The following is a 72,089-nucleotide window of genomic DNA, read 5'->3' on the forward strand; positions in this document are numbered from 1 at the left end:
GGGTGCCCCCATATATTGAGGTAAGCTTGTTAAATTTGGAATAGAAAAGCACAAGTTTGTTAGCCCTGTCCTAGAGTTAGCTCCTTTCTGAAGTTCAAAGGCTAGTTCACTAGGCTGTTCATCCAGCCATTGTTTTTCTGAAGAAAACATACCTGGTTTGCATCTTTAATTGCTGTATTGCTGATTGAAGTTTGTTCCAGTTATTTTCTATCCCTTCTGCTATGAATAGTTAAAAGGCAGTCTTAGTCTCAGTTTATATGGTTCATTACTTGACTCCTCCTCTTCAGATGTCTCTTGCGGATTTTGATCATCCACTTCACGCTTAACTTGGCAAAGTCTGCTGCCTTAAACAGAGCCAAAAAGATACCACAAAGAAGAGCAATCATGTTCCAGGGATTTGCTGTGATTATCTGAAAGAGATTAAAAATATTATTCAACTTAGCATATGTTAGACCTAGTCAATAACAAACAATTGCATTTTTCAAACTGAAGTGTTTTGCAGCATATTGCTTTGTACTGCAGAGGTGGCCTGTGGTGCCTTCTCCACACGTCTGCCTCACACGAAGGTTTTTCCGATTCCCTCAGGAAGAAAACACTCTGTACTAGCTGCTACATTCCTTTCAGGCTATTTCAGGATAGAATTGTTTAAAACTTTAGAGATACTGTTAAATTGCTAATTTTATCAACTAAATTTGCTACATTATTTAAAGATTTACAAAAACAAGCAGTCACATTGAAGATCTTTCAGAAGACAAAGCTAAAAGAAGCCACTACTGGAAAGCCTTAGCAAGACAACACTGTCATGCTAAACCAGGTTTCGACAGCAGCAACCATTTCTGCAGACCTACAGCAAGTATTTTGTGTTTCTATTTTTAACTACATTTGGTTCAAGAACAGTTAAGTTTGTTTATAGTTTACAATTCTCCTCACACCTCTAGGCAGAAGGATGACTTCTGGGATCTCTGATGAAGCAAGCAGAGCTAGGGTTCAGGCAGCAATATAAAGTAGCACCCAGCTTTTGGGCTCGCCATGGAGTCTGCAACTCTTGACAGTCAGTGTGAGCGCAAGGTCACTTGGTCACCATCCAAGCCAGAAGGTCTGAAAGAGGCTTTCTGTATTCGTTAATCCTCCTAAAAGCAGCAACACTGTGAACTATGGCCTCTTCAGCAAAAGGAAACAAGTGCCTGCAATTCACTGGATGAAGGGCAGCTGTCAGCTAGAAGCCAGCAGAGGTACGAACCCCATTGGGCAGAGAGGAGCAAGAGGTGCTGAGAATAGGACTGTGCTCTCAAGGCCAAGGAGGTGCCTGCATAGAGGCGGGTGCCTTGGCCTCCACACAGACACAGCAGCAGGAGAGCAAAGGACCAACTACCCTCTCCTGCCCTGCACGGTCTGCATTCACACTCTGGTTTTGGGCAATAAAACAAGAATGGTGTAGATTTTGCCAGGAGGGGCTTTGGGGGTCAGGGAGGGCCATTTTAAATGCAAAATTTTAAACAGATTGTCTCTGCACACTTTGCCATTCAGTGTATTTCTAGGGAGGTCAAATGTATCTGACCACCGCTCCTAGAACACTAGGAAAACAAGATCTGTCTGATATGCTTAAAGGACATGTGCCTGCAGCACACCCCTTTTAAGCACTCCAGGGCCTGACTGTGGTCTTGTCTGGCACATCTTGCAGCTGCAGCGTATTGAGCTAAATTTTAAAGGGCTTTTTGTGCATTTGAATGCACCACCAAATTCTACTCCAATAAAAGATAAAAAAATACATTAGGTTATTATTTTTATTCTGATTTAAGCCTAGGTTTCTTGCTTGTCAATTAATTTAAAGTCATTAGATTGGTTTATCCAAGCACACTTATTTAAGCAAAAAGTTCAGACTTGACCTGAAGCTACACTTTGCTAGAAGACAGGGGATGTGCTTTTTCTTTGCTGTATGTACCTCTAGCTGCAAGCAGAGGGCTGAGTGCCACCAAGCCAAGGAAAGGCATCAGATGGTCTTGACCTCCACAGAATATGCATTGCTGGATATAAGGAAGAGCCTAGACTGAAATGTCAGAAGTAACCTCACTGCCTCTGAATTTCTGCTTGGGGTGAGGTAAGAGGCATGAGCATGCAGAGTCAGACAACAATTCAAACAGGGACTAGTGTGTTACTCACGTCTTGAACAGTCTGTATAAAAGGGTCTTTCCATTCAAATACCACAAAAAACAGCTGGTCACTTCTTGGTTTAGTTCTCTGGTCAATGTAGTTAACCACACTAGTCTAGGGAGAGGGAAAAAAAAACCACAAAGCTGCAGGTTACTTTCTTCAGTGGTGTAATGAGTCTTCTGTGCAACAGAAAAGGCTTGTGTGTAGGTGAGAAAGGCAGACTGTTTAGGGGCCTCCGATTCAGCCTTCCTGTAACCTGGAACAATAGGCTCCCAAAATACAGGAAGGGCAATTTCCTCCCTCTGTCTCACGTTCATATTCTTTTCCTATTTCTTGCTTAGTAAGGCACAGCAATGCCATTTTTATACTGATGGCAAAGGCCTTTATTTTACTACATAGTTTTTCCATTTCAAGGGGGGAAAGTTCATTTCCTTGGAGTCATACAGTATTTGGGAAGTTCTCATGAAAGAAGGATGCTAAATTATTTTTATTTACCAGAGAACTACGTGATGGTGGCAGGAAGACTTTTTTTTTCTTTTAAAAATCAACCATACACTAAACTGGAAGATGCCAGCAAGTGCAGAATGAAAACAGAAGGGAAAGAAGCCTAGACGTTAACAATTAAAATCATACTTCCCAGTACTGCCCATTAACTAGGGTACCATTTGAAACTAGCACTGGGGGGAGGAGAGCTTTAGCACAATTCCACCAGGGTAGGGTTTAGGATACCAGATCAATGTTACAGCCACATAAACTATAGTCTTATGAACCACAATCAGGAGAGTACTATGGCATCAGGCCTCAGAAAAACATTTATCTTGTAACACCCAGCCCAGCGGGGAACTACATGGGGTTTGTACACAGGCAGTAACGCCACAGTTTGCACTAACCCCCCTGCAGCTAAGAGTCAATGTCAACTGCTCAAGAGCCAGAGTTACCTCAGAGGAAAGCACAGTGGAGTTACAGCTGAACAAGCGATGGAAGGACTTCTCCAACCCTCAAAGGCTGGATGTGTTTACATCTTTGTGCACAAGGGAATACCGCTGCTCTTCCTACATTAGTTTAATACTATACTGGAAGTAACAAATCCAGCAGTATGCTAACTTCATTTTAGGGTTGTGACAGGAACATGAGACAGATGGAGGAAACTGCCCTTTCCCTTTCTTGTTCCAAGTAGAGGAAGGCTGAATAGGAAGTCCCTAAACAGTCTGCTATCCTCACCTTTTTACAAGCCTTTTCATTGTATGAGGGATGACCTACTCCAGAAACCTCCTATCTGTTATGGCTTAGTTTCTTTACAAATACTTCAAGACTTCTATCAGTCTTCACAGACCCTGCCCTGACCAGATTTGAGGCTACGAACATGTGGAAGCAGGTGCTCGAACCCTATATATGCTCCATTCAGAGCATATGGGAGATTCACCACCTCATATCTTCCGGTCAAACACCTTTGCTGCAGGCTTACCCTATGCTTCTACAGCTCATTTACTTACTTCAGCATACCATCACCCCCGCTACGCTCATTCAAGAAAACTGCACACCAGGAAACAAACAGTACACAAAGCTAAATGAAAGCAATGGGAAAGGAAGAAAAGGCAAAGTAATGACTACTGGGCTAGTGAGCAGGCTGACTGACTGTGCTATTGGACCTAATAGTTGTATCCAGCTTTCTGGTATGCCATCTCCCAGTTTTAGATTTGAAAGGCTAATGGACTTCCTTATGCAATTTGAGCGGACATTGTACTGTCAAACACAGCAAGTGCAAGGTATTGAAGCTATCTCAACTTCTACTGTATTATTATTAGGGATCTGAAACACAAAATTCACATTTGTACTGATTCCTATTTCCTAGGTTTTATTAAAAACAAACCAACCCACAAAACAAAAAACCCAACACAGTGTTCACCTACCCAGATGATCAGAGAGTCTGTAACTGCTGGACTAAGTGGATGATTATGGTCACAAATAGCTCAGCTTTTTCTGAGTTTGAGTCAGCATTTTGTTTCCACTTTGAGACCCATTAGACTTGGGCACACAAAGGAGGACTTTAAAAAATCCTATACTTGGTTAAGTGCCAAATGGCAAGTGATACAGAGCTGTAGGTGATGAAGGACAGACAGACAACTGCTGTTAGTGCTTACAGGGCAGCAGCTGACTGAGGCATTCTTTCCTCTCCTCCAAACTAAGGCATGACTCCGCGATTTGCCTCCTGTCCTCCTCCAGTGGAGTAGAAGGGTACCCACCTCACAGTCACAGCTCTGCTCTTCCCTTAAGGCTTTGCCACGTAACACCCTAACTGTGAGAACTAAAGACAGGAGAACTGAAGATTCTGCTTCATTTTGATCTCCCCTTGCACCGTGGAGTAAGAGAAAGTGTAGTCTCTGGAAGACACACTCTGGAAAAGACTGCTCTTAAAACTCTCATTTCTCAGCACTGATGAGACCAATCAACACTGTGAGGAAGATAAAACACAATTCTTTTCCTGTCCGTTAATGTGAATGGAACAGGAATGAAAGTCAAACTCACTTCATCTCTAGCTGAGTTTGCATCTTCCACCTGTGTATTTTCTAGTTTTAAATGATCCAAGAAGTTAAGTTACTCCATGTTTCTAAAGATACCAAACAGCTAAAAATCTCAATCCCAAACAAAAAGCAGACATGAGAATGCTACAAAGGATACAAGGCTTATGTTTACCTCTTCATCCTAACATCAGCCCTGTGGTAACCTAAACAATACCTCTTTCCAATAATAGCCTTTATTTAGACAATTCCTTTGGCAGTTGTTCCCCACCCTGAACTAAAGGTAGCCATGTTAATATTTCTACATCAGTCTCTTCAGACCCTTACCTCAGACTACAGGTGTCATTTATTACACATTCAAGGCCTGGATTTTCTGGCCTCCCCATTAGGAGATGTTTTCCTGAGACGTGTCCCTAGGTCATGTCAAGAGCCGAGCACATCAAGACATTCACGCTTTTACAGAACATCTCCATGTTAAAAAAGAATACAAGTAACTCTACAGCCAAAACTGCTCGGTGGCAAGTGGCATAATGGATGCAATGAAAGAAAAAACAAGCTCCTTCCTTAACCAACCAACCCACCCACCCTTCTTCCAACTCATACTGCTATGTGCCCCAAGAACTGGGTTTGTTGACCAGTTATTAAAACTGTGGCAGTAACTAGTTCTTAATAAAGTAAGAGGTCTCAAAACACTCTTCCTGAGTATTTCTTTTTTGTTTGTTTTTGTTACCTCTTGTTTGAATTCAACAGTCTCGCTACCATCTTCTTCTTTTGTTTTCACCAAGGACATCTTGACCCAAGTTCGAAAGCCTCCAGAAAACTTCCAGCTGGAGTATGAACTTTCACAGTCCTTCATGAATTCTGCTTTTTCTGGACTAAAGAAAAAAGACCATTATTTTACTGACCAAAGTCAGAGCAGTATCTGAGCAGTGTAGGCAGGAGAGTGTCAGACCTACAGGCACTTCAAAATGTATTCACAATTCCCTTTATGTTTCAGCTGCTAAAATTCGGCATATCTAAAACATTTTGAGTAGTCATGTTTTGATTAACGGTAGCACTTGCACTCATGTGTTCTTACCTGCAGAAGACTTACCTGGTGCCCCACCACCACAGAATTCTGCCTGCCCCTAGGGATTGTTCTGCCTTACAGCAGAACTTTGTTCTGCTCATCTGTCGCCTCTGAGACAGAAAGGAGCAAAGCCAGGACCCCAGGAAACAACTCACCACAATGCTAGGAAGCAAGAGATGGAAGGAACAGCCTAGAGGCAGGACAGGCTGCTTCACCCCATTTCTGGGATGCAAATAAACTGTCTGCAATGCAGACACACTTAAAATGCTTTGAAATGTACATCCAGTGCATTCCTATCATTTTGGATCCACTATACCTTTGGTGGAAGGCTCCCACCTGCACTAACATGGCTGTTTCCCCCAATATGCGCTCACAGATATTTGTAGCCCCGGAACAGCAGGATTGCTTTGTGTCTTTTTTTTACTACTGTGACCATAAGCCATTTTAAGGCTTCCAAAACCCCTCATGCTGCAAGTGGTAAAGAGGCAGCTCTAAGGCATATCTGGTCTCCATCCTTTCTCCACCACCTGCATAGGACGCAGTGAATTAACCATGCTATTTACTTGGAGCTCCTCAGTACTCAGTGATTTTAGCCACTTTAATGTCATCTCTACGATAAGCCTGGCCCTGCAGCTGCTTTTTCAATAAAGTTTCATTTGAAACAAAGGGGTAAACCACTGTGGTGAGTCATGAGTCATTAAAGCACAGAGTGCCAATTTTTACTAAAAGATAGATTTCAAGTTGCAGAGGTATGTCAGGGTATGCTGGTCCTTGAGACGCGGGAAAGGGTTTTGACTCGGCTTAAATCCATTTTCCAAGGTGAAGGGAAAGAAGTATATTTTGCTTGTACAGCAGAAGGTGCACGTAACTAGGTCTGCTGGCATATTACAGTATTTTGGTCTTTCAGGAGAAAGATGCAAAGAAGTAAAGAAGCAGCAGCAAAACCCTGAGAACAGGCCAATCAGGAATATTTGTCCCATACCAGCACTGACTGGATTTGCACCTCTCCAGTCTTTTCCCTTAGTTTTCAGAATCAGGGCTCCTTTTCTTCCTACAAACCAAGATGCCTTGTCTACAAAGCAGCAAAAGCAAGCACTGATAAAAAAGAATATCATACTGACGGCTACTCTGTACTACGCTGCCTGCTTAGGCTTAATAGATGAATATGCATACATTCATAGGAAGGCAAAACCTAGCAAAGCCATTGCTCCCAAGTCAGGGCTTCAAACACAGAACTCCATTGTGCATACAAACAGAAGAACTGTTTCTGGAAAGAAAATCTAACACACTTTCCTACCCATCAAGACAGATGATATTCCAAGAGTGTTTTAGCAAGTTAGGAATGGCTGGACTAGATGACCTTTAAAGGTCCCTTCCAACCCAAACTATTCTATGATTCTATGAATATCTATTTGTAACATTAGGTGCTTGTGCAGTGATCCCAACAGGATGGCAGCGCACCTCTCTAACCCTGACAAGGAAGACATGGGCAAAGCCCATCGCCTGACTGCTCCTCACCATACAAACCAATGACATAGGGAGACCTAATCCAACAATGATTTCTTCCCCCTTTGGTATGTGGGTACAACAGCAGCTGATGGGACACTATGGAAAAGCGCAGTGCTTTGCCACTTAGTGGAACATACATAATTAGCACTCTGGCAGCCAGTCATATGCCTAATGCCTGGCTAAATACAGCATCCTAAAAAAGCTTTCCAAACCAACATGGAAAATTGAGGCAGGAAGTTATGACACAGAGCTGAACGTTACAGCCACAACTTACATGGTAAGCAGACAGCGGTAGTATACTTCGCCTTTGACAGTAATTGTAGGCTTGAAAAAGAAAGATTAATAATATCTTAGGAGAAGCTGCGGAGAAGTGATCTGAGAAGCCATCTCCTTGCATATGCCCATAATCCAGACCACTGCCACACAGTCAGGAAAAAAAAAAAAGGGGGAAAGTGGGATGGGACGAGGGGGGAGTAGAGCAGAGAGGAACAAGCTTTGCACAAATGATAGCAGAGGGCAAATAATGCAGCTTAAAAACCACACACGGCTATGTGAACACAAGACAGGCAAGGGATTTTAAGCTGAAGAACAATTCTCCAGGCAGTTTCTTTTAATTCCCTCTTCAGCCCAAAGACAGACAACCTCCAAAGGCTGCACTTTTTTTTTTGTTGTTCAGTAAGTTCTTCTACCTATTACACTGTCCTTTAGATGTATGGTAAGATTCCCAGGATACTCTGCACCAGGCTCTCCCAGGATATTAATGGTACCCCAAGACCATGCAAAAAATCCTACATCACAGCAGAGAAAGAGAAGTGCATGAGGCCACTGTCTCACTCGGGTGAGCTACAAAGCCCTGGTCTCCTCTCAGCCAACGCTCTCCGGTAACCGTTGACTACTAACCAAACTAACTAACCAAACTACTAACAGGGAGCCCGTTACCCCAACACAGACTGATCAATATCAGATCACGAGAGATTGTATTCATTCCAACTGTGGGAGTTGCTAACCTAATTCTGGACTGGGCTTTAGCTCTGCCATGGATACTTCTAACACCAATCTCTATGGACCAACGCACAAGAGCCAGAGGCGCTTAGCCATGTCCCACCAGCAGATTCCAACACAACAGCCAGAGCCAAAACCACAGATGAGTCAAACCCAATTTGTGTTTTTTGCTTTTGCTTTTCCCTAGACGGCGAAACTCTCAGCCAGCCATAGGATCTAATGAAGGGTCAGACAGTGTGATACCAAACATCTCGAACCTTCTGTGTTATAATTTGTTTCTCTGCACACAGCAATTCAGACCACAGACATGAACATGGAGCTCTGTTCAGACCCTTAAATAATCTCTGACCTGTTCAGGCTGGTACTCATCATCTCACATGACCTTATGTTATTTTACATGCTACACTAACAATAGTTTGTCAGTAATATGTTCAGAGGATTTTCTTCTTAAACCCCTGTATTATACTAATGACAGTTCAGGAAAGGAGCTTGTATTTTTAGCTACACTTTTTTGGTACTTCGCAAGGGTTTCATTATTTCCATCCCTCCAATTAATACAGTGCAGACAGCAGCTGCCACTGCCTTAAAAAAAAAGAAAAAAAGAAAAAAGCCAGTGGCAGTATCCCTCCAACACACAGGCCAACAACAGCACACAGTTCAGCAGTGTCCATGAAGGCCAGAACAAAACTAGCAAGCAGTGCCAGTTTCATGTAGTCTATCAATCCAGTTTTAACAGAAGAGCTGCAGAGAATAAAACCCGTGACAGAAACAACTGGACCTTACTTGAGTCCTTACCACTTGCTATGCCTCAAAAAACTCTTAAAGACACTAGTCTCTAGATGCCATTTTTATTATTGCTTATGGCTGATGGTTGCAGCAGCCTTCACTGATACGATTATTGCTATTTAAAGCACAAGTGAGCTGTGCATAATACTGTCTACATAGAAACCGTGGTCTAGATACAGCAGGACTCATCAATTTCAAGCAGTTTTGGATTGTGATTTAAGATGATGAAATATCCTACACACACATTTTACAGCAGTCTGCCCACCCAGCCCAACCTAAGCTGTTTGCAGCCATGGCAAAAAAATAAAGGTAATTACGATCTCTTAAGAGTTTTAGCATATTGTCACCTTGTCAGGAAAAGTCAGTTAAAAGTGGAAAGTAACTGAAGCTTTTAGAGGCTATATGGAAAGACACGCAACAGTTTCTACAGATATCTTAGTCCAGACTTCCCACCAACTAAATTTAGCATCTGCTGATGAACCAGAAATCATTTCTATTTTCTCTTCTGCTGGAAGTTGGACAGAAAAAGTACATTCCACATATGCGTGCAGTTTCACATGCACTTCATAGTCAGGAGAAAACAAACTTCGAACCTGCCCTGAGCCTGCCCAGTTCATGCCCTGGGACACCAGGACAACAAAACACACTACTGAGCAAGATAAGCCATACAATTTGTACCAAGCTTTGGAGGATGCTATAAAAGAGGCACTACTGGCCTCTTGTGCGCAACTGGTTCTCTTACTGTATTTCACCTACACATGAAGATCATTTACTACTAAGTTTAAAGGCCTACATACCTTTGCCAATTGTACCATTATCCGGGTTAGTTCAAAACCAGTTTTCACTCATTCCTACTATCTGCTGCAAAGGGGCACAAAGGATGCATCCCCAGGCAGACACCACCATTTCCTACCTTTTCACTTTGCTCTGATTGTAACCCAGGCTCAGCCTTCACTTCCCCAGCTTCTGTTCTGGTGCCTTCCAACACCAAGACAATGCAGCTTCTCTCAGAACAAAGCAACACTTCCCCATCTCTTTGGGAATTGATTCTGCCATCTAACTGGTTTGACCTGGCAAGCCTGGAGGCAGGAGGTCGCAATCCAGGTTTCTCCCAGGCAGCTTACAGGTGATTCTTACTGATTGACCTACACTGGCACAAACACAGCCTTGAAGCTAGGACCTTTGCAATACTACTTATTGCTGTTTTGTACATCTAGCCTGCCTTTGCACATGTGGCACAAGCATTTGGGACAGCAGCATGCAGATTTGCATCTTGCTTGCAGAAATACTGCCAACTTAAGTAGGACATACATGTTTTAACTTGGGAAGAAACAGCTCTCTCAAATGGCTTATCTGCAAATTGGTAACACTGAGCACAGAAATGTGGCTTCCAAGGCTTGAGTATGCATAGATCAAGTTGTGTCTTGGTAAGTTGGCTCATTCTGCAGAGCTGGGAACGAGATGCAACACAACTGTGCCTTCTTCTCTGTGTTTTCACAAGGGGTGGTCTCAGACAGTGCTTGTGTCTTACAACACAGCAACAGCTGTGCACCTTGCTGGAATCGGTCCGTACACTGTACATACTGCTAACGGCAGCACAAGCCATGAAAACTGAGAAAAAACAACATGGAAGGAACAAGCAGCACCTTCTACATCACTATTCTTAACTGATATTTTCTCACCCTAAAATATCCATGCCTAAAATACCCAGAACATTAGCATTTTATGAGGTGTTTTAGTACAGTTGCAGAAAGTACTTGACTTAAGATCTCTCCTTCACTAACGTAGAAAAGCTTTGTAAAAAGTAAATTCAGATAATTGGTCTTTGGCCACCCAGAGGTACTGTGACTGAACACTTCCAGTCTTTGCTGCATATGAAAAGCACCAGTATGATAATTTCCAAGCCTTCAAGAATGCTTTGTTACTATAACATCTGTTATTTCTCTTCCCCTCCCTCACCTAATTTTGTTCTGCATATGGCCTTTATTCCCTGCCCCTTTTTCACTGAGCATCTGACTATTACCAAATTAAGGCTTTCTGTTAGGTCTCACTGTGACTAATCTCTCTTGTCTAGCTTTTAATCTGAAGCACAGAGAGAAGAACAGAACTTGAATTTAAATTAAAGCAAAAATTAAACAGTTAAGTATGGAATTTATTCTCACAAGACAGGAAAAAGGGTGCTGCTTTCAAGAAAGTTCAAGACAAGATTAATTCCACTCCTGTTAAAATTAGAAGGTATAGAAACTGAAGGGCAGTTTTTGTCACTGAAAAAGTCCTCAATTCATTTTCTAAAAAGTAAGTTTAGTAACCTAAGGCATGAAAGAGCATCAACATAACCCAAACATTAGAAAAAAAAAATAATGAGAATATAAAAGCCTGCCTGATTTTTACTAAAAAAGTCCTGCTTTCACTAGCACTGCTGTAGCAAGTTCAATGCAGTTACAGGCTCATCCCTTTACATACCTATTGATGAACTCTTGGAAAGAAGAAAACAGAAGGTAGTCAATGGCACTAAAATCTTGGTCTGTTCCATTTAAATGAAACTGCAAAAACACCAGTTCCTTTTTCTTCACATCACGAGGGCCTTGAACAACCAAAGCATATTTCTGTAAGCAAACAGAGAGACGGTGAAAGTAGCAAAGGAATCCTCTTTCCCTGTTCATGAATTTGCCATCTGTCACTAATACTCTACAGAAATCTAATACACACCAAGATTTTCTTGTCCTCAGTAGCAGCCAAGACATAAATATACATCTATTCAAATATCTAACAAGAACGTCAACTGAATCCCTCCTTTTAGTTTTACAATGAAGTCTTTACATCAAGATTTAGTGTTTTTCTAAGAAATCTGCTTCAGTTCTATCAGAGTCCTTTGGGTTCATGTGGAATTACCAGTCAAGGCCCTGCAACCTGCATTCTGCAGAAGGAAAATCAAAACCATTTTAAGCAATAAAGTCTAAGAACTTTCAGATCTTGACATGGAACAAGTTAATTTAGAGTCTGATGTGGAGAACATCAGGCTTCTCCTTGAGAAAGAGGAACAGCTTCACAGCCCCCAGCACCTGAAAGGAAAAAAAAAACCCACAAACAAAAAATGCTAGCAGGCAGAATACAACTTACAGCACAGGCATTATTACAGCTGCTGCTTGCAAAAGGACTCAGCCAATTTGATCAGGGCTCTACCTGGTTCAGAGGTCCCTGCCTCAGTGCCTCTCCATTCAACCATAGGGCTAGAGCCTATTGGATCAGCAAGCATATAAATGAATCTACCATGCAGCATAAAATGCAGGTTCTTGGTTTGTTAAAACATGCAAACAGAGCGTATTAGTGGCAGAAATTAAATTAGACTTACACCTAGAATATCACTTTCAAATACGCTAAGGAGCTGCTTCCCAGTAAGAAATGGTGACTAGACAAAAGGCAAAACATGAAGAAGAAAAAAGCTGACCAAACAGGTACCTAGATAGTTTGTTTGTTCATGCTTAGTTTCCCTAAAAAAAAATCTGAGCAATCACTTTAGATACAAATGATAATATTTAATACCTTATTTTTTTAACATTTCTTTATACAGAAGCTAGTTTCCCAGCATCGTAAGGGCAATTTAAGACAGACTATCACTCAATGTACCCATCTTGTTGGCTCACAGCATTTCAGTGTAATGAAACGCTTGGTGCCCAGTTAAGATTTTTCCAAGTGGGACAAAAATAGTATGTAATTCCCAGCAAACATACAAAGAGAGATAAGCTATCCTGCTTTAATGGAATAACTGCGACTGCTTTCAATCAAAGCTAGATTCTATATCAAGGAGTATGCTTGCCAGTTCATTTAAGAGTGGAATGAAGCAAGAGTTTCATTGCGAAAAATCACTTATTTTATCCCATTCACGTTTTCACGCTGCACACACCCACATGACAGCTCATCATCTATAACACATATACACACTGACTGGAACATTTCTGAAAACAAAAGGACAGAGGGCTTGAAAAAAAACTAAAAGCAAGAATTTTTTGCAGCACTTAGTAAATATTTTTCCTTTCAAATACAATGCATTACGAGTAGAAAACCCCCACTGAATAAGCTTTGTTCTATTATTATTATTACCATAGTTTGATTAGTAAAAGGATCTGTGTAGTTGATTCTCTGAGTGGTGCACTCAATGTCTCCTGGCTGACCTGGATTTATCAGAGGTGGAATGTGATCATAGTAATGATGCTTGCAGCTAAGCAGCCGAGCCTTGCCTGGGTAAAAGGCAATACCTGTTTTGGGAGAAAAAACATTGAAGAGAGCTGATTTCTTTCCCAAGTACATAGATTTTCATTCTGGGATTTAATCCCAACGGGATACTGAGCTATCCTCAAGATCCAGCAAAACAATCAAATTAAACCACATGCTTCAGCATTTTTCTGGAGCAGGACAACAGTGCCAGTTGCATCAGGACAGAACCCCTGCAATGCGTTGAAAAAAAATCAGGATTCATGTTCTGTTACAACAATTCAAGGTTCACAGAAGCTACTGAATTTCCCTTGTCTTCCCACAAGCCAGCAGCTAATACATCAGTCCCTCATGCCCCAAATGAAATGAATGCGTAAAGTAAGTTATTAGACTACTGAAGCCAAAAGGGACTTGTAGCGCTTCAGCACGTATGTGTTTTCAGATATTATCACTTAACACGTCAAATTTTAATTGGGAATAATGTATGCATATACATGACAGATCAAAGATCATGGCCTGATCTAAAAAAAGTGAAAAGATTCTCTTCAGACCATCTAGCATCTTCTGTTCACGGAATACAATGTCACAATAAAAATCAAAGCCATCAAAAAAGGTACTAACTGTTACCATCCCTTATTATTTATATCACTGGGTAGGCAGGCTACTACTTCAGCTGTATGGAAATTCATATATACCATAAACCTATGGTTTCAGACCAACAGCATGTGTTAAAAGAACCTCTGTCATCTCAGCTGTAGAAGGCTAGCAAAATACAAAGCCCAAAACAAAAAATCCTGTTATGCCACATTTATTATTGGAAGCAAGCTTGCTTGAAGATAATCTAGACAAACTACCAAAAAAAGTATGATTTATTAGATAAGATTAACTCACACAACTGAGATGACCTGACCGCCAAAATGCGAGACATCAAAGCAGTCAGCATGTATCAGCCTAAAAATGCTTTATCCCTTTCTTCAGTGCTCCATGCTTGCAACTTGCCATCTCATCACTTTACTAGAGCAATGAAGTAAAGGGCTACATTAATTTAGGTTCTCTGATCTGGCAGGGATCCCTGACAATACTTTTGGATTTATATGTATGTTACTCTACTTCTTTAAATGACATTTTCTTCCTGTTGCTGTATGAAAAGCTCATACAGCAAGAAGAAAGGGAGGGTGAGGGTGCGGAAGAAAAAAGCCCGCTCTTATGGTCAGATCCACACGGTCCAAACAGAAGGACCTACTTACAGAGCTGAGCCTAACTGACCATACACAGAAACAACTATAGGAATATGCCAATAAACTTGAAACACTCACCTTTCAGCCACAATTACTGGAGTGGTTATTTGTAAAATGTGGTAACACTTCAGACAAAAGTGTTATTTTTAAACTGGAAACTGACATAAGACTGAGCCGCATTTGTTACCGCAGCTCTATTTATGAAAGGTTACTGGATAATTAAAAAAAAAAATAAAAAATTTTAGAACTCACTATTCAAAAATGCATCTGTGGAGTAATCCCTCCTGCAAACTGCAACAGTTTCCTGATGCCACACTGCATTTTCATGCCAACATTGTTCCCTGCAGTCACATCACATTTTCATTGCCTATTGATGTAATACCAAGTTGTAAACAATATCGAACAGAAGCAGAAAGTGGCATTGTCATTATTTTGTGGTTGGTTTGAGAAATTCACCTTCTTTACTGTCAACAGCATCTCACTGTCTAGTGCAGCACTGAGGTCCTGATACACATCCTTCGTGCCACCCTTTTGAAAAATACAGTTTTGGGATTACTTCCATAAGGAATTACCTTCTTTCCCTAAAAGAGGGCCCATTCTAGAGTCTGCAAACACTTCCTTTTTCTCAGATGTTGCAGAACACTGCACAGCTACCGTCATTCATGTTATTGGCATGAAAGCTCCACAAAATCTCCTGTACAATATTGACATTTCCATGCAAAGTCAACACAACGTAGATGAAAACAAGAACAAGTGAAATACCTGGGTCAAAGCATTATATGCACTCTGGGCCCTGGAGAATCAACACCAAAAATGTAAAACAATCTAAGATACATGTGGACAACAACTTAACCCATTTTGTTTGTTACCACTCTTACCAGGCGCATCGTACAAGGACACTTCCTTGTAAGAGACAGACATCACTGGGTGCTTGAGCTTCTCCCTGAAGTCACTGATGGTTTGGTAGACAAGGAACACAGCTACAGCCATGAGCAGCAGATAAATAAACAGGAGAATTACTGAAAAAACATTCTTTAGGCAGGTCTTGCTGAAACGCAAAGAAGGGGCAGTGGTACCCAGTTCACTATCTGGAACCAAACAGAATATGCATTAGGACTTAAAAATACAGATATTTGTGCTGAATGTATGTAGTGTTCATTTAAAGATCAATCACTTGGAGGGGAAATTAAGCCTCAAACTCAGCTTGATTTAAAAAAAAAAAAAAAGACAAGTATTGCTGGTTTTGATGACAGACAGCTGCTTCCTTCTCAAGCACAAGGCATAATCAGCCAGAGATTGCACCTCTTTTTCACATGTAGAACTGCAGTCTGCTTAAGGGCATGGCAGGCAGGAAACAAGGTTTACTTTCAAGGACAACTCGGAAACAAAGTTCAAAGTTCACAAGAAAAAAGTCTGTTGATGGTCAATCTTTCCTCCTGGAAAAACAACTCCTTTCCCCCTTCCGAGTCTGAACTGATTCTTCTACACTCGGCATATGCATCAGCAGAGAGACTTAATATTCTAAACGCTCTTACACAGCTATCTGCATTGCATCTCCACTACAGTAGAAGTCACTAGATATTTGTTACCCTCTCATTTTTGGACTCTAGTTCATAACTCCTTGTGTATGCTACATAAAGGTTCACAAAAGGATTCTTCTAATTACAGCTAGAAAAAGACCAACCCAATTCTTTCACAGTCTCCTTGCCTTCAAAGCTTATTCTCTGCAGATCTTCACACTAGTCTTACTTGTATGCAGACACTGCCTTCCCCATACTACTTGCATTAACCATTCCTTTTGGCAATACTTGTAAGAACAAAGTTCATGTACACTTGAGTTACATTTCATGTTTTAATCGCAAGCGATATATAGCTGAACACAAAAGGGGCATTAAAACCCCACATATGAAAGGAGGTAAGCAGGCATATTTTACACTGACTTTTCTATGTGGTGTAATCTAATGAGTCAGGCCCTCTCAGGCCATGTCACACTCTTGAAGAGCTGCAAAGCATTTAGGGGACAGTCATTTCAGTTTGGCTTACCTTAATGCCTACATCTGAGCTGCAATAAGCCCATTTAACACTGCCCCACACCCTCCAAAAGCAGATCTGAACAGTCTAACTGAAACCTGTTTAAAAGCACATCTGTTCAATACCGCACCTTGCTCACATAAATCTGGCACAGACTTCGCTTGCAATCCACTGCCATCACAGACACTTGCAACTCAGGTAAGACACAACATAAAGGAAGATGACATGCTAAGCTATCTCAGAACCAGATGTGCTGAATCTTCTTTGAGCACAGTTTATGACAAAGAAATGGTCTCATCTCAGGCCTTGGAAAAACTCCTTGACTTTCCACCAGCACTTATCCCCCAAAATAAGTAATTTAGTGTTTTGTTTGCTTTCTGAAATGCAATTAAAAAACCCACAACCAAACTCACACACAGAAGCAGCTTATCAGGCACTTAAAGTTGGTAATTTCTGGGTCAATTGATCTCACCTGGTAAAATAATAGAGCTGGCATCTTCCTGAACTTCCATCTCTCCTTCTCCCTCATCTTTTGGGTTTTCAGATACTCGCTCCACATCTTCACTCAGCTGTGTAGTTAAAACAGTGGTTCAATTTCCAAACATGCTCTCAACTTGCAATTGCTGGAATTTCTATGGTACAAATAAAAGAGGCTACAACTAACCAAACACTCAAAAACATGCCCCAGCCCAAGAGCACCCAACATCTGTTCCACTTGATCACAGCGGAACAGATGCCACATTCATGTAGACCTACAGCTAAAAATTAAGTGACATGCACGCTGCAAAAAGAGAAAGAGGGCACATTAAATTTAACCTACTTCTACCCTGCTGCTTCAACAGTAACATCACCTTTTCTTTCAAGATCAAAGTAATTGTTTCCCTGGCAGCTTCAGCTCACTTTAAACCCTCAATTAGGGCAATGCTCTCTGACATAAGCAGGAACTTCGTTCTGTCACTCAAGAATGTATTTTTAGGCATAAAGAAACCACAGCACATACCAGCAAACGGTGCATCAGCGCTTCTTACTAAAGAGGTGCATAAAGAGCAAGTTGCATTTTGTCGGGTATATGGGCAAGCAACTCAAATGCAGTCTCAGTCACAGAGGTAGGTGGGTCATTACAAGACAACAAGACAAACATCCCTACATTTCTGGTACTTATTTGAGTGCACTGTACGTATTATTTTATATATATTATAATATATATATTATTATATATTAGTGGTTATGCAACTAATTAGTCTTCCAGTGTTTCCAAATCAGCAACAGAGACCAGATGTTTTCTTGTTTTGCTATTCAGAGCTCTGGGCCCAAACTGCCAAGATACTTCTGTCAAAGGCAGAAGCTTGTCATATCAGATTGGCATCACAAGAGATCATGAAGCATTAGACTTTATATATATATACACACACACATATATAAAAAAGTATCTTCTGATTGTTTTCCACATTTTTTTCATGGCAAGGAATGACATACAAATTGCAGCAAGGCAAAGCACGGCATCAGCTTACAGCATATCATGTGTTGCCCAGTAACTGTCCAAGCTAAACACTCAGCAGCACCTACCTAATTAGGGAAGAGAGATTAGATTTGTTCCCGTTTCAAGGAAAATAAGTGCACAGTTAATGCAGCAGCCATACCAAATGCTATTAAACTTTACATCCCCAACTTACTCAACAGTAAAGTGCATGTATCCATAAGGAAGTGCTTTTATTTCACCCAACTTTAATTCAGTATTGAAATCATCATTATACCATTAACAGACCATCATTTGCACTTATTAGGAAAGAGTCCACTCACTGTACGTCTTCAAAGTTTGACGTAAAGTCTCCATCACCTCCTGCTGTATTTCTGTATTCACTTCCACCATGTAAAGCAAGTTGAAAGCAGTTACCCAGTTGTTTTTAAATGCTTTGCACATAAATAAAGCATGATGGTGCGAGACATGGAGTGAACAGGCAACTGATAGACTAAACTCAGCTCATTTGCAGGAGACCTACCAGGGTCCAACCAAAGATGCTTTTTTCAATTATCTTCATAAAACAAGGGAAAATTAACACTCTGATCCTTTTTGTAGAAACACACCAGTTCTATTTGTTTACCTGACCCAAAATAAGCTATTCTGGCACAAGAAGAGTATTCACTGAACCTCTCGCTAGATCTTGCACGTTAAGCTAAATCAGCTAAGAAGCCAGTTCAGATTATGTGCATGCAAATTCCTTATACCAGAGCTGATCTAAAAAGTTTAACCTAAGTTACAAAGTCACCGCAGTTTCTCAGCTGACTCCCACACCTCTCTGGTTCAGCCACAGTTCCCCAGGTACAGGCACCTCATCAACTGAGGTTATGTAGAGAGTAAGCGAATTCCATTCCTGATAGCAAGGAGATCCCAACACAAGTTTAAAGAAGACCACAACATGCAACATTTCTTATCCTCTCAAGTGGAACTACAACAACTCTTCAACATGTAGGAGACTAGAAGAAAAACACAGAAAATGTAACCTTTCAGCATTCCTTAGAAACAAAACAAAAAAACAATATGCAACTATGTTTTATTATCTCTGCTCACAAGGCAGATGTAGTTTCATAAGCTTTTCACACATAAAACCAGTGAAGGACAGCTAGTCAAAAGCAGGAGTGCTGACATTGCCTCAGGTGTAGTGAGTAGGTTGGGCTGATGTGCAAGACCCCCTAAAAACAACTAATTTCACTGCAGATCCTGAACATCTGACTCGACAAGAGATGAAGTTTCATAAACCCACTGAGGCCACCAAGAGCCTAGCGCTGTTCATGGCTCAGCCACTGCGTTCTGAGCATACAGCACACTGACTCTGTAAGACAGCGCAGACCTGCAAACCCAACAACTCACAGACATATTGAGATACAACCTCCTAACGACTGGAAAGCCAGTACAGCATTACCACATGACAGCTGATTCTAGTTTCTCCACACTTGACAGAATCCCCAAATCAAGGCAATAGTGAACCTGGCATATGCCAATGGTGTTCACCCTCAGAGGCCAGCTCTTTCTACATCTTTTTTTTGATAAAGTGGTGAAGCATGGTGTCAATGCAGAAGGAACAGAGACTTCCAGGGCAGTTAAGCTTGCAATAGGATGCAGAGATAGGATAGCATGTCAAGAGCAGGAAGGGCATGGAACAGACCTTTGCTCAGCATTCCTTTGGGCTCTGCATGTGCAGCTGAGTGAGAAGCAACTGCAGGAGACTGCTCATGACCTGGAAGTTCCTTTTCAGTCCCGCACACAGAAAGGCACCGGACAAACAGAAGCTCAGAAAAGGCAATTCCAGAAATTCCAGCATCCCTGCTAGAGGCAGGAGCATCACAGGAGCCCCAGGTGCCAGAGAAGGGATGGAAACACAGCTGCTGCACTTACACACCATCTAGATTTGCACCCCAGAGTTTGGGACAATCCCAAACTACGGAGCAGTGTCAGCAGTGGCTGACACACAAGGCTGAAATATAACACGCATAGTCCAGTCCATACTTCAGGCACCACTGTGACTTTATTAACTCTCTCAAATACCTCCCCTAAATACAAGCTCTTACATGAGTTCATTTCATCCTGATAACCATGGGATAAAACCCTCTTAAATAAGAGAGGAACCTGTCCATACAGGCCTTTTGCTGGTCCTCTGATTCATCACCTTCCAATGCCTTCCAGCCTGGCACAAATACCAGAAGCTGAAACTAAACAGATAGTACTAAACTAAATTAAAATGTATTAAAACAGAGCCCCAAACTACCCATCACATGCAGAGGAAGGCAAACGTCTGCATTCCTTTTGCCTGCAAGATGCAAACAGAAGTGACCTGCTGCAAGTCTCCACCGCTGCTGAACTCGGCACAAATAGCTTGTATCTCTAGTACAAGAGATAGGAACGAGCTAGGAATTCCGGTTGCTGGAGCCTGTACATTGATATGCAAACTAGGCGCTGCCTCGGGCTCTTGGCAAGATGATAATGCGGCCTTCACTTTCACAAGTGAGAGCTCTGGTACCAAAGTCGCTTCTCACGCCCGACAGACCATCTCCTTGTTACGAAAGCCCCCGTTACACAGCTCACCAGCCGGCTGTACCTAGCTCATACAATTAAAGAACCGCTGCCCAGCATTTGAACCACGCTGAAAGGTAAAACGTGACATTAAGTACACCCAGGACACCCGTTTCTTTCTGGCGAGTGGAGGTGCAAGCTGTCATCCCAGCTACACAGCCGTAGGAAGGAGGGCTAGCGGCAGCACTAGGTAGACGAAGGCATACGGCCTCACGGCGTCACCCACCCGGCTCGGCGGCACTGCAGCAAGGTAAGCTGCGGAGAGCTCCGTGAGCCAGGCGACCCGCTTCGCCAGGGCTGCTCTACACTGCCGGCAGCGACGCGGCCAGCCCTACCGAGCCGGAGCCCAACTGAACTCACGGCGACAGCGTTTAAGTGTAACCGCTTGGCAACCCCCAAGTCGGGGGCTGCCCCGGCCCCTCCCGGCGAGCTGGGGCCCACCGCCCACTAGCCACCCCCCCCCCCTCCCGTACCTCTTGATAGGATGCGGAGACCTCAGGTCTTAGCATGGCATCGGCGAGGAGCGGTCGCCGTGGAAGCCAGGAGGCAGCCCAGCCGCACCGCACGGGCCGGCGACACCGCAGCCCAGCCGAGCCGCCCAGCCCGGGCAGGGCCACGCAGGCGCCGGGACCCCCCGCCCCGTCCGCCCCCCTGCTGCTTTCCGCCCCGGCGCCGCGGCCTCGCCTGAGCGGCGCGGGGGCTGCTGGGAGGTGTAGTCCGGCGCGAGGCGCTGTAACGGCCGCCGGGCGACCGTTGGTGCCGGGCAGCTACCCGCTGCTGAGCTCGAGCCTCACCTCAGCGGCAAGCAGCGAGGAGGTCGCCAGCAGCCGCGCCGGCGCTAACCGCCCTCGTTTTCCGCGGCCAAGCTATAGGTGACGGAGCTTTAACAAGCACCAGATACTAGAAGGCTTGCAACGCCATCTACTAGAAGGCTTGCAACGCCATCGAGCAGTCGGGTCTTGTTTCAGCTTCCAGAGCCGGCTCAGCGATTTTTGCTGAGCTCTCTTGCTCTAGGCAGCATAAAGACGCCCAGTGCAGCACGGTTGCTCATCGCACACGTAAGCAGGTTTTTTGTAAGGTCTATAGGAACGTTTCTACTGAGGACGCAGAAGTGTACTGTGTAGTGATGGGGAAATGAGTCTTTTCTACACCACACACTTCACAACACAGACACTCCTACATTAGACTGAACTGGATTGGAAAAGCAATTTAAGACACTTTTGCCAGCTCTCCCCAAGATGCACCCAGTATTACTTTTTTTTTTTAATTTTTTGCTGCTCAAGGCTGCTAGCACAACACCAAAGCAACAGACTCGCTTGGCAACCAGACAAAACTTCTGCATGGCTCCTGCCAAGACCCACCCACGCTGCGCCGGCAGAGGAGCAACAGCAATGGGGCGCTCCAGGAAGATAAAAGCCAAAACCACGTAAGAGCTGACTCATGAGCCATCCATCCACGAATACCTACACAGCTACTTTTCTTCCCAGGCATAGAAGTAATTGTTAATGTTTCATCATCAAGAAAAAGCATGCACAACATTTCTTGCTTTAAGATGCAACACCATAGTGGAGTCCCTGCTCAGTAGATCGTTTCCCTAAGACCAATACCTAGTAAGTTAATAACCAAGGCTTGAAGTCCTTTGACAACAACAATCCTAATACACAGCTTGTCCTTTCAGAAAGAAAGTATTTTAGTTCTTGTTATGCATTTTTCAGATGTCGGTAGTTCAAAGGCAGGCTCTAACTCACCCCCAAATCAATAATATTTCAGACAGATTTTGGCCAGTATTCAGCACTTGCAGCCCTCCCCTGGGAAGACACTAATAAATAATTATTTCAGAATAAAAGGTACATCTATAATGTGATTGAACCAAACTGACAAATTAGACTTTTGCATATTTCCCAGCAGCATGGGGCTCCACGGCAAGCCCTGCAGGGTATTTGCAGGCAGAGCAACCAGCCAAATGCCAGAGCTTTTGCTCGCACATAACAGGAGCATTCAGCAGCTGTTTTGTCCAAAGCCTTACTAAAGGTCTCTTTTCTGCTGGACATTCCATATATCCATCTTGTGGCGTGTGGAGTCAGCAAATGAATGTGACGGACAGCCAGGATGGGAAGCCCGCTCTGAAGTCCAGCAGAGCAAACTTAACTGCCTAAGGAGAATCATGGTAACAGCCTTGCAAACCTTCACCCTAACAGGACCGCTAAGCAGCCTGCCACACCAGATTGACTGCCTCCGGCGGTCAGCTCCCAGGTAGCCACCGCAACTCACCTTCCCCATGCCCTGGCTCTGCGGGCTTGGCCCGGCTCCTCACACGGGGACGTGGCCCATTGGCCATAAACCCCACAACTGTGGTGACATGCCCTCACTCCCCTGCGCTTCTCCTCTTGTGCTGTTTTGTCATCCAGAAAAGAGCTATGAAGATGCTGCTTTGGATTAGCTACTTCTTGTAAGCTCTGCTTACACCAATGTACAGAATTGCCTTTGCACAGCCTGTGGAAAAGGGTGTTGCCTCAGGTGACATGGAACAGGTGTCCTCCAAGGTGGACATATGGATTTTATACAAGTTTATAAACAATCCTTAAAACAAAGATCAAACCCATTTCTATCTCGTGATGCTTCGAACTGTTCAGCTTTCACTGAACACAGTACAAGGAGTGGAGATACCAAGCAGGGGTTGGAACTCCAGCACAGCAGTCAGGCAGGATGAGTGCTGCAGGATCAGACATCCAGGCTTTAAACCCTTCACGTCCTCACTTGCCAGCACTACAGTGAGGGATGTGATACATGCATCTAAATTGTAAAAGTTTCTAATTTTTTTAACTCTACAGAGAATTAAAAACATCAAGTTGCTTATTCTTCCATCAGCTCAGAATGTTTCCCAGTGCTATATTTATAGCATGGGGAAATCACATCATTTGAAAATTTCCTATGTATTCTCTCTAAATGTCAGGGTTGTTTTGTTGGGGTTTAAGTCCTAAAGACGAAGCCTGCCTTACATGGATGATTTTGTGCATAACCATGTAAAACAGCAAGCTGAGAAGCTTCGGAGGGGACAAGGGATGGAAACGGAGGAACCGTCTATGAGCAGAGGCCCGTTTCGGTGCCGGCTGCGCGGCTCCCCTGCCGCGTTCCCGAGCCTGTTGACGGCTGTTCCCCGCAGTGGCGCCGGGCGCTTTCCGAGTAGTTCTTGAATGTCCCTGCATGTGCGCCTTGGCTTAAACTCCTCCCACGGACCTTTACTGAACCACACCACGAAAGCGCCGTGGCAGTAGCCCCGCTCCCGTCCGCGGGCCCGGCTGCCCGGCGCTGCTCTCCGGCGGGACGTGGAGGCGGGGCCGCTGCCCCGGCCTCCGCGACATGGCGGGCGGCGCGGCGCGGCTGCTGTTGGCCGCCCTCCTCGGCGCCCTGCCGGCCGCGGCCGAGCGGGAGCTGCGCTTCCGGCCGCCGGCCGAGGCCCCCGTGCGGCTCTTCACCGAGCCGGAGCTGGCCAGATACGACGGGCAGCAGGTAGGGCCGGGCAGGCAGACGGGGTACGGCCGGACCGGGACTGGTGTGGGCGCGGGGTCCAGGCCAGGGCCGGTGGGACGTCTCGGCGTCGCACCGCGCAGCCCCCAGCGTTGCCACCCTTCCTGCTGCTCGGTGCCCTAAAACCACGTTAAAATTTGGTTTTCTCGTGCTCTGCTGCTGTGCTGTTCCCTCCCTCCCAGCAACATGGGATAACTTGCATTATAGGCGTTGGTGAGAAGTTTGTTGGTATTCGTGTGTTGCTAGCCTGCTAGTCGTTTGTCCTGCTAGCAGCTGCTGATTCTGATCCGTTGGACATTGCATACGGACAATTAGATGGCATGTTCCTATTTTATTCGTTGTTTGGTTGACAAAGTACTCATGGCAGTGAATTTCTGATTGCCCTAAGTTGTAGCCAAAGTAATTTTCTCTCAATAATGCATTAAACCATGTAGTTAGACCCTTTTTTTCCCCCTACAAGATTATAGAAATAGCAAAGCAATTTCAACTTAAGAGTCCTAGCTTTCTTGATGCAGAAATCTCAGCAGAATTTCACATTAAAAATTATAAAGTCCTATATTGATACAAATCTGTTTTCGGTTGAAAAACTTGATGACTGACCGCAGGGTCTTCTCCAGATACTTCCAAGAAACTAACCAGCATCTGACTAAAAATCCACCTTATGCGTAAAACACAAAGCAGAAGCACCAGCTTATTAAATAAAACAGATGTCAGCAGATCAGATTTGTGTGTGCTTATGTATTTATCTGTTGTTCTCTTAATCAAATAAAGAATGCTGTTGGCCATACGCCTTTTTATCTTGGGCAATATTCATCTGCATTAGGAACAGAAAGATGCAGTTGATCATCTTCAAGCAGATGAGTGTCATGAGGTGACTTGCAAGAGGGACATGTCGTCTATGATTGTGATGTTTAGATTAAAATGCTTCTCTCATTCCATGTGCTTAAATCCTCACTGAAAAAAAATCTCAGGGACAGTTCAAAGCACAAGCAGGAATTTCAAGAGACATAACATGTATGCTTGTATACACACACAAACGTAAGAGAAAACATACAACAGAGAATTTCATTCTCCATGTCCTGACTGCTTATGGACTTCATAGCTAAAAATAATTGTCTTTTACCTACACTTAAGTGCTGAGAAGATATTGATGGCTTTCTTTCCAGGAAGGACAGCCCATTTACCTGGCAGTGAAGGGAGTAGTATTTGATGTCACTTCTGGAAAACGTGAGTTTGCTTCTCTGCTGTCTGCTTTGTCTTCATGCTATTATTCAGTCAGTTACTTGTTTTTAAATATGCACAATCTATTAAAACCCTGCAGTTCAGTTGCAACAAAAATAATATACTTTTTTGCTTTTAAAAGTAATTTTTTTCTCCTTTAAAATTTTCTTCCACCTAAACCATTTATTGCTGTATTTGCTATTTGTTTTTCCTAAGAAACTGCTTTTTCCCTAAGAAATACAGATGTTTTCATTAGAACTTCTGTTGCTTAATCAATTTACAGTTCTAATGATGAAAAGACAGTAATGCTTTTAACTGCGAGCTAGCTGAAACAATCTTTATGAATTCTACCTTGGGATTTTATGGATTTTTTATTTTTTGTAATGGAAATTGGGAAAGGTAACACACTTGGTGTAAAATGTTTGAAGGGACCAAGGGGGTCCTAGTCACTCACCTTAATGTCGTAATAGGCAAACTAATGGCTTGCTGCTTTGTTTGTACTAAGCTTGTTAATGTAGTTTGTCTGGACATACATGTTGGCTGATCTTCAAATCCTAAATTAGGTGAGGCTTGCCACTGCCAATTCTGGTGTCTACAAACCTCTCACTAGAATGTAAAGCACAGGTCCCTAAAAAAGAAGTAATTTTTAAGACTGCAGTATAGGAGTTCATTGTTGTATTGTACAACTCCACCCTCTTTTTTAAGAACTGGGATATATTATGAACAAGTAGCAAATCAAAAGTCAGCATGGAAAGAAGAGTCTTAGACTTGAGTCGTTCCTTTCAGTTCACTGACAAGTGTGACGGGCTGGTGAAAAATACAGGCTGAACATACCCTGTACGCTGTCAGATCATCACTGGATTATTTTTTTTAACCTGACAGAATTTTATGGAAAAGGAGCCCCGTACAATGCTTTGGTTGGAAAAGACTCAACAAGAGGAGTTGCAAAGATGTCTCTGGATCCAGCAGATCTTACGCATGACATAGTAAGAAGTTTAATTTCGTTTTGCAAAGTTTTATTCTTCTGCAAGATGATGAATTATAATAATTAATTTGTATTAATTTAAGTTCATTAAAATATATTAATTTTAAACCAAAATGTGTTAATATTTTGTAAATACATAAAATGGATATGTATTTACTGCTCCTGAAAGCTACGGTGCTAACAGGTTTGGGTTTTCCACAGTTTTTAACCTGTGGAACCAATACAACTTATATAAGCATGTAAAAGGGAAAATACCTGCTGTTTAAAAAAACAATGCTTCCAAAGAAGAGTAAATCACTTTGTCAAATGATTTAGCATGTCCTGTGTCACTGACATGGCGGTGGATTTTACCTCTGGCATGTTGCTTGTTTGAGGTGTGATTTACTTCATGCAGGGGAAACAGAGGGAGATTAACAGTTTGTTTGACCTGAATATATTAAAATTTTGTCAAGGCTGAATTTGAATGAAAAGAATAATTTGTTAATAATGCTTTGCAAAGTAAACCCAAAAGCTGATGCCAAGGTTTATAGTAATCAACAAAAAAGAAAAATGCATGTAAGTGTCTGTATTTTTATTTCTTTGAGACAGGACTTTCATTTTCGTATTTCCTTTAGACAGGACTCACAGAAGAGGAACTAAAGTCCCTGGATGATATCTTCAATAATGTTTATAAGGCCAAATACCCCATTGTTGGTTATACTTCTCGACGAATTCTGAATGAGGATGGCAGCCCCAATCTAGACTTTAAACCTGAAGATCAGCCACATTTCAACATTAAAGATGAGTTTTGAGGAATATTTTTGTACCTAGAGAATGCCTGGGGAGAGGCACAATAGAATATTAGATTGATTCCCTATTTTCTGGAGTTCATTACAACAGTTAGTTATCATCAATCAGTTTTCTATTTAGAAAATATATGTGTGTGTACACACATAGTTTACATAGTGTTCTTCCTTCCATGAAACAAACAGATCTGTATTAGTGTCATACACTTGGGCTGTTTGCTCTGAACTATGGGAATTATTTAATATGAAAATTCTTTCTGCCTGGATTTCTCTATTTACAAGTATGTAATGTAAAATTACATTCCTTAGAAGAGATAAGGAAGTTTTTAATAGTTGAAACACAAGTGGTGTTTTTGTAAATGCCAAGTTGTTTCCCACTCCTTGGAGAAATGAATGCATTATCTGCATCAGTTCTCTTGTGCTTCAAGTGAGTGTAGGTATCACATGTACAACCAGCTGTAATAGAGGCTTATGTTTTGAAAGGCACCGTGGGATTTATTATTTGATAGGTTTGAGAGTACTGGATATAAAAACACTGAATATTTTAAAATGCAGTTACTGTGGAATATTTATGCAAAACCTACAGCTATAAACCAAGAAAAATAAATATTTTTCCCCATGAGAACTACTGTGACATTTTAAGTTAGTTTTATTATTATTGTGTTAGTTTTGAATAAATGACACTTCAATTTTTTTAAGTAATTATCAAAGATTTCATTTACATTAGATTACGATGATTTCCTTCCAGCTTCCTCCACTCTCTCTTGGCAAAAAAAAAAAAAAAAGATAGCCCAGTGTTTACCACATACTTTTACAGCACAAGTTTATTATAGTAGTTTAGTATCCTGTGGATATTGTTAGCATCCTTATATTGACACTTTCAGCTCTTACTTTTAATTTCTGTTACTTTTGCTTTGTTCTTACTCTGGCTTCATCATTGCTGTTGCAATGAAGTATGCATTCATATGTTCCTCTTCCTTTTAACCTAATATAAAACTGCAGATTCTGTAGGGTGAAAGCAGACCCCTTTTATCAGGTTTCTCTGGCAGTCTTTCAGCAATGGGTGAACTGTAAAAGCATGTGCTATATAAATTGCTGCTAACTGCTGACTTCCACTAACTTCAGTAGAAGGTAAATTGTCATGTATGTGGGTTTATCTGCCATTGTGACAGGTTGAGTTGACATGGAAAAACTGGGCAGCTGCTCCCAATTCTATATTAATAATATAGTTATAATAGTATAATTCTATATTTTGTTCTATCTCTTTAGCATTTTGTACTGCTTTCTTTGAAGGAAAGATTTTATTAGATGATTCTCTCTCTTTTATGGTTTGCAGGAGACAGCTGCCTGTCTGTTAAAAAGCTGTTTCTCTTTATTTATCCTTTCTTTCACAACGTTAACAGATTTTACTCTAAACTTGTTTTGTATCTTACAATTAGACCACTTAATTTAGAGGAAGGACTCCATAGGGCCCGTGCTGTTGGATGGTGGGGTGGAATAAATAATTTTGCATCTTAAGAAAATACTGTTGCTTTAGAGAATTATTTTTGGTTTACTATTATTATTGCTTCTGACCTTTTGATTAGATACCAACAGCAGCTGGGAGTTGGCCCCATGATGATGCCTGCCCACACATCTACCTGACATCTTTATGGGAATGCATGTGGGTTTGGTGGTAACGGTGGTTGTTCTTTTGCCAGCATTTCACAAATCATTTTCCAATGCCTACCTTGTTTTCCCCTTCTCTTCCCTTCCTTGCATGCTTCCTTATGGGGCAGCTTCAGTAGCTGTGCTACTGTGATTACTGTAATAGCCTTGGCTTCATCTGGGATCAGCATATCCAGCTGCATTTCAAAAATGTCAGAGCTAGATTGTACCTCATCACCACTGAGTGGCTTAGTGTTACTATTCTCTCCCTGCTTTTCCTATTCACACTATGAAGGTCACTTTTGCTGATCTCAAAGCAGATAACTCAGCTTCTATTTCTACTATATTTCAAGTGCGTTTCAGGGAAGAAACCCTCCTGTTGCAATAGGAAATGATGATATAAACCCCACTCTTGTAGTGTGAGATCCTTGCAAATCCAACCTGCCCTCACTCATGTCTGTGAACAGAGGGAGATGCTCTAGTCCTTCCTTTTCTGTTACTAAAGAACAAGATTATCACAACTGAGTGCATTTTAGAATGCAAAACGTTTCCTTTTTGTTTTTATTTCAGTTTGGGAACTGAAGGACTCGCATTTAATCACTTCCTAGCTATTTCACTTGAGGTTCCCACTCAGTAGAACAGCGTTAGGATAAGGCATAAGTGGACATACATCCTTAACACGTTTTCACTGAGTAATTTTTAAAAATTGATTCAAAGTACCACAGTATTTCTTTTCATGTTAATTTAATGACACTATTTTATGCCTAAGGTTGTTACTTTCCAAGAGCCTGAAATTTACTTTGCTTAAAAGCAAACTCTCTGCTACGGTTGTTTTGTTCAGTCAGCTGCATTTCCCTGACCTCTGTATTATTCCAGTAAAACAGGTGTCTCTGCTATCTATAAATTGCACTCAAAACAAGCAAGCTGCATAAAGCCCTATTGCAGCTATCCTAGCACTCCACACCTCCTTTGTGAAGAATTGCAGAATTTCTTTCCAATTTACTTGCTGCTTCCAGATAACGTTGCAAATATTATTTTTGCTGTGCTGCTTCTAATCTGCGTCTTGCTAATTTAACATGGATGTTTGAATGGTCAAGGTTTTAATGAATGCTAGGCCAAGAATCACCTTACTTTAATAGTAGTTTACTCTTCGGAATGTTTAGAAATATCAGGTGGGTTCATCGCTTAGAGGATGCATAACCTGAGTTGCTGTTTCCCACCTTACACCTTTTTCAATGGTCCCTCACTTTGATCCCAATACAGTTGACCAATTTTTGTGACAGGATAGATTCTATCATCAATCCTCTATACTTTAAGAAGGACTTCCCTGATTAACAACTGGAGCAAGAGGGCTAATAATATAAGCAACCAAAATTCAGTAAAGGGGTTGTGAAATGCAGATCAAAATAGTATCTTTATTTTTGCAGTTGTAGAGACTGCAGTTAAGTGAAATCCTACTAAGAATGTGTAAGGTGTGTTAGCAGCTGTTAGGCACAGTTATTAGTTATTGCATCCTAATCTAAACAAGACCACCTGCAAAAATGCAGGGACTCCAAATCCTGCAGATGGAAAAATCTCAACTGCTCAAACAATTTGGGATTAGACATAAAACAAAGTTATTTCAATCCCAACTGTAATGTGTATATGGACACCATTCTTTTTGAGGCCCTTTGACAAAATATGAGTGCTTCATTGATTTAAGTTAATTAGTTTCTGTATTAGTTTTCTGGCACGCAGAAGGCCTTGCGTTACTTTGAAAACTGCAGCCTAGACTAATACTCTTTGTGGTCTGATGAGATCAGCTGTGAATTCATAATAACATAGGAATCGGTGTAGGATCATGTTTCAGACTCCATTTGTCAGACCTGCCAGACTTTCACGTTTCAGTAAAAATTAAAAGAGGATGCTTATCTGTTGAAGTACAATGCTTTTGAATGGGAGAAGCCTCAACACAGTTTGTAAACTCCTTTAACTTTTGCTTCAAAATCACCATCAGACTACATATTCAACAAAAATGATAGTTTGGAAAGGCGTTTAATTGCTGCAGTTCCCATGCAAGACTCCCAAGAACACATAGAACTCACTTGATGGCACAGGAGAGAAAACAAGAAAAAAAATGGTTTAGCTGACTTTTACAAATGTGTTCTGTCTCTTTTATAGATAAATATACTTATCTGAAAGACATTCAATGTAATTTGCATCTGCTCAAGAGAAAATGGAAGAGATGTGAAAAGTTTCATATAGGAAGTCCAACACTAATTTTTCAGCTATCTGGTTAAACTGAGAGGAAAAGAAGTCAAAAACCCCCACTTCTAACTACTTCTGTGAGTGAAAAAGCTGCCATTCAGTACGATTCAGCTGCACATTAGTAAGATGTGCCAAGTAGCTCTGATTAGTATTTGCATATTTTCAGATGAACACCGGATATTCTCAGGGGCGTCTTGAAATCCCCAGAACTGACGTAAGTGACAACAATCACACACTTTGTTATCCGACATCTGTTTATGCTTTTGCTCAATGTTTTTCTCTCCATACAGGAAACAATATACAAGCTACGCAACTTACCTGACAAACCCATGCACCATGCATAATATTCAGATAAAGTAAAATACACATGAACCTATAACCTGAAACCTACTTACATGGTGTACAGAATGGCTGTTTTCAAAAAAAATCAGGCCTTGTCTGTGAATGCTTTGATTAAAACAAACAAAAAAACCCCCTTAACTTCTAGATTTGTAATAATTACTTCACGCAGAGCCCTATTTGTCAATGCGGATTCAGACAGTTGTAATACAAAATGTATCTACTGCTTTGACAGAAAAATCAGTGCTGTATCAAAAGGTGATTTTTTGTTTTTCATTCTATTCAATTCAGAGTCTCAAAGAACTAAGTGTATGATAGGTGGGCGTCACTGCTAGAGGTACTCTAGTAGCATAGGCATGATTTTGATCTTGGCATGACCAAAAAAACCCTAAACCAGCAAACAGAATAGGTGGGAAATGAGAACGTATCTTAGTGTGCTATTGGGACAATTTATACCGGTAAGGTAGATTTGGCAGAGCAGTATGTGCAGGTCTGATAATGGACAGTGCTTCCTATTTCTGCTTCTGTGAGGTATGTTCAACGATAACAATGTAAACTTGTACCATTATCCATCTGTTGGTCTTTACGTAACACCTTCTGCTTTGGCTTTTTTCTTCCTGCACAGTAGAAGGTGCGAGTCCTCATGTACTTGTTTACAAAACTTGGGCTTCTTGGCTTGGGTTATCTGTGGACAAGAAATCCAAAATAACACATAGAAACCAAGATTAAAGTTCTGTGAAAAACAGAGCTTGTGCACTTGGATGAATTACAGAATCACAGAATCACTAAGGTTGGAAAGGACTTTCAAGATCATCAAGTCCAACCGTTAACCCAACGCCACCATGGCCCCTAAACCATGTCCCAAAGCGCCACATCCACATGTTTTTTGAACACTTCCAGAGATGGTGACTCCACCACCTCCTTGGGCACCCTGTTCCAATGCTTGACCACCCTCTCGGTGAAGAAATTCTTCCTAATATCCAATCTAAACCTCCCCTGGCGTAACCTGAGACCATTTCCTCTCGTCCTATCGCTAGTTACTTGGGAGAAGAGACCAACACCCATGTCTCCACAACTCCCTTTCAGGTAGTTGTAGAGAACGATAAGGTCTCCCCTCAGGCTCCTCCAGACCGAATAGCCGCAGTTCCCTCAGCCGCTCCTCATAAGACTTGTGGTCCAGACCCCTCACCAGCTTCATTGCTCTTCTCTGGACACACTCCAGCACCTCAACGTCCTTCTTGCAGTGAGGGGCCCAAAACTGAACACAGTATTCAAGGTGTAGCCTCACCAGTGCCGAGTACAGGGACACAATCACTTCCCTACTCCTGCTGGCCACACTATTTCTGGCCAGGATGCTCTTGGCCTTCTTGGACACCTGGGCATACTGCCAGCTCATATTCAGCCAGCTGTCAACCAGCACCCCCAGGTCCTTTTCGGCTGGGCAGCTGTCTAGCCACTCCTCCCCAAGCCTGTAGCGTTGCATGGGGTTGTTGTGACCCAAGTGCAGGACCCAGCACTTGGCCTTATTAAACCTCATACACTTGACCTCGGCCCATCGACCCAGCCTGTTTAGATCGCTCTGCAGAGCCCTCGTACTCTCCAGCAGAACAACACTCCCACCAAACTTGGTATCATCTGCAAACTTACTGAGGGAGCACTTCATACCCTCATCCAGGTCATCGATAAAGATACTGAACAAGACCAGCCCCAGAACCGAGCCCTGGGGAACACCGCTTGTGACAGCTGCCAGCTGGATTTAACGCCATTCACCACAACTCTCTGGGCTTGGCCGTCCAGCCAGTTCTTTACCCAGAGAAGAGTACACCTGTCTAAGCCAGGAGCTACCAGCTTCTCCAGGAGAATGCTCTAGGAGACGCTGTCAAAGGCTTTACTAAAGTCCAGGTAGACAACGTCCACAGCCTTTCCCTCATCCATGAGGCGGGTCACCTGGTCATAGAAGGAGATCAGGTTGGTCAAGCAGGACCTGCCTTTCATGAACCCATGCTGACTGGGCCTGATCCCTTGGTTGTTCTTCATATGCCCCGTGAGCACTCTCAAGATGAACCGCTCCATGATCTTTCCCGGTACGGAGGTCAGGCTGACAGGCCTGTAGTTCCCAGGATGCTCCTTCCGGCCTTTCTTGTAGATGGCCTCACATTGGCAAGCCTCCAGTCGTCTGGACCTCCCCTGTTAACCAGGACTGCTGATAAATGATGGAGAGTGGCTTGGCAAGCTCCTCCGCCAACTCTCTCTGTATTCTTGGGTGGATCCCATCAGGCCCCAAAGACATGTGGGTGTCCAGGTGCCTTAGCAGGTCCTTAACTGTTTCCTGCTGGATTATGAGGAGTTTATTGTGCTCTTTATTCCTGTCTTACAGCTCAGGGAGCTCGATACCCTGCGGATACCTGGTCTGGCTATTAAAGACTGAGGCAAAGAAGGCATTAAGTACCTCAGCCTTGTCCTCATCCTTGGAGACAATGTTCCCCGCCATATGCATTTTTTTTGCAGAGCCACAGGAAGTCTTTTTGAATAAACAATTCCTACTACTTTTTCCCATAGGTTATTTGTAGTTGTTGTAATCAAAAATTCTGCACTGTTCATGAGTGTTGAGATTACTGTGTTCTGCAGTACTTTTTGACATGAGCCATTATCCTTCTGACACGAGACATTTATCTTTCTGAAAAGTTTAGAAGAATCTGGGTGCAAGCCATCTTGGAGATAAGCCATCCAAGAAAAATTGAAATGTGACATAATTTTCCCTCAACTTAAAGAAACCTGTCTGAAAAATGAACAGAAATCGATGTCCCAGTGTCCATATTTTACCTTCCAGATTTTGCTGAAAGCTTTCTCATACTGTGCAAAGGCAGCAGATAAAGCAGAGACTTGGATCTAACTCTCACACGGTGAAAATTTGAATCGTCTTCTTGGCACATCTACTTAGGCTTTAGAGATTATGACAACACAGATAACAGACTGATGACAATGAGTCAAACACATGAACTGAATCCAAACAGGCCTAAACTTTTAGGAATGTTCGAATGTAGAACTGAAATTAAAGCCTTGCACCCTTCTTTTGTAGACAACAGCCTCTGTATGAAAAAAAACACCTTATAGGTAGCATTTGTTTCAGTCAGTAGAGGAAAGGGAATTTTCTCCTCTGGCACTTGGGCAGGTAAGAGTTAGATGACGATTGAAGTGAAAACTATCCTGTGCCTAGTTCTATGCTCCTTTGCAGAGATACTAAAATCAGTTGTGTTGGATACGCAGAGTTTAGTTACCAAGCAATTAGCTGCCTGGAGGATAACTTTATAGATTAAACTGATAACTGATTCAAAATAGCTGTGGCAGATGAAGAGTATCCTAGGAGCTACTCTTCTCATGGGAGGCTGCAGCTACATACCCTTTAGTTTACATTGCAGTGCTGTTTTGGTAATGATCATAGATAAGGGCTAGGTAACTCAAACTTATTTATTATGTTTAACACTTCATTAATTTTTATGCTTCAGCAAAGCTCCTAAAAACAGAGTCTCATTAAAAAGAATAAATATCCCTCCACAAAAAGCAAAGCGGTCATTCTCAACTGCAGAACTGTGCAGCCGCGCATCAAACCTAAGTATACTTATTGCAAAAGTGTTAACTGAAGGGATTACATGTTTAAATTGAGATTATATTCTTAGGTAACATGTCTCTGTCCTACATTATGCTTGAAAGTGTGTCAAGAAGATTACTGATTTTTCCTTATTTATTGTTTAACCATTCTCTGTATTTTAAAACAGTTAATGCAATACTTTTTATGAATAGGACAGTTGAACTTTGAAGGCATTTGTGATGTATTTTCGTGTTACAGAAAGACATATACGTATGTCTGAGATACACCACAGACAGATCTACCAATTTAGATAATGGCAACAGTCTTACAGTTTTTCTAAAACATGTTCTATTCCGTGTATTTGTTGAACAGAACATATAACGCCCTGAATTTTTGATGTGACAATAAAAATGGTAGACAGAAATGAAATTATGATGGCAGCTCACAGGCACATCTGAACAGCTCTCAGTATTAGCATGCAAAAGACCAACGTATCAATTTTAGTGAACTTGAAAGGATTTTAAGAACACACGCTTAGGAGGGTTGTTTGAGTATGTGCTGAGCTTCTATGATTCTACATGTTAAATACTACATATGTCCCTAAATTGCTGCTGAGAAGGGTAAATACTTCCCATTTCTCTGAAAGGTGTCCTTTGAGTTTAGCGTGTCTTGGAACTGGAAAAAAACAGGCTGCTGAAAGGTATTCTATGTGAAGCAGAAGTGTATCAGCGGAATATAACAATCTGAGGCAGAGAGAAAGAAGGTGAGTGAAATTCTACTTATGGGAAGCAGCAGGAGATCATAACTAACTCACAGGAGAATACAGTTTCAGAAGAGGTGAAACTTGCTGATGCACTCAGAGGAAAGGTTGAACTTGAGAACGGAAAAGTGTGACATCCTCCTTGGATACAGTTCTGGGAAAATCAGCATGAATTAAACAGTTCGTGACTGCTGGCTCCTTGCTTGACATCCTCAGTCTCATTTTCCAAAAATACTGATGCCTTTTGCTTTGATAACTTGCAGGTGCCTGGATTCACAGAAAATCACGCTGCTGCTATTCAGTCTGTAACTTACCAATTCTTCTCATTTTGTCTTTAAATGACACCCATTCTAGTTTAAGAAAGAAGGCTGGAGTTTTGCTGCTGAAGAGGTGACTTGGGACACAGAGATGAAGGTGCAATTCTCAGCTTCACTATGATTGTGCCATCTTTAATGCTAGGTTTCCTGGCTGTTAAATGAGCTGACACTTCCCTTGAATTCCCTTTGTCTTTTATCCCTATTGGGACTTTCAGCCGTTTGAAGAAGGTAATGTTGGTTGGACATTTGCGCTGGTGGGACCCTAAGATGGCTGTAATATCAAGAATGCTACTTTCTGAAGCTCTAGCTTTAATTTCCTCACTCCAAAGAGGTATCACTTTGTGGTGCTTCATCTTTCAGCTGAAGTGAGTATATTTTACCCATGTTCATCTGTGTCTGTCATCACTTGGAATTTGCCTATATGTCCGTTGGTCATTTGTTGGTTGAAATACTGGTAAAAACTATGATGACCCCAAAAGTATTTCTGGCTCAGCCACTTAAAGACATTGTATAAAAAGTGTCTCACAATGTCACCAAGAGTTTTAATGATACATTCAAAACGTACAAAATGAAGGTGCAGCTGGAAGCTAGAGGCGAACTTTTCATCCACTAGGGTTAGCTAGTTTATCATAAAATAGACTAGGTATTTCAAATAAGTAAGAAAGAAATGAGCCTCTAATCCCAAAACAACTGTTCATAGCCTTTGCAGACTAAGATACATTAACCTGAACTTCCCTGAGTACCTAAAGGAGCTTTTAAAGGAGCTTTTCAGCTTGAAAAAAAGTAAAATCTTAAGCAAGATTTTATCTGAATAATTATGTTAGCTGTATCAGCTTCACAAAGTAAAATATATTTATGGGAAACTTTAATACATAGGGAAATAGTTACAAATGATTATTCCACAATACTGTAGCTTACCTCATTGCAAGCCCTGTCAGAAAGCATGTGTGTAAATACCTTATGGTACTGTGAAAATACAAATATAAGCTAGTCTGTCTAAGTCTTTTAAATGCATCTGGTTTATGTTACCCTTAAAAAAAATTACTCCTATTCCACTAGGCTGTTTGATTTAACAACAGCAAAAATAAATGAGGGGTTGTCCTGATACTAGCTGAAAAATGATCTCACTGAATGTGTTTTCTTCACAGCTGGGGAACCTGCTGGCCACTTCTATTTCTAATTGCGCACACTGTTCATAGTCACGTAATATCACTGGAATAACCGCATCTGTTATTTACATAAATACTTCAAAAATTCTACCTTAACAAAATATATTCTGTTTTTAATGCAATTGAAGTGAACACAAAGATAGGTAATACCATATGACTAGAGAGGTCTCCATGAGCCACTGGAAAGCACTTCTTGATTTACAGACAGGGTTTGGAAAGCCAAATGAATTCTGCAGAATGTTAATATAAAAGCATTACTCTCCATACCTTCCTCTAACTGGACTGTCCTTTCATTTATATATTTTTCCATCATTTAGACTGACTCATCACACCTAAAATAGCTTAGATTTACTTTATCTTTTTATACTTGGAATAACACCACAAAACGGATGGTGGGTATATCTGAGAAAACCTACTCTGTTATTTCAGCTCATTCCTTTTGTATCTGAAAATCAGTGAACCACACGTTCAGTTGGTATAAATCTACATAACCACGAAAGTCAAGGAAGTTACGTGCAAGAATCTGACCCCAACTTATAAAGTGTAACAAAGATTATTCTCTAGGCCATAGAGAATGTCTTGCCTTTATATAGCCTTTTAGAAACAGAGCACGACTGCAGTGCTGTTAATGGAATCATCACAGATCTATGTTGATGTTGCTTCAGATAAATCCAAGCTTCTTGAATTTTAATCTTTTGCATGTGCTGGAGCAACTTTTCCATATAGCAGGAGCTAGCTTTACACCACTGGAGCTGAAGGAGGAACTCTGTGAATACCAAGCTCTTATCCTGTCTGGGGCAAATCACAAGAAAGAAATAAAACCAACTGTAGTTTATTATTCTGTGCTCTGCAATGAGGTCTTTTTTGGGGGGGGGGGGGGGGGAACGAACCAAGAAGGGATTAGAAGAACTTCAGAGGAAGAAATGGGACTATAGCTGCACACCAGAAAGCTAGTATGAACTTTAGCAGTAAGGCTTACCCCCTGTACACATTTTTAGCAAGCACAAAGCTCAAAAATATTCTGAAACACTTAATACAAGGGAGAACAGCACAGATATAATTTACTGATTATTTATCTACTTCAGAAAACAGATTTCTGCTTCAAGCTATACATCATTAAGACCTCTAACTTTCAAACAGCGCATCACAAATTGGCTTTCCGGTTTATAAAAATCATCCTAATATGCCTCAGCACTGTTTCCTTTCAAGAAAGCCTACAGAGAGCCAGCTGTCTGAGCTGGTTGTGTTGCTATGTAAGATTTGTGCCTAAGTGTCTCTCTGGGAGTTTTGTTTTGGTTCTATCATTTAATATTCATGACAATCATCACTAACCTGCCAGCTGAGCCATCTTAGCATCCTGCCTCCAGACAAAGTCAAAAGTTTTTTTATGCCCACACAGCTCCTGGAAGCCTACATTTCCACATTACAGGCTATTTTTTCTTGGAATTCTTATGTTTAGACTAACAGGATGAATTAAAAAAAAAAAAAGAAAAGAAACCCAGAAGAACTGCTAGGGAAAAGATAAAGCAAGAATAAGAGAGTGTTCAGGACTCCTAGTTAGCAACGGCATGCCTAAGCAATTAAATTAATCTGGTCACTCCAGCACGTACGCCAAGGCTTTGGGAAAGATGACAATTCAAATGTGTCCATTAATCCTAAAATGTGATGGGGGAAAAGGGGAAGGGGAAAATCCTTGCTTTTAAGCTTCATGTACTAAACTGTGCCACCTTAAAATTACTCACAGCCCACTGCCTAACTGTCAAAATAATATATAAATATTGGGAGTTGTAAATAATTTCAATGTCACTAAGCAGCAATGTATTCATGCTAAAAGCAAATCCTCTAATTACATTATGAGTTTAATGTACATATTTTTTCATTAAGAATGTCAGAGTAATCAAATGATGATTCACACTCTAGACAATTCAATTGCACAATACCCAGAGAAATCCAAGGGATGCTCAGTTTCAGCTTCCCCGCTCAGACAGAACAAAACATATAGCAGGTCCAGTCCTGCCAACACGGAGCAAACAGAAAAGCTCTTGGAGAATCAAGAAAAGGAAAGAGTGACACGAGGAGGAGGGAGTGATCAGTGGAAGAAGGAGAGTAAGAGTAGAGAAGGACCCCCAAAATTAAGCAAGGGAGAGGTAATAGAAATTTTGATGCTGGCAGCCACAGCAGAGTAAGAGAGGACCAGAGCCAGCCCAAGTGTGTGGTTGGTTCGTGCCTCATTATTTCAAAATAGCATAGTGGGGAAAGAAGATACGAACGCACATTTTAGAGAACTGTTGGGGATTAAGTTTTATTTTATATTGTACCTAGTGATTAGAGGAAATATACATTGATTTCTAGTTCTCTAAGTTTCTGTTCAACTACAGTTGAAGAGAGGGAAAGGGGGAGAGGCTTACTTGTTGCCCGAAGGAGAAAAAATGGTTTTCCTTATTGTACACTACAGCCTGCAATGGAGCATCAGGGATGGATTTGTCAAAAAACAGCAGCTGAAGGAATGAAGAGCTCATTCTTAAGTCAAGACTACAACATCTCATCATCTTTTCTAAGGTGGTGTACATTTTCCAGAGGGAACCAGTCTCCCAGGGGTGTTACTAGTAACCACATACTTCTAGAATTACCTTTCAAAAATAAAGATATTGATAAAAGCTCCTATGTAAAACTTTAGATAACAGATTTCTAAAACTTGTCAGTGGATAAACAACTTTATGAATGTTTCTTCCTCACTGACAAAGAATTTAGGAGGCTTGAGGAATGTGAAATACAAGTATCTAACATGATGAACAGCTGTCTACACATAAAATTAAATTACCATAAACAGGAACAGTAAAGAAGAATAGAGCAACGGCCTCGTAGTTTCTCTCTAACAGGCACCCCAAATGGGGATGCAGATATCCCCAACTAAATCACTGTTCACCTGCACTTCCTGGGTGGAACCAGCTCAGTTGTGATGGGGAGAGTACTAGCAGCTTTCACCAGACTGTCCCCATGCCAGAAACCAGCGCTGCTCAGTCTTGTTTCAGTCTCCTGCTGCCTTCTGTAAAATCAACTCCACTGCATTTAGACTGGTTTAAGGCTCTAGCAGTGAAAAGTTCAGCAGGACTCAAAGCCTGTTATGAAATCCTAATAGGAAGACCCAATTTTCTAGCATCTCTTTTCATACTTTGCATGTCCTTTCATAAGCACAATCCTGTGAGCTGTCTAACAGCGATAAGCCCCCCACCAGTACAACACAATTATTAAATGGAAGAAGAGTGAAGCACAATGTAAGGTAACTTGCCAGCAGCTGGGTCTTCCTGCACCTCTAAGGGGAGGAAAGAGCTCTTGTTTTCTCTAAGTATGACCATTATGAGGCTTATACACATTACCAAGTTTATGCAGAAAATTATTTTATATCTTTAGTAAAAGCTGCTTATCAAGACTGTTAGGTGCCTTACCACCATTAAAATTAAAATCAAGGAAGAAAAGGCAGTAGGAGAAGCATCTCCTACTGCATACCAAATACAAGAAAAAAATAGTTTTTCTCAGACTCCTTTCTGGAAGCCACTTTTTGAAAGATTTTATGTTTTCTTCAAAGCCAGCCATAGTATGGCTTTATGATGATGTGGAATAGCTGTTGCATTTTAAAAAAAAAAGTGTGTCTCCATTAGACTGTTTCTGATCTCCTTCTAGTGACAAGCTATGCTTAATATTGTTTATTTTCCGTAATTTGTTAGATCATGTTTTACCCTCAAGTACATTTCATTTAAGTATTCCTTTACCCACTGTTGATTCAAAACAGCTAAAGGAAGTCAGAATGGGACAGCAAAGCATGCAGTAATAGGTAACAGGCCTAGAGAGAAAGTTTAGAGAAAGTTTCAGTTTAGAGAGTAGCTATTTCTGTATAAGCAGAAATCACCTACAGGCAATTTTCCTTGTTTTTAGGAGCCTATTAACTTTGATATTTATGAAACTATTAAGCTGTTCCTTTGGAAACAACCATAGCAAATGCTTCTTAAGATGGTTATGAAGCATGGGTATTTTTCTCTAGAAAGCTTCTTTAGAAGTAAGGAAAAAAAAAATTAATTCTTGTAAATATACCATAAAGGCAGCTAAAAGTTTGCTTCACATTTCAGTCCACATTTTCCAGGAACTCCCTGTGAGGAAAGTTTATTAAATTTAATAGTAAGTTTAATTTAGAAAGACTCCTGTTTTTACTGTATTTTTCTTCCCCCAATGTTTTTCTAGATGGATACTTTCATAACAGTTTCTTTGGTTTCCTTTGTTTCTATGCAACTTGAAGTCATAAACCAATTTTCAACTAGTGTACATCAGCAGAAATAACAAGCTCCAACTGAGCTATGCTGATTTTCACTGTTTTAGAATGTGGTCCCCCCTCCTTTCCCTGGACCACAATAACCTCCTACATTATCAGCTTTGATGTTTTCTATGGTGCTCAGAAACCTACATATTTTATATTATTTAGATTAAGCACCAAAAAAAGGACCTCTCTAATTATGAACATAATTACAGATCCACTTTTCTTCCATAATTCTTGAATTAGACGGACATTTGCTTTTGACTAAAAATACTCTGGAACTTCAGAGCTCTGCACTGCACTTATCTGTGTACATTAGTATCCCTTTTCCTTCAGGTCTCTTTTTGCAGAGTTTTAATAGATCCACACCACAGGGACTTCTGACAACACTAGGACAAATATTGTTGCAAGAGACAGTATAGGGTAATTAATTATGAACTCTGAAGCAATTGCTAAATCTAGCTGAAAGCTATAGAAAGGAACCATACATTATGATGATGCTTATTCCTGATTTCGCACCCCCCCCCAAAAAACCCTCAAAGCTAAACTCCTTTTCTAATTGCATGCTAATTTACAAAATTAAATAACTCTCCAGGGGTTTCACTGCCAGTCTAAGCTAACAACCATACAATGTGGCTCTTGCACTAAATAACCACTTCTGATTATTGTTTTTATACATAATCAGGATTAGGCAAGGATCTTTCCTAATACTAACCTGGAAAAGCTAAAATCCACAAGAAGTAGAGGCCTTAAAATATTCAGTACAGCAAAATGCAGGTTTGTCTGCCCTAGACTTTAAGAACATGGCAATGAGCACATCCCCTGTTTAAGGCTTAGTTTAGGCTGTTAAACAACACTTCTGATGTTCTTTAAATTTCACTGTCCAAGATAAGAGAACACAAAACTTCTTGGACAACCAAATGCCATTTAGGTCCTTTAAAAAGCAGTGAAGCTTAAAAAAATTGATAACAGCACATTTCAAAATATGGTAATAGATTGGTTCATAAACCCACCTTTTACAAACATGTGAGGCACACTTTCTTTGCCTGTTTTCCTTAATGGCTACAGAGAAAACTGACAGGAAACAGTGGAATGAAACCAGTCTGTTGTCCTAGAGAGGAAAATGGATTTGAAATACAACTGTGGGCAAACAGAAGATGCAGACAAATAAGCATCACCTCCCAAGCACCAGCCACAAGACAGGCAAATAAAAAAAAATCTGAGCCATGTGGATGCGAACACAAAAGTGTGTATGTAGCTTTAGCAAAATGGTGTAACTGACCCAGTCAGAAATGTTACATATATAGGCAAAAAACCCCAAACCCAAAACAGTGAAACACTTTGTAGAATGATCCTGGATTCCCACAAAGAGAGAAAAAGAGGAAGCGAGAGTTTTCCGAGTGCAGCGCTGATTGAAAAGAGAGACTTGGGTTACTGCCAAAGGAGCTGTTTCCTATTGTCTTTTTTCCTGCTACGTTCAGGGAAACAGGACCTCAGTTTAATCCCACTTTGATTACAAAGAACGTACACAAAGATATATCACTTCATATCAACATTTTTGACAAAAATACACTAGACGAGCTCAAATACTGGCCAACCATTAAGTAAAAAGTTACATAACTTCTTTCATGTATACTAAGAGATACAGGGGAAAAAAAATCCAGCAATGACAGATATCAGACTTTTAGCATTCAGAATTTGTAATCTAAGTTGGTTTTAAATTAAAGAATTAAGTAAATAGTATTGATATAAGGAAACGTACTATCTCACAATATACAGATGAAACTCTGAAAATAGTGTGAAGAACTGAATAATGGGAAAAATTATCTAGTCATCACATTACCTTGAAACTTAAAGATCTCTATTACATTCCTCCGTAACTCCAAATTCCTGTATTATCCTAGCTAAATGACTGAAACCCTAAATTCTCAGCACTCACCTTTATAGGTCTTTCTGAAATCACTGCCTGAGGCTTCACTCTGTTCTTCCCTATATTTCAGATCACTGAAAGCTATGTGCTACGAAGCAGTGTGAAACTCTTTGATTCTACACACATCAGAGCCTTGAAGTGCTTAAGCTCAAAAGGATTTCTTAAGCATTTTCCTGCATTCACTTATTTTTGACGCATCAAACAAACAGGAGCCAATAACGTGCATGCAGAAAGACTTCCACTGCTTAAGCAATGAAGCTGATCAAAACAAAGACCTGGTCCTCTAACCTTGACTCACACAGGTAACCAAAAGTCTCTCCTAATGTCTATTTTTCCAGAACAGAATTTCCTGGGAAGATCTGAATGTCCTAATTCTGTTTCAGAATAGAGAAATAAATAGAAGGTACAGACTTTTCCAGAAAAGGGAAATCTGGTTCTTGTCTAGCTAAAGTTACTACCAACTTCAACTGACCTGAGCCAGAAACCCCTGGCAGGAATAAAGACAATGTACCTGGTGCATTCCCACTACATGGTGGTGACTGGTGTCATATCATTTCAGTCAGCTGGGCTGCCCTGGAGAGCTGGCTTTCCAGACTGACCCTTTTATCTTTCCGAGATGTAGTTTTTCACTCTGAAAGGCCACTCCTCATTGGTGTAAGCAGAACGAGAGAGACATCCAGCGGCTGGACCATTTAAGTGTATTTTTTAACCTGACTAGAGACAAACTCAATGATGTTCTTACCTATTCCATGTTCTTGCATGTAGAAGAAACCATTTATGTGCCAACTACCAGACATACAGAGCCAGAGAAAAAAATATTCCAGTTGCTGAAGCACTATTGTCATCTCTGCTGTATATTTTTCCTGCAACCTACAGACTTCCTCACTGTGTACTCCAAGTCCCATCCATAGTTCTCCCTTTTTCTTTTAAGCTTAACTTCATTATTTTGCTTCTCATGTGAATTGGTATAGGTCTATTAACTTCCGTGGAGCTATAATGGTTTGTGTCAACCCAGAATCTCTTTCTAGTTGTTTTGCCATTCAGACATGTACTTTTCATAGCTACTATCTTCTATTCAAATATTTTCTCTAACCTTAACTCTATTTGTACTACTTATTTTTAACTGCATAGTAAATAGACTTCCCAGTCATTACTGATACAAAATTCTGGAGAATCAGTGGTAAATCCTGGTATGAAGTGGTTTAATTTTCGTGTAAGAGCAAGGAGAAAAAGATTATTAAGTTTACTAATATAAATTAGTAGTATCTACAGTATTTGTTACTAAAAAATCTGTATCTTTACTGTCACAACTAAACTATTTCTTGTATATAAAAATACAGCTTATTTGGAAATATAAATCAGCACAAAAGGGCTTAGAAAGTCAAAAATCTGAAGACAGGATGAATAAATAGAAGGGAAACATAGGGATAAACTTTTTGACTAATTATTAGCAATATTAATTTAGAAGTAATTTATTTGCAAAAATCAACTTTGTCACTGCTACATGTTAAATCATTCATTTTTTAAAGGGCTTGACCCTTACCATCTTGAAAGATCTGTATGAAAACTTCTGGTAAGAGAGTAAGGAATACGTTAATTCTTCCATATTTAGTGAAGAATTGAAGGCAGGCAATTGCTGATTTCACTTACAACAATGTAGGATGGGGTGCTATGGATACAGTTAAGGGCTATAAGCAAACTTCCCAGCTTCTAAAGAGAAAACTGTATGCAGCCAATGGGGTAAAAACAGATACTATGATGTGATGACCCAAAATTAGCAGGATATGCTACTTATGAAAAAACTGACATACCCAGTATGAGAAGAAGTTTGGTTCCCTTCTAACCACATACATATATGGAAAATCCATCACACATAAACCAAACAATGTATCAGGCTGCAATAGAGTTACTCCTAATATTAAAGAAAAAAAAAAATCAGAAGAAGGCTCAAGTCTTGTACTGTGCCTTCTGCTAAATATTTCACTCTACTATGCACTTCCTTGCAAGGTTTTTTTAACTATGCTGCTACAAAAACACTTGCCCCAAACAAAAAAAACCACACCAACAAAAAAAAAGAAAAAAAAAGTAAAGAAAGAAATGTCTACAAGGCACTTCTTACTGCTGCTTAGTAAGAATTGCTTGGTATAGCTTTCAAATCAACATTAAGTCCATGCTTGAAGTAAGTAAAACATTTCTTGACTACCAAATGTCTACGGGGATTGATTTCAATTGCTAACATCATTAGAATCTACTTTCAGAAAGGCTGTAAATTAATATATTCATAGACTTCTGCATATACCATACTGAAAAATGAAAGTGAATAGTTTTCCCTTATGAATTCAGACCATATTTGATGTCATTGGAAAGCCAGACAGGCTCCATTGAAGCAACAGAGCTGTAGCAATAGAAATCGAAAGCTGAAATCAGAATCTCAGGTTCTGAAAATCAAGTGCAGCCTCTTTACCAATAACCTTTGGACAAGGATCTAGTTCTTTAAATATTTTTATCAAAATACTGCTCCTCTCTTGTTTTTAAAGGAGGTATCTAAGCAAGGCAGAGTAGATGACATTTGAGGAATTATTAGACATGTGGTAGACCTATTTTTCAGTTTGAAGTCTTTTTTAAAAAGTATGTACCTTGGACTTGCTGTAGTTGTTCATGTTGTCTCATCTGAGGGATCTATCTTGGTACCCATGTGGCACACCCCAATCAGCAAGTCTCCCTCCCCCAGGCAACTGAGAATACCTTAGATTCTCCCTGCTGAGTATGTACGTGAGGGCTATTTGGTTTCAATATTGTGTCCTGTGATTGTAAGTGATCAAACAGTAACAGCTGTTGGTGAACATTATCTGCAATTCATTTATGCAGGCGGAGGTCCACGGCACTGATCTGCGATGTACAGCTTCATCTCAAACCTCATTAGCAGTAGCAAGCCAGGTGTCAGCAAGCCTCACTCCTTGGCCAGTCTGGGGAGGGATGTGGAGTCAAACTAACATTGTTAGCTAACTCCAGGGCCTCGTGTGGTGGTAGACTGTACAGGTGGTGAATGATACGTGTATTAAAGTCTAAGCAACACTTCAGTGTCTTAAAACCCGTATGTTGGAAAGCTATTACATACAAAGCAAGCCACCCAAGCAAACAGCAATTCAGTACAGGGCACAGGCACAGAAGAATGTGGTTTGTCTGACAAATCACAGAACTTACATTACCGCCGTTTCCTCCACAGCAAATCTTTCATGGATGCCCTTATAGCAATACTTTGTAACACATTGAGCTACAGCCCATCTAGCATACATCTACCACCGCTCAAATTAGCTTTGATGAGTGTTAAATGAACTGCCTGACTCAAATGACCTAAGTTGAGGATTTATCCATCTGCCGAGTCCTGAACAGTGGCCTCAGAAAACAGTTGAAAACACCTCAGCGTCAAAGCAATTAAAGGCAAATCCCAGGCTTCTTGCCCATTCACAAAAGAAAGCTACATCATCCACACAGGCATCGGGGGCAACAAATCTAGCACACGTTTTAAGACCCAGTCTATTATATGTCAGAATAACACTGTATACAATGATTTGGGTCTTGTTAGGTAACAATTTGGTAATGAAATGCAAAGTCTTTGCATATTCCAACCCTGGCACTAGCACTTCACGTCAAGGTCATGCAGTTCAGCAAGATATTCAGGATATGTCTTCCATGAGGCAGCTTTGTCTACAGGCAGATTTTAGGTCAGCATTAAGTGACAGGCAAATGGCAACTGAATTCCTAGTGATCTCTTCCGATGGCCACAGGACAAGTAGTGTTCATGGTTAAACAAACAAAACTGGACTGCTCTGAGCTGTAATTACTAGTCAGCAATGGCTCATGCTGGAACATGTATAGATGAAACATTTCCAAGAGTTAACAGCAACCTGAATGATGATTTTTCTTTTGTACAATAACACTTTTTCATCAGTCTGGACTCATGAGAATCGTTAAGTCTTACCTAATCGCTGTACTCTGGAGATCTAAAGTCTTTCAGATTACTGCTCCATTGGGGGGAAAAAAGTGACGCTGGCTGGAGGTGATGCTTGGTTTCTTATGAACTTCTTTCTTTCTTTCTACACTTATTCCTGTGGAAGAGGGCAGAAAAATGCATGTGACATGACAAAACTCTATTATTAGAAGAGTTATTAATTATCAACAAGGTAGTTGGTAGAATTTTCACCTGTATATCATTAGCTAGATGGATACCAGACAGTAACTTGAAATTATCACTTTCTAGTTGTTATCTCAAAATAATTATTTAATTTAAAGATTAAATCAACAACTGATTAACACTAATTAATCAATAATTTAATCATTTAGGTCTAAACATATCAACAAAACATATTCTAATATACCTATATGAAAAATGCAGAAAGAAAAATAAACATTTGAAATCTGTTGGGTATTTTTTCCTTAGTTTCCATCTTGCTTTGGAGTCTGGAATACTAAGTAAGAATTCACTGAAAAACAAAAAACTGAAAAATGGTGATGTACATATGGCAAGAGCTCACCCTGATTTTATGCAAACGTATAAAAAGTACCACTCCTGACACAGGATTCTCTCAGAGTTTGGTCCTATTGGAACAGGCAATGTATTACTCTTTTACACCACATAATCTTTGCACGGAGGACCTCATTTCCATCAGCAGCTCTCAAACACTATGATAAAGTAGCTACTATTTTCACTCCACTGTCCCTACAGAAAATGGTAGGGAAAAACGATATCCAAAGTTTCGACAACACTTTACAGTTGAAACAAAGCAATGGCTCAAATCCCCCGACTTGATGTTTTGTACTTCAACAACTAACATTCTTCTACTTGTAGGTTCAAGGAACAACACAGAAGAATGGCTGAGGCAGCCAACCAAAACTTAAAACTAAACCCAAAACTGAATTATGTTAGCAAAGCATCACTATCACAGTTCACATCAACTTTGTTACAAAGCTCCTCTGTTAAGAACGTCTTCCTAAATGTTTTTGTTACTATTAGGCAACCTTTTCAAAGCAAGACGGTTCTTCAAGAACAGTATTAACGTGTGAATAACATAGAGACGGAAATGCCTGAAACCACCCTGCTTTTGAGATAAGATTGCAAGCAGAGTATTTTACCACTAGAGGACAGCATAATGTAACCTACTGGACCTGAATTTGGCAGAGAAGACTCATGGCTTCAACCCTGCTTAGAAATCTGACAACGTGGAGATGGAGGAGACTGTGTAGTAAAAGTGAGGAAAAAAACCCGGCACGTTATTGATTTACTGGGACATAGATAGGAGCATCAACATACAGCCACAGCAATGATAACCTTGGGTGTAAGCACACTTGGGAGCGCCGGGCAGAGCCGATGGGGTGTCTTTGCTTCTCTGTCGGGCTGGGCGTTAAGGAGAAGCATTAAAGACTCTTAACACCGCTACATGGCACAAATCCTAAAATGCTCTCCCCTTTTTACTGGTCCTCTTACTCAGGCAAAATGGCATCAACTTTGATGGGAAAGTTGCCCAGCTGAGAACTGAGTAAAAACTGGAGAAAAGCTTCAAGCAATTGACCTGCTAACACACTATGCATAGAACTGAAAGGACCAATGAGTTTTTATAATAAAATTGATAATAAAATTAATAAAGAAAATGTCAGGTGATAATTGCTGTTCTTTATTCTTTAATATCATTACCTTCTCATTGTATCATTTGACACAACTCTGATCCCATTTAGATTTCTGAACTGAGTCACTGACTCTGAGATAAGCCTCTTTCTTAGGGACCAGATGAAGTGAGCTTCACAGTGGCCAAGGAGTTTAGCCGGTATCTAGCTACATCGCACAAGGACAGCACTGTGTACTTCGTCAATAACAGCACCAGGAAGAACTTAGGACTGGAATATGAGAAGTGATACAGGTGAGCGTGGTCTCAGGTGTGCAGTGAGACACATGCAGACATACAGCAGAATTTGGTTGTCTCTCATTAGCCCATATTAATGAAAAATATGTACCAGAGAAACATGCAACTACAAAAATAAGCAAATCAAGTTCCCAGAAAGAATAGTCCCTTGTTAAGATGCAGATTACTTGGGCAATAGACTGAAGTGAGGAGAGCTATTTAACTACTCCACAATCTGACGGAGACCAGGCTGTGATCTTGGTCAAGCTGCTACAACCACCTATGTCCCTTTTTCTGTGTAAGAAATGAGAAGGTGCTTACCTAGCTGTAAGTAGAAGTTGCTGGATGAAGAGCAAAATCTTACTATATTGCACCTGGAAAAAGGAAGCCAAGGAACCTCTGTACCTGAGGAAACTACAGTTCAGGGGAAGTTGTGAGATACACAGGTAAGGCGTGAACAGGTGGTCTGTGCAGCCACTGCAGTCCAGGAGGGCTGATTTACGGCACAGGGAATGGCAGATTTGAGTTGAATACCTGGGAGGGACAGACATCTGTGCAGCACGATGGGCCGTTTGCAGCATCTTCTGTGGCAGCAGTGCCCAGGGCACAATGGAGAAAAGGACAATGAGATGACTGCACCAAAGAACAACAGTATCATACGGAAAATTTCAGGTTGGTTGGGGTTTTTTTTCTTTCCGTCAGTGAATAAATTTACATCCATTCCGGTCTAGCACAGCGCACTCTTCCAGAGGTTAGAAGCAATGAGATTTCTGCTCAGCCTGCTCCAGAGAAGAGGGATCTGAATGGGGGTCCACAGGCACTTGGGTCTCTGTTCTGAGCAAAATGACCACATATAACCCAGCAATTCCCAGAAGAGTTAGTTACACCCTTTTTCCTGCTGCTCTGCACCAAAACAAGGTGTATTTTCACAAACATCTCTTTCAGCAACAGTGCTGGCTTTAATACCTTATTTGTGCCAGGACAAGTGCTGGTACAGCACACGTTGAACTGTATTGAGGAAAATAACCCTCCCTTGCCACCCCAAAAAGGATTTTTAAAAAAATGCATTAGTCTTCTGATCTCATTCACTGTGCAGTCACAAAAACTGTTATACTGGCACAAGTGAATATGCAGGTAAAGGTGGGGAGCAAGCAAGAATGGACAGCAAGTGGATGGCAATACTGTGAGAAAGAAGCATTTGTGAAACCACAGCCTCGGTGGAGGCTGAATCTGATCATTAATTGCTGCTGAAGCACATTTAACTTTGGCATCAGCTGAACTATTCAGCTCTTAACATTTTTACCTGACCACCTAGACAAAACTCAGGATTCTGGAGGTCTTTCCAGTTAGAAGATACTGGTATAGAATTTTACTTTAAAATAGTAACTGGTTTAATTATTACCAAGTCCACAAATAATAATTAGTTTTAGTAACTGTTAGCTTTAATAACTAGTATTAATTTATCATTCCAAGGCATTCCCTCATCTGCTCATGCCTGCCACTTCCACCTTGCTCCCTGGACTTTCCACCCCATCAGCCGCAGCACAGCTGCAGAGCTTGCTGCATCAGCCTTTGCCACAGCCGGGGGACAGGAGGGAGCAGCCAGGGGAGGAGTGGGACTCTTCTGTTGCACCTCTGCTGCTGAGAGCACGGAAGCTTTCATCATCAATGCCGGATCGTTTTCAGAAGCTTCTGACGCTGTTTCCAGGCTGTGCTCCTCACCACAGCCACTCAGCTGTGCCAAACACAGGTACTCAACCTGTCTGAGTGCTTGCACTCTAGCTGAAGGGGTAGAAACCTCCCACAGACACAAGGCAGAAACAAGAACTGACTTTACTCTGTTTGTTTTTCTCCCCAATTTATTTACCAGCTATACTTTCAAGATAAAACTAACAAGCCCTTTTACACGGTCAGATCTTTTCCAGCTGTGCAAGATTCAAACAACTGAGACAGCTAAAAGTGCCCCCAGCTGGTAAAGCAGGATACTGCCCCAAGAGCTCTTGCTCAGCTTTTCCTTACTCTTAGCCAAGATAACACTTCCTACTCACTCTGTGGTTCTTCTTAGTTCCCAAACTCAGCTCTTTTTCTTCTGCATACGTGCTTCTCCCCTGTCAAGACTACTTAGCATTGCCCATTAGTCCAAATTGTTCAAATATCCAAGCCGCCTGTGCTTATTTTTTTATTCTGGAATTGCTGATGTGCTTGACTATCTTTTAAAATACAATATAATTTCTTTAACATAAAATTACATAAAATAAAGGGCATCAGTAAACCTCCTGATTTCAGGAAATCACCTCACTAGTTAGTAATGGGATATTCAAGCACACACACAAACACATACCTTTAACCCAGGTGCATCTTCCCCTTGGATACAATTACATATGAAACAAACAGCTTAAATTGGTCATAGGAGAAGAGAATTTATACAGATAATTGTAAAAACAAATGTAAGAGGAATCAGTAGGCCTAATTTTTTCCCCTCAAACACTGTAAATTTTGATCTCAAAAAGATATAAGCTCAGTGCCTATCAAGAGGGGATAAAAATCACTTTTAAGATCCTATATTGCATAAGACCTGCATACTTGAAGGTAAGTAATTACAGACATTTTACAGAGACATTCTCTCTCTTCCCACTTTTGTCAGTTCTATTCCAAATCAGGTTTTAAAACCTTTTCTTAGCTGCAGAAAACGCAGTGCTGCTAGAGTGAAGCAATAGTCAAGAAATACGTTGCCGGGTAATTCCAAAGACGTGCACTGTAAAACTTACAAAATTTGTTCAGTGCCATATATGCTAATCCTTCATCACCTGAAGAGGAAAGATAGATTTATTTCTGCTTAAAAAAAAAAAATCTTCAAGATGGCATTATAAGAATGAAGTTATGGTTGTACTGAACCCTTGTGTCCAACAGTGCTTCTACTTGTTCTGCTCGGTGCTTATTTCCATTTCTGAGCACATCAGACTGGCATTCCACTTGTAGGTGTAGTAAGAGGAAACCAGTCTCAAACTCCTTTCATACAATGTACAACTTTCAAGCTTGGATGCCTACATTAAGCCAACTAAAGGTCAGAGCAGAGGAGCTGCAATTATACTTGTCATTAGAAGAAACCCGAGGCCTCGGTCCAGAAATCTATCAATGAAATTGCTTAGCTTTCAGTTGCTGAGTACCATACAGAAGCTCAGTGGTACTTCCCAAGATAGGATCCTAAATACAGATTGAGTTTCCAAGTACTTTACAGTAGATTTACCAGTACTGCAAATAGGACTCTCTCTTTACTTCCCTCCATATAGTAATGTACATGCAGTCCCCTATATCACAACTGTGCCAGGGGCTATATTAGTTTTAAAGTTTTGGACTGTGTGATTTATAAGAAGGACACTGGTTGTCTTAAGTAAAAGATAGCACCTCTAGCAGATGGGGCTTCACGTTTGCATCAGTATTGATAACCTGGGCTCTTGTCTGCTCTGGCTGAAGTTATAGGGAATTCTCTGGTTTTCAAGTTTTGCTAGTCAGCAAGAAGGTGTAATAACAATGGGCTAAATGCCTGAACTGCTTTTTCAGCCCTAAAGGTTGCATTGCCATGTGCGAACGGAGATGCTGTCATGCCAGCAAGAGGAAAGCCTGCAGTGTAACCGTATGTATTGTATCTGTTCGGGGATAAAGAGAAAGTTTCGCTTCACAGAACCTGCTAGCACTGTACCTTCCCACAAGTGTGAAATTGTCTGTTTTGGAGGGGAGAAAAGAGAAGACAGACAAGATTCCCTAATTACCATATTATGTTCCTCATACTGTCAAATGACCTACCACACTGTGGTGAAGCATCTGAGGCTGGCTAAATCCCTCCACATTATATAATTTGGTGGTAACAGAGAACTAGGCATGTTAGCCAAATGACTGAGCAGATGCGGCATTTAAAAGTGCGTCAACTTTGCCCTGGAAAATCTTAAAGGAAAAACAAAACTAACCCAAACTCTTCCATCATCCTGATTACAATCTTTGGCAATTATTTTACTCCAAATTTTTGTCTGCGACATGTTATTTTCCTTCTCTGCCCTCCTCAAACCACAGCTGTGGGAATTTTCCCATCTCCTGTGCCAATGTCAGGAAAGCAAGAGCGAAACAGCTGCTCTGGGTCACATAAGCTGTCACAGAGTCCCTGTCCCCAACCCCAGCTTCACTGTATGTATCTTAACCTGGACCTGGGGAGGCAACGCCACCTTAAGCTGCAACACTTACACACGATCGCTGAAGTCAGTGAAGGGAGCACGTTCTACATCTCATGACCAAAGCAATGGGCATGCTCCCCACATCCTACTTCTGTCAAGCAAATACCTGCTCATCTAAATTACATCTGAAAGATTCTGAGGATGCGGCCTAAATTTGTCCTGACTGTACAATTTAAATAAACTATATAGTTTCCCATTCAAGTCCATAAAGCTATATTGCAACACCATTTCTATTTAACTGATTTGCAGCCCAATTAATTTCTTGTAAGTTAGGTTCCCACAGCTGAATGGGTGGCAAACCAATAAAGGAATGCACAGCCCAAATACACTGAGCATACACTGCCTGCATACAGTGAATCAGTATATGATTCACTCATTTTCATGAAACAGTGATGACCTTTCATCTGACTACTTCCTCAAACACAATACAGAGAAATATATATAACATACAGAAATCAGGAACCAACAAATTGGGGGAATAATAATAGCTCATCTCATGATTTTTTTCTCTTGTGTTAATCCTTACTACACGCTCTATCAAACATTTGTATCATCTCTTGCTATCCTTTGACTAATTAACAAGATCAACGAAGGCATAGGTTGTTCTTTGTTATGAAATGTGTGAAGGCAGAGAATACTTAGATGTTTGAAGTTTTAGGCCCTAGAAACCTCACAAAGGGTTAATTAAAAAAAATTATAACAAGAAACAATGTTATATGAACAAATAATATACCAATCTGCAGATAAAGAATCTAGTTCTGTATTAAAAAGTGACATTGATTTGTACAACTAACTTTCCTTTCTGCCACTTACAATGTAAAACTGATAACAAGCAACCCTGAGCACAAACATTAAATTTTATTAACAAACACATCTTACACTTAGAATTCAGGAAAGTAAGGTTAACATGCTACAGCATTGCACCACACGTCTTTTCACCACAATGTGTGAAAAATTGCAGGCATAAAATTAAGCACTAGACCAAAATCCTCTCAACCCCCTATTAGCAATAACTCACCTCATTAGGCATTTTGAAACAATGAATTAAGTATCAGAGAAAAAGCCCTGCTTGGTCTCTAGAAACATAAGGTGATACACATCAAGAGGGAAATGTATTTAAATGTTATGCAAAGCTTTGGGAGGAAGATTGAAGCAAAACCATTATAATCCAAACCCCAAACCACTAGAGTTGAGATAGAGGAGAAAGATCAGAGCTGCACTGGATTCTACCAGAACATCATACATATAAAAGAAACATATGATAAATCTTAGAAATAAAGGCTAAATGTATTTTCAAGGGACACCATTCTGCAAATATTCTGCAAACAGTGAAAATGAGTGCATTTTTCTCACAATATATAAGACTTCACAAACTGATGCTTCGCTGCATTTTTTTGTCCTTCTAAATCAGATCAGTTATTTTTTAGTAGCTTGCTCTGGTCAGGGATTATAGTATTCTAAGGACCATATAACTGATACCCCAAAACCCAGAAGAGATGGTTTCTTGGAAAGTCATGGAGCTTGCTGCTCGCTACCAGGTTGCGCTATGAGTTCGTATCTGGGAGAGACAGCGGAGCCCATAGCGTGTTAGAAAATCTTCAGGGAGTGGCAGAATTGTGAAAAAGGTTGACTGCTAACCAGGTGAAGTCACCACAGTGATGCTTTGCAATTGTTAATGATCCAAATTTCCAACCATGTAGCTAGAGGCCTGCTTTGCAACGCTCTGAGGGGTCACTTCAAAGCCACGGTACAGCATCCCCCTTTTCCCATGTGAATGTGGCGACAGTTTGCACGACCCAGTGCCTAACGCTTCTACGTATTAGACAACGCAGCGAGTCAAAATGACTCAAACAATGAACCACTAGTTGAAATCACAGATTTGTATTACAAAAACATCTTATAAACCCCACAAGGGTCGTCTTATCCTTGGCACTGTACCAATAAGTAACAAAGAGTTCCTATCCCAAACACCACACCATCTTGATTGCTGACAAGATGCCACAGGAGGAGGAAACACAGGAACAAGATGGGGATGGATAAGCATAAAAATAACTTGCAGAAAAGCAGAAGTCCAAGCTTCCCCTTTTCTTAACCATTTATTTATGTCCTTTGGCAGTGTGGCACAAATGCAAATGACTTAAAGCTACCGTATTCACCCTTTAACAAGAAATTTTCTTCTTCACTGCACTTGGGACTCTGTTTCCCCATTGCTTTCCCAGCAAAAGATTGGCACAGTTCAAGCAGCTTGGATGTTCAAATGCTGATGCAAATTCTGAAAGACCAGGAATGCTTGGCAGTTGCTCGAATGCTGCAACAGGCACACACTCACAGGTATAGATGCAATGCGGTGCGCAGTGCAATATTCACGTCGGCAGTAAAGGTTAATCACACTATCAAACACAGCTGTACCAGTCACATGCTGAGGATTTCCCAGCTGCAGACTCTTATCTCCCAAAGCAGCCTTAGTTTGAAACAATTCAGTCACTATGAAATCAGCAACCATGTGACAATTTCATTTTCTCTTTCAAAACATCCAAACAAGTCTGGATTCAGCAAGACTGTGTGGCTCAGCCACTGTGACTCTTTCTTAGTACTGTTTCTGCACGTTTCATGTCAAATATACCACTGCTACTACAGTAGGACTGTACTGGCTTTTACAGAAAGTACTGCTATGATCTTCATTCAGGAAGGAAATAAATGTTCTTATGTACTCACAAGATCTAAAGATTTCTTTAGCAACGTGATCTTGACAAATCATATCAAGATCACAGGTTAAATGTGTGACACTCAGCCATCATTACGTTTTGAGTCTTTATCACTGGAAAAGATTGGATGAAATCTGTGTAAGAAGATGAACATTTTAATAGAGTACAAAATAGCTAGGAATTAGGAAAAGAAAAGCCTGCATTTAAAATTCTTTGTACGTTCTAATTCCACCTGCTTACTGTTCCTCCCCTTCCTCAGTTACAAACCAGATCGCAAGTCCACAAGAGCAGAGGTGCAGTTGAATGTTGTCAGCTGTCTTTTCCTCTCTGCTCATCATCTATCAGTATTCTGTTCTCAAGTAGGAAACCGTACTGAAAGAAAGAATTCTTTACGTCCAGTTTCCTCTCTAATTGGCAAGTTTAAGCAGGAATGTTATTAAAATAATTTTTAAAAAGGCTTAATTGCAACATACATATATTCACTTTTTGCTGGGAGTACCTGCTACAGACAGGAGAACCTGCTGTGACTGGCAACAACAGAGGAGGAGGAGAAGGCTGAGGTACTCAATGACTTCTTCGCCTCAGTCTTCACTGGCAGTCTCTCTTCCCACACCTCTTGAGTGGATGGACCGCAAGACAGAGACTGAGGGAGCAAAGTCCCTCCCACTGTAAGAGACAACCAGCTTTGAGACCACCTGAGGAACCTGAACATGCACAAGTGCATGGGACCTGATGAGATGCATCCCAGAGTCCTGGGGGAACTGGTTGATCTAGTTGCCAAGCCACTCGCCATGATATTTGAAAAGTCGTGGCAGTCAGGTGAAGTCCCTGGAGACTGGAAAAAAGAAAATATTGCACCCATTTTTAAAAAGGCAGCAAGGAGGACCCTGGGAACTACTGACCTGTCAGCCTTACCTCTGTGCCTGGGAAGATCATGGAAGAGATCCTCCTAGAAGCTATGCTGAGGCACATGGAGGACAGGGAGGTGATTCAAGACAGCCAGCATGGCTTCACCAAGGGCAAGTCCTGCCTGACCAACCTGTGGCCTTCTATGATGGAGTGCCCCCATCAGTGGAAAAGGGAAGAGCCACGGATGTTGTCTATGTGGATTTGTGTAAGGCCTTCAACACAGTTCCCCAGAACATTCTTCCCTCTAACTTGGAGAGATGGGGATTTGATGGGTGGACTGTTCAGTGGATGTCACATCCAGAAGGTAGCAGTCAATGGCCCAATGTCCAGATGGAGATCACTGACGAGCAGTGTCCCTTGGGGGTCTATACTGGGACTAGGACTGCTTAATATCTTCATCAATGACACAGTGGGACAGGATCAAGTGTTACCCTCATCAAGTTTGCAGATGACAACAAGCTGAGTGGTGTGGTTGACATGCCTGAAGGATGGGATGACATCCAGAGGGACCTGGACAAGCTTGAGAAATGGGCTAGTGTGAACCTCATGAGGTTCAACAAGGCCAAGTACAGGATCTTGCACCTGGGTTGGGGCAACCCCCAGTATCAATATGGGCTGGGGGATAAAGGGATTGAGGGCAGACCTGCCCAGAAGGACTTGGGGGTACTGGTGGATGAAAAGCTGGACATGAGCCGGCAACGTGCGCTCGCAGCCCAGAAGGCCAACCATATCCTGGGCTACATCCAAAGCAGTGTGGCCAGCAGGTCAAGGGAGGTGATTCTGTCTCTCTGCTCTGCTCTGGTAAGACCCCACCTGGAGTCCTGCATCCAGCTCTGGAGCCCTCAGCACAGGAAAGACATGGAGCTGTTGGAGCGGGTCCAGAGGAGGGTCACGAAAATGACCAGAGGGATAGAACACCTCTCCTGTGATGACAGGCTGAGAGAGTTGGGGTTGTTCAGCCTGGAGAAGAGAAGGCTCCAGGGAGACCTTATTGCAGCATTCCAGTGCTTCAAAGGGGCTTGTAAGAAAGATGGGGACAGACATTTTAGGAGGCCCCGTAGTGATAGGAGAAAGGGTAAGGGTTTTAAACTAAACGAGGGTAGATTTAGACTAGATATAAGGAAGAAATGTTTTACAATGATGGTGGTGAAACCCTGGCACAGGTTGCCCAGAGAGGTGGGAGATGTCCCATCCCTGGAAACATTCCAGGTCAGGTTGGACGGGGCTCTGAGCAACCTGATCTAGTTGAAGATGTCCCTGCTCATGGCAGGGGGGTTGGACTAGGTGACCTTTAAAGGTCCCTTCCAACCCAAAGATTCTATGATGATTTTATTTCAGGAAGGAAAGAGGAAGTCAGAGGGGAGAATTGCACTAAGGGCCCTGCCCTTGGAAAGCATTTGATTTAAAGTACTAAAGCAAGGAGGTATGTCCAAGCCACATTTTTTGTTTATCACCTCCAAATGGCTATTGTTTCTGAATGCTGACCAAATCTGAACACTCACTACAAAATATACAGTGTGCTCTACTCCTGGAGAGCAGCCTTTAACACCACTAACAAATCAGCTGGACGCTATAGTTGCCTCAACACCCTTTATATCATCCCATGGAATTCACTACACGCTGTTCTAAAACAAAAAAACCCACACACACTAGTTTGGAATAAAAAGCTGACACATCCTCCAGATATGCAGGAATCTTGAGTCACAGAGGCAAAATGGATAAAATTAAAAGAATGGCCTGCTATATAAGAACATCAAAAAAAAAAAAGATTTACTTTTGGTTTCTGCTGGGATACTGCTGTGAAAGGCACGCTGCTGAAAATTTTGCATAGAGAACATAATGTTATGATGAAATACATCTCAAATCCCCTTCTTGCAGCATCACTTCTGGAGCAGATTGCATTATCCTCAGAGTAAGTATGGTCACATGGATAACAGACAAATGAGTGCATGACTTGAGAAGACTTCATTAACAGGGCTTTTATGAAAATTCACCCCCCACGGTAATCTTATCTCTTAGAAAAACTCTAAAAGAGGATGGTGCAAGTGTTACCTCTTTCTGATCTGGAAATAAACTGGAGTAGGCAGGAGAATGTTAAAGTAGCAACACCTGAGGAAATTGGTAGGAAGGCAAATACAGCACATGCTCAAACAATCCCTGAAGAAATTGGATTAGCGTGGCAGAGAGTATTAAAAGATAATATTTTTCAGACCTTTATGTATTAAGATTGGAAGAGGTAATAAGCCACAGAACATGAAATTATCACCAATGCAAAAGAATGATGCCATTATTATTAGTGAATATTGTGCAATGATTCACCTGATTTAAATGATAAAAAGAAAAACACACTAAAAGGGATAATGAGTAAGAGAGATGAGGGAGACATCGAGGAAATCTTAGGATGGTCAAGATTGTAATTCCAGAGTCAAGGAGAATAATTTTGGCTAAAAATTGTGTTCCTCTCTCACTACTCAAGCGTGAGCTGTAGTTCATAATAAAAAATACTGTGTAATAAATGAAGATAAAGAGAAACAGTAAAAATCCATATGAATTAGGAGTTATGAAGACAAAAAAAATCAATAAGGCAAGCTAGATACATTATCAGAAAGTCCACAGCTGACAGGACCAATGTAACATGAAGAATAAAAAAAAAAAAAAAAAATTTAAAAAGTATCAAGATTACAATAGTCCTAGCAGTTGTATAAACCATTTGCCAGATAGAAATGATAAAATTTTTAATAGCGATGCAGGAGAGAGAAATTTTTAGAAATATTTCTATCCCACATTTGGACAGCGTTATGTCACATGATGATTTTCCAGTTGCTTAGTAACTAAGCAGGATGTTATACAACAGGTACTAGAAATAAACATTTTAAAATCAGCCAATCCATCTACCTCACACCTTAGAACTAATACTGAGAAGGCTTGAGAACTAGTCATGTTTATTTTAATAAATTAAGGCATTCCAGGGAAATTCCATTTGACTGGAAAAGTGCTACTGTTGTGCCAATAATAACGAAGGCCAGCAGATGACTCAGAGAGCTAATGGATAGTTAGTCTGACGTTATTTCCAGGTAATAAAGCTGTTGTAAAATTAATAAAGAATTAAAGCACCGCAACATAATTAATATCTGTCAACCCAGTTTTGTGGCAAATAGATCTTGTAAAGTTATTGCATTGTCATGAGACAGACGTTTGGCTGATAAAAGTAATTGTATATCTGTAATATATTTGTGGACAGCAGTTGACTAAATAGTGTATGACATTCTCATTATGAAAATTAGCACAACACAGTATCAATAAAATGTGTGAAATGGACTGAAAACTGAAAGATGTAACAAAGTGATAATGAATGGAGACTTGTAACAAACTTCAGAGCTTAGCATTTGTGATTTGGAAATAAATATATACGTCCATGATAATAAGATTTGTGAGATTAATAAAATTGTGGGGATGAAAGCTGAAGATAGTAATGTAGACCAATTTGAATCACTTAATAAACTAAGCCCATTCTAATTAAACACATCTTAATACAGACAAATGCAAAGAGATTAGAACTAAAAGCTCTCCCAGCAGCCAAGTCTTCTCTCTGAAAAACACCTGGTCTGAAAGGTACCAAGGATTACAGGTGACAAACAGCTGACATTCTATCAAAAAAACCCCCAAACCAAACCCTAATATGATCCATATAGATACAAAAGCAAAACAGCTTTATACAACTATATATAACACTGGTGAAACCTGCAGTGAAACACCACACCAAGTTTCACATTTTAGGAAGAATGTTTTCACAACCAAATACAAAAAAGCAGACAAAACTATTTGAAGAGGAAAATGTCTTATAGTGACATGTTTGAAGGAAAGACTTGTTAACATTATTAACTAGCTTGACTTAATATATCACAGAAAATACCGGCTCCTACCAAGTTCTTTAGCGTAAACACAAAGTTCAGGTAGGAAACATGGCATATTAAACAACAAGTTATTTATAACTCAAATTACCATGGGAATTCTCAATGGTATCTTTAGTTCCTGAGGTCTTCAAGTCTGGATACCTTTTCAAGTGTTGTAGCTCAGCACATATTTGGATGAACACAAAATATTCTATACAGAGGTAACCGGGTGATAGTGACCTATGGTACAGAGAGCAAATTAGCTGACTTAGTAATTCCTTCTAGCCTTTTTTTTTTCCCCTGTGAATACAGTAAATATATTTTACTCTTTCTTCTGAAGAAGTGAGCTGACACCATTTCACTAATTTTGGAATACTCTATGTTGAGATCTGGCAGAAATCACTAAAGATTGTCAGATCCTCAGGCTTATCGTCAGAATGGGTATTCCCTGGAAAGGAAAAGGGCTTTGTTTAAAGAAAAGGTAGAGGGGAGAGGGAAGCAGAAATCCTAAGCCTGATCCCATTGACAGTTATATGGGATTTGTCATTGATCTGCAGAGGTAGAATCTGGGGCAAGGACTTCATAACACTATGGAAATAGTTCTAATTTTCTAATTTTGGGGTTCTTCATTTCACTCACAGTTTCTTCACAGGCAACTGCTTGGCTCTGTGCGTCGTATAATAGTGACAGTCAGACCTTCTGCTTTTCCAGAAATAACCATGTCATAAGCTGCTGCTTCCTTGTTTTATGTATTTACAGACATAAACAAGCCTATATAAAGCCTCTCTATAATTTGTTCAGATACAGTAGTTTTCCTTTTGATATATTTTTAGATCAGCTGCACTTAAAACAGTACTTCCTCAAGTTACTGAACTTTGCTTTGGGACAGATGATCAAGAGAAATGCAAATACTGTACTCTTTGAAGGATGACAGCCAACATTTTCCACAGTACCTGTTGAAAGGGTAGAGCACTATGAAGTACCAAGAGTTTAGCATGACTCCAAAGTGGTGCAGCACTCATACTTACAAAACTCCAAATTTGCCCTTTGAGTTGCCTCCAAAGCAAGATAGGTGTAAATTTATCAATGTGCAAGAAGCAGAAGCTAACTCATTATCTTTCAATTTTCTAAGAAAAGGTGTCACTTTGAAGAACAGCTTTACGCCTCTTTGCAAATAATTTTATCAAAGGGAGAATTGTAAGGAATAAGATGACTCATCAAGGAAAAGCTGTGTCCGTCTGCTCCTTTCCTTCTTTGGTACAAGATACAAAAAAAGCTGTAAACATTCAGAGAGTGTATTTTCCTAAGGCTAGGTTGTTTTATGCCTTCAAACATATTACCTAGAATATCAGTAAGGTCAAACCTAGTCTTTTCTGAATTTCCCCGTCTAGAGGATATAAACAGGCTCAACTTCTGGCTACTGGCTCTAGCACAGGAAACCCTTCTATCAGATTTTGCCATTCCCTTTGGACAAAGATGTGTGGCTAAGCACAGCCATGCCTTCAAGATTTTTCATGGTCTAAAGAGCTTGGCTGCTAAAGCAGCAGAGTGGACAAAAGTCACAAAAAACTGTGGAGACATCAGGATTTTTTTTTTTATGTGGTTAAAGTACAAGCTAAATCAGTCCCAGTTGCAGTACTGGGCACTGTTGCATGAATAGATTTCCCCTCACAAGGTGTAAAGTACACCACAAAAAATTCATAGCAGTTTTGAAAACACAATTTTCAGCTACCTTGTGTGCTACAGAAACTCTCCTCTTCTGATTCTGGTTTGAGCCCGGGCAGCTAATGCATGTCTTACTGTGCAGAACGCTTGTGTAGGGACAGAACCTGTTAGCGTGTCCCCATTGGATGAATAGACTCTTTATGTACAAATTTTGTTTTAAAATGCTGATTAGCCACATAATTAACAATCAGAATATTGAAGAGAAAAGCACTTGGAACATCTGTAGTTTGCAATGATCATACCAGAGTTGAGAATCCACTGTGCATTACAATACACACATGCACATCTTGCTCTATCTTAGTGAGGAAAAACCGCAGCCATTTCCTCAGATACCAGATGATATCCCAGCAGGTAAATAAAAACCTTACAATGTTGAAAAAACATTACAATGAGATATTGTATTTAACAAATATTTAATTTGTTTTTCAACAGAGTTTTGAATTACTAAACCATTTTGAGTGGTGTTTTTTAAAAGATATTCACAAACTAAACACAGTTATAGAAAGACATCCCCTGGATAGGAGATCCCTAAAGAACTAAGATCTTGTATTAGTGGTTCAAACAGATGTCCCTTTTCCCTATGACTCAGTACTGGGCTAATTTACCCCATACTGCACTATACCACGCAGGAGGTCACACATCTGCTAGCATTTTCAAGAGGAAAAAGAATGATAGAGGCCATGATAAATATCACTTCAGGCAAGTATTCTACCAATTTCTATTTCCCTCTGATGATTCAACTAAAGGTGCTGTTCTTTACTCGCAGGTATACAGTGTTTCTAAATGCTCACTACAGGTAGACACATCATGGCAGCTAAATACCATCCCTTCTATATCACTACCTGGGCAGCTTCAGAATACCTGTGTGGTCAACAAAGAAAGCCAAAGTGTATACATCAGCGCAAAACAGAATAAAGTTATGTGTGCTTTGTAGGGAGAAGACTTTCTTGTAGAACGGATTATATTGCAACTCGTGTTCTGCTGGCAGAACTAGAGATGCATGCAGGTGGCATATTCTGCAGCCGGTAATCCAAAGGAGACTACTGAAGAAGAATGAGGCACTAAAGAATAACAATGAGAATGAAGACAGGCACAAATGGACTTTGAGATGGAGAGGGGTACACAACATGAAATGAGATGGACAATGATTGACACAGGGACAGGCTCATAAACAGTACAAGAAAAGGCATGGAAGCCTGGGAAGGGTGGAAGCATATGGCTGTATCATGTGCAACTGAAGTCAGCGAGAGCTGACTCAAACTGGCAAAAAGTGAAGGATATACATAAAGGTGAAAGAATGGTGATGCACACGGTGTGTGTCGGTGCTGATTTTGCAGGAATCTGAAGCTAAGTTGTCAAGGCTTATAGTCTGAATTTGATGGAAGATGAAAAGCTAGTACAGGCAACCTTTTTTCAGCTGTTAAACTTGTATTAGGCAAAATTCACTCCATCACAACTGAAATGCATGCCTGCTGCGAACACCTCAAGCCACTGCAAATTACTTTTAAGGATCCTGCAGAGCTCTGTCGTACATATGGTCTGGATTTTAACAGAAATAATTTTAAGAGCGTCTTGTCCTGTAAAACTCCAGCAACTAACTCAGTAACAAAAGACTTGAAGTTTCAGCAGGAAAAATGCCCCTTTCCCAGTTGTTATCTATCCTGGCTGCCCCTTCAGGACCTTTGCAAGTAAATGGAGCAGTTTTGCTACACTTACACACAACAAACAGCTCCCATCACATGGCAGCCCACTGGAACCCAGTGACATGGCTTGCATGAGTTAAGATTACAGAATCAAACCTATAGAGACTGATAGATAAACTGTTCCTACCCAGTAATCTAAAATTATTCACTGGCCTCCAGACTCAGTTTTTATGTTCTCTCTACCTTTCAGCCCCGGATCCCAATTAATCTGACTTCATCCACCCCTCTGCGCTGCTGATCACTACTAAGTCTTCCCTATCTCTGCTGTCACAGCACCATGCTTTAAGAAAAGTGAAGAATGCAGCTTTTGCGGCAGCACTGAGCAAACATCACTTTTAAGGAGAATGTTCCAAATCTCATTAAAAAGAGATAAAGCCATCTGGATCCTAAGAGAGTAGTTTAAAAAAAACCCCACAAAACTATTTTGAAACCAATTTACTAAGAAAAACAGAAAGGAAAACAAGTTTGCTGCCAACAAACGTTGTAGCCCTTGTCATCTATTACCACATGAACAAAGCACTCGGTGACTGATTCTAATACCATTGCCAATTATTATGACAACATACAGTTTAATCGTGTTATGTTTACAGTATAATACATGTGAGTATTCAATAGACCCTGGCAGGACTTCAGTCACTGCCTCTTTTAGGCTTTAAAAAATCAATTTTTCAAACTGAGTTCACTGTATAACATGTTCCCTAATTACATACTTTACTGTATAGAGAACAAGAAAGGATACTGAAAGTGATTTCAGGCAAACCTCTTAACATTTAGTGAGATAAAACATTTTTATTCACACACATTGCACCACTACCAGCTGACATAATGTCTTTATTCTATAGACATGCCCCACCTCGTTCCCATTGACATTAGTGTCAAGTTCTTCAGAAGTTTTAACCGAAGCAAAATCAAGACCAAAATGTTCAGGGCCTAGTTTTAAAGGGGTTCTTGCCTCACTAGTTTTATAGTTATTTGCAACTGTAGAATAAACAAACAGGATCATTTAAACATCTGCTTAATTTGTGAATGACATCAGATAACAAACTTACCAAATGACTCAATTTATAATTGCCGAAACACATGCAAAATACAAGCAGGAGGTTGCCTTGGAAAATGTGAACTCAAGACATATGCTCAGACTCAACTACCTAGTCAGTAAGAGACCCCATTGTCAGCCCATGGCCAATAACTCAGTCAAATTTCTGGGTGGGCTACATACTTTGCAGATAAATCAGGACACAGGTGCAGAGATACTTAAAAAATAGTAATATGCATGCTAGCTTAAGTCCACCATGCCTAAGCAACAGCACACAAATATGACTATAATGACCCTCAGGCCAGTCTGAGTTCAGAAGTAACATGGTTCACACAGCTCTTAATCTGAGTTAAAGAACCTCACTAGATTCAGGGTACCATTATAAATTATTATAATGCACCAGCTTGGGTCCCTCTGCACTCTCTGAGCAGCCAGTTTCAGAGCCTTTTTAGCTCAGGATCAGCTAAGAATCAATGAAATCAATTAAGGTTTTAAAGTTTAGATTTAAAGGGAGTAGTATTATCCACAGCTTGCTTTTCTCCAGACTATCCTGGTCTCTCAACTATCATAGCTTAAATGCATTTCTACAGTAAAATGTTACATAATGTAATAACGGAATTAGCAAAAATAATTTTTAAAAAGTGACATTGATGAATTGATGTAATGGGTAAAAAACCTGGTTGGTGGGCTGGTTTCATAAGGTAGCAGTTAACGGGTTGTCCTCAGCCTGAAAGCTTGTAACAAGTGGAGTACTGCACAGGTCTATACTGGGACCATTTCTGTTTTACATCTATCAATGACCTGGAGGAGGCAATGAAGGATGTTGTCACCAGTTTCCAGATGACACCAAACTGGTCAGACCAGTCAAATATGCTCAACAGCAGGGCCAGCAAAGCAACCTAGATAGGCTAGAGGGTTGGGCTGATATGAAATTATGAAATTCAACAAGGACAAATGAAAGTCTTGCACTTGGGAAGTAAAAACCCCATGCAGCAGCACAAGCTGAAGACCAACTGGCTGGGCAGCTGGGGACATTGGCAGCAACAACATGAGCCGGCAGTGTGCCCTGGCAGCAAAGAAGGGCAACAACATCCTGGGCTGTACCACTAGGCACATAGCCAGTAGATCATGAGAAGTGATTATTCGCCCTTCACTCAGCATGCTTTTGACTGTATTGAGAATACTTTGAGAATACTGCACACAGTTTTGGGTCTCCCAGTATGAGAAAGATGTTGATAACCAGAGTGAGTTCACTGAAGGGCCACCAAGATGGTCAGGGCGCAAGAGCAGAGGCTGGGTGAGGGGATGCTGAGGGAAGTGGGTTTGTTCAGCCTGAAGAAGAGGACCTAATGGCAGCTTTTCAATACCTGTGAGGAAGTTATCAAGAAGATGGAGCCAGGCTCTTCTCAGCACTGCATGGCAGAAAGATGAGGTTGTGTAGTCTCCATCCTTGGCAGTGTTCAAGACCTGGCTGAATAAAGCCCCGAGCATGTGCATATGGATGCCACAACTTGAACTCCATTTAGTGACAAACACTGGCTTCTTCTATTGAAAGGCAGCTGCCACCACTGGCAGCTCTGAAGCACAGCCATGGTTACATGGGAGCAGAGGCAGAGCAAGTAACAATTGCAGGGATGCCTTCTTAAATGTGATATTCGGCTTGGAAATATTAGTGCTGGCACAGTGGTCTGAGTGGAGGTGCTTTGCAAGTACCTGAAGAATATCTGGAACCTCTTAGAGACTTTTCTGATCACTGTTGGGGGATCCATTTTTCAATCTAAGCTCCACGTATAAACTTAACAGGAAGATTTGGAATATAGGTCCTTGTATTTCTATAGCACTGGCTAAAGACAAAACAACTGAAAGTATCAGGCTGGAGAGAAACTGTTACGGTACTTCCTCAAGTATCTGTCTTGGGACATACTTAATATTTTCCCTTGTGACCTTGGCACAGAAATTAGGTCTGTCATAAGCTGTTAGTACAAAGAAAAACTTTATTCCACACCAAAGGAGAATGGTTAACTCTGCAGTAACAGAAATAGAATGAAATTAGATAAAAATAGAGTACGTGGTCATACACGTAGGAGTAAGAATTCCTGTGATAAGCTGGAAATAACAAATGAGGAGAAAGAAGAGGGTGTATTAGTCCATCAGAGGATGACTATGAGCAATCACTGATGTGGCACAGATAACACAAAAATATTCTTGGGTGAGATGCTACCAGGAAAGACAGAGAAGTATTAATGTCAGAATACAAAGTTCTAATCAGAGTGAAACATACTACATGTAAGGTCTTGTCACTCATATTCAAGAAAAATTAAATCAAAACAGAGCAATTACAGAAAAGTCTGACTTGAGCTCCCAGGCAACACAATAATAAAAATAAGATAAATGCTAAAGATGTAGATAAAATATCTGTTATGAAAGACCAGTCTGATCAAACTATTAACAGGGTGAAAAAGTCACTCCTTTGAATATTTCCTTTACAATATCCTTAATGTGTAAATAATTACAATTTAAAATGACCAGCATTATATACTACTTTGTTTCTCTAGATAACAAGTTTTAGCATATTTTTCTTTTTCACCTTTTGTTCCAGGACTATGGATAGCAACAAGTCTGAACTTTATTTCAACATGGATCCTCACAAATGGAGACAAACTTCTGGGGTTTTTTTTCCCCTTTTGGTTGGACTTGATGATCTTAAAGGTCTTTTCCAACCTTAATGATTCTGTGATTATGTTATTCTCTAAGAGTTACAGGAAATTTTAGCAGAAATATCAGTTACCAAGGAGAAACAGAAATGACAGTTTGATTTCATCATGAAAAGAAAGTCTGTGCAATTATGAATTTGTATTGCGAGAATCAGGAATCTTATTGTCATTCTTCAGGCAAGATCACTGAAAAAACACAATTTCCTCCACTAACATCACAGACTTTGTTTTCCAGGCTGGCAGTAAACGTACAGTATTCTTAAAGTCAGACATAACGTTAAGCATTACATGGCACTTTGCCTGTTCAATTTGCCTGTTGAACTACCTGGTAGGTAGTTTGGAGACCTGCCTCAGGCCACAAAAGTGAATCACATAGGATAAGAACACAGCAGTGTCCATCTCCCAGGTGTGTGGTGTGTGTTGACCATTAGGTCATGCTCCTCTTCTAGGAAGGGACCCTAGCAAATTCCAAGCTTTATGGGAAAGATGTTCTATTTAAACATTTAAAACTTTAAAGCACTTACAGGAATAGAAAAAAGGAAATGGAAATAGAAAAGATGAGAAATCCAAGTTAATCCAAGAAGCACGATAGCAACTGATCACAGTGCAGTCTGGAAGGAAAATGCAATCGATACAGAGGGGAAGAAATCAAATAAAAAGATATTGCTTCAGCAACCGAAGAAAAGATCCTCAAATTGCAGCTGGGAGTGATTAATTTGTTCTCACCCCTACTGCACAAGGAAAACTAGAAAGCTAAACATTAAGAAATGTCATCTAATGACAATCTACATCTTTCTTACAACTGTGTAAAAGTGGTAAAATATGAGTCTGAAATTGCTATTAGAATTGCTATTCAGTGCTTTAGAAGTGGCTTACTCATCAGACTGCTTACTCACTGCAAGGGAGTGTTTTGGTGCACCTGTGCTTCTGGAAAATGATGTTAGCATGAAGCTTCTCCTGGCTTTTAATGTCTTTTCTAGATTTGGTATTGATATTTCACTGACAAATTGATATTTTTGGTGACAATTTCAATTTGTTCCAGGTATTAGAAATGTAACATTATTAATGAAAATAATACCAACATTTATAAAGTTTATGATGTTACCGATCTAGAAAGAAGGAAGGTACCACACAGGCAAGTATCCTAAATATTAAGCAAATACTATTTTCCTTTACAAAAGAAGCTGTCATGATTTTTTGAAATACTACTTTGTACCTAAGAAGTAACTGGAGATGGGTCAGTATGGTCCTATATACACCTAGATGAGAACAATACTGTTTTGCTATGAAAATAAAAAACTTTCATTAAAGGTTTTTTGGTTTTTTGTTTGGTTTGGGTGTGGTTTTTTTTGTTTTGTTTTGTTTTTAAGAGAAAAGTAGGGAGTTCCCACTCTGCAGCTTGGAAAACTGAAGTCTCATGATCAAGAGCTCAAAAGTCAAGTTCCATTATTCATATGTTACAGTATCTTATTCTGTACGTAGCTACAGTAACTCACTGCCAACACTTTCACAGCACAATGTAACTTAGAAGCAAGAATGCAAAATCCAGCTCAAAGGTTTTAGCAAGAAGTTCAGAAGAAAACCTGGCCTTTGTGTTTCCTCATTCTGCCCTCTAACTCTCAGGTTGTTCAGTCTGCCATAGGATCATCTCTGAGGGAAATACTTGAATACATGCCCTCCTCTGTGTCCTATACTTGCTTTCTGGAATTAATATAGCTGGTATAATTAAAAAAAAAGAGACTCATCTAGGTTACATCAGAAACTTATCTGGCTCTCTTTTAGTACAAGAACGGGAGAAGAATGATGGTCCAACTTCTTTACCTCTGTCCTCAGATGGGTCAATATGACATAAGTGGGGACTTGACCTCCCCGCCTTTCAGAGGCAAGTGAGTCACTCCTACAGTTAAGAACACAGACATTAATGTGCATCTGATCCTTAAACCCCAAGGTCAAATCAAACTCACTTTTCTCTTTCAGATGCTATTAACACAGAGAATATGAGACTTTTTTCTTTTTCCCCTTTATGTTTCATTGAGTCTTAATTTGTATTTATTTTTAATTTAAGGATTCCCTTAGTTCAGTTTTCTTGAGGGTTTTGGGGTTTTTTTTTAATTTTCTTAACATCTTCCCTCAGAACTTAAACTCTGCGTTCTTTCCGAGGTTTAGATGACATTATAAAATGAATACTGTTTCTTTAAAGCTGACACAGTAAGAATGAGCAGGCTGTCTTAGATTGCAGGCCATTTCATTTCTCATAAGCATGCTATCATTAGCTACCTTTAGGAGAATGAATTCTATTGATTGGTTCAAATCACACTTGTGACCTGGTGGCACTATTAGATGTTTGTTACGAAGCATCATCTCCTCATTAATCTTTCATGAGACAGCGTGATCCGAGAAGCCAGCAGCAGTCACACCACGCTTACTCTCTCGAGTGATGCCACCACAGAGGGCTCCCTTATTGGATCACAGCAATTACTGGCCTTACAACGCACATTCTGAAAGCCTTATCAAATTTCCTCCTGGATATGGCAAGCTTACAAATTATCATGTGCTGTTTCTTGGGTGAGGACATCACAGAATTACAACAAAATGCAGTAAGCTCAAGTCATTTGCAATTAAACATGTGACTCGGTTCTGAGATGATACATTTTCACTTACAGCATATGAAGCATTTTACAGAAAGCCGAAATACGTGAAGTCAAGGCATCTTAAAAAGTTCCAGTCAAAGAATAGAAAACTGCCAAATCAGATTTCTTTATGGAAGAAATGAAGCAGAATCTCTGGTACCTGGATTGCTGGCATCTTAGTGCTGTGATTTAAAGGAACTGATTTACAACTGCAAGTAAACAGCAGACAGTATGAGAAAGAAGCATCTGTTCCTGAGTACCTAAGCACTGCTGGAACAGAGCCCAAGAGGGGGATGTCAGTCCTTATTTTCAGCTCAATAGCACATCATAACAAGGCTTAGGGAGAGAGGAGAAGTTGGGAATAGTGCAACTCTAGCAAGACACGATTCTTTGCAAGCAAACATGAAAAAGGTGAAAATTTTAGTGGCTCTGAGTGAAGAAGAGCCTTAATACTGCCTTATACTTCCAAGGATCCTGAGGCTTACAAGTGTAAGGGTTGTATCACTAAGCTTTCTTCTGCAGCCATATAAAGGCAGCGTTGAAATCTGAACACAAGACATTCCATTAACCTCTGCAACCATTAAAATAAAAGGGCCTAGCAAAGGACAAAATAACTCTCCATTAGAAGAGAACTTAAAAATGCACACTGCAGAAATGTTCTTACTTACACAGCTTAAAAATTATTCTGGCTAAATTACCAAGTTTTGATCAGGGATATGGAAAAGTGACGTGCACAGTGCACACTGACATAATGTAACTGCCTCACTACTGCCTCAGGCAAGGTGGTGAACGCCTTCCAGTCCCACAGGTGTTACACCTCCTAGAAACGCCATCCATCGCCATACCCAAGGCAAACCCGGTAGAGTTGTCCACTCTCAATAGGACTGTGAAAGGACAGCCAGCCTACCTAGAGTATAAAAAGACTGACTTCCTTTCCCACATGAAAAAATACCCACAAAAAGACACTTCTGGGACCAGTAGATTTAGATAAACAAAGGACAGGTAGATGTAACTAATGCTATAAATTGTGGGTTCATTTCATTGTGGGCAGTACAAAATGTCAGCATGACACTTACTACACAAACTCCAGTGGTTCAGAGTTTGCAATTTGTTCTTAAAAAGATAATTTGAGCTTTAGGAAACTGAAGTGCCTCCTGTTGTATTATGCTGTTGGCTTGAGCACTTAGCTAAGTACTTACCTCCTCTTGTGTTCAACAATAAACTTCTATCATTGATTTCTCA

The 72,089-nt window shown here is 40.7% G+C and overlaps 2 protein-coding genes across 2 annotated transcripts; one reads left to right on the plus strand and one right to left on the minus strand.

The window, feature by feature from the left end:
- Positions 1 to 248: 248 nt before the first annotated feature.
- PACC1 (proton activated chloride channel 1) lies at positions 249 to 21,095 on the minus strand (the record flags this gene model as incomplete). The annotated part of the gene is made up of 8 exons (XM_081998300.1): positions 249 to 410; positions 2,161 to 2,265; positions 5,401 to 5,545; positions 11,500 to 11,642; positions 13,138 to 13,292; positions 15,365 to 15,574; positions 16,990 to 17,086; positions 21,060 to 21,095. The coding sequence occupies 8 exons, from the start codon at positions 21,093 to 21,095 to the stop codon at positions 249 to 251; spliced, it is 1,053 nt and encodes a 350-aa protein (XP_081854426.1).
- A 2,851-nt stretch (positions 21,096 to 23,946) lies between these two features.
- Positions 23,947 to 27,111, plus strand: NENF (neudesin neurotrophic factor; the record flags this gene model as incomplete). Its single annotated transcript, XM_081997293.1, has 4 exons — positions 23,947 to 24,096; positions 25,281 to 25,341; positions 26,218 to 26,321; positions 26,935 to 27,111. 4 exons carry the CDS (start codon positions 23,947 to 23,949, stop codon positions 27,109 to 27,111), a joined length of 492 nt encoding a protein of 163 aa, XP_081853419.1.
- Between the last annotated feature and the right edge of the window lie 44,978 nt (positions 27,112 to 72,089).

The sequence above is a fragment of the Phaethon aethereus genome (assembly GCF_964289735.1).
Source record: "Phaethon aethereus genome assembly, chromosome: 3".
NCBI lineage: Eukaryota > Metazoa > Chordata > Aves > Phaethontiformes > Phaethontidae > Phaethon > Phaethon aethereus.